The sequence below is a fragment of the Paralichthys olivaceus genome, chromosome 12, assembly GCF_024713975.1.
Source record: "Paralichthys olivaceus isolate ysfri-2021 chromosome 12, ASM2471397v2, whole genome shotgun sequence".
NCBI classification, from domain to species: Eukaryota; Metazoa; Chordata; class Actinopteri; order Pleuronectiformes; family Paralichthyidae; genus Paralichthys; species Paralichthys olivaceus.
In genome coordinates, this window is record NC_091104.1 from 10,380,715 (window position 1) to 10,450,216 (window position 69,502).

The following is a 69,502-nucleotide window of genomic DNA, read 5'->3' on the forward strand; positions in this document are numbered from 1 at the left end:
GGGCTGGTTCGATCCTGTCTACAACAAGGTTTTATATACAGGTTTTCGTTATGGCATTCAGAACCATATTCCATAAGAAAAATAATTGGATTCATCAATATTTACATCAATGGTCCCTTTTGACAGTGTGAAGACGTATCAAAATGATAATAAACCTGACACGTTTGAGTACTCTGACCAAGAAGCCACAGGCTTATCTTGCATAAAATGTTGCCATGGTTTTGCACAGTACCTTTGGAAAAATGTTACCATCTTGTCAATAGCTGCAGAGTGCTGTTTGACAGACATTGATTGTGTGAAATATCTACAGATGAAGAGCTGTCTGTTAGTTGTGTGATCTCGAGTGGTGTAGTGCTGTAAACAGGAGTGTAAAGAAAAACAAGAAACAACTTAATAAGCTCCGCCAACTCCCCGAACAGCACTGGTGTAATGATTCAAAAACAGAAACGTGGATAATCTCACCGCAAGCACATTTTTCATAACATGTGGGCAGATCTCACCTTGTCTGAGCTGGTCTCATTCACACTTGCTTTAACCATATGCTGCAGAAAACAGTTGAAAATATCAGTGTCTATATTTAAGATGAAATTGTCGATGAGAGAACAGAAGTAGCAATGTAACAAAAAGATTCCGTCATGTGTTAATTTTGTGCTATTTTTGATTTTTGTATACATGTATTCGATGAGAAATTACTTTTCAAGATTAAATCAGTATGCAACATAATGAGCTGTGTGGGAGTTTCACATCCCAGCACAATGGCTCGGCACCGTACCATCATCATCCACATGGGATCCCACCGCACTGTGACACATTACATGTGACAATGAGCGATTCGCAACACGATTAAAATAGTAACCTCCCTCTCACCGAGCGGAGTCACATCTGCTGTCAGAGGCGAGTGGGGTAATGATCACCATATGCCATCAACGACCACAGTGTACGATGAAGATCTGTCTCACTGTACACGTGTTCAGATCGGCAACCGCGGGATTAACTGTGCAACTGCAAACTTCAAAAAATATGGAGAAACAAATTACAGCTACATCATTTTAAATATACACAATATGTACACAATTTTCACATTTGAGCTTAGTAAACACTGCATAGGTGACTGCATCACTAGCACAGATGAAATTGTTTCTTTTTTGAATCGTATAATGCCTCACTTGAATAAATATCACATAAATATTTTCACTTTTCTGTCTGTCTACTTCGGCAGCCAACACTATTGCAAAGTCTGTGTGCCACTTCATGAGAAGGTGATTTTAAAAGAAAGAAAAAAAAACAAGCTTGCATTCAGAGTATTATCAGTCGTTCACACAAACATGCATTCATAGCTCAAAATAAAACAAAAACATAAAAAATAGCAGCAAATGTGGTCATGTTAAGTAAAACCTGGGTTAAAATAAGAATAAAAATGTAGTGCATTTGTAATTTGTTAAGAAATAAATACAAATAACAATGGATTAACGAAAAAAGGCAAAGTAAGGCTTAGCAAATTGGCTTGCAAATAAAAAACACAAGATGGACATCTCACTGGGCCGTTGAACCAATAGAAAAACACCAGTCAGGATCTCTCGACAGAACAGTGAACATGAACCTTCATATCAACCGAAGGAAACAAATTTAAAGCACTGCCTTCAACAACAAAACAAGCCCTTCATAGCCCTTCACAGCACTATCCACCCCAGTACCACTTGTCAAGGTTGTTGAATGCCTTATACTCCTTGTGCCTGCGCAGGTAATCACAAGCCAGGCATGTGTGCTCTGCCCAGAAATAGGCCTTCTTTACTTTAAAGTGCCGTCGCCACTCAAAGTACCTGACGTACATTTCCTCATTTTTGTCCAGGAGCAGCAGGTAGTCCGCCAGCTCCTTGGGTGAGGGGAAGTCATCCACGTGGATGAAGGCGTCTCCCTGGATAAAGTTCTCATAGTTTGGCCGGGGCGGACCGAGAACCACGGGCACTGTTCCCACCGAGAGCGGGTTGTACAGTTTCTCAGTGATGTAGTCCTTATGGATGGAGTTCTCAAAAGCCAGGTAGAACTTACAGCTGGCCATGGTGGGGAAGTAGTCCTGGTCGGCAATGTATTCCCCAAAGGCTTGTCCGTAGGCGTGAACCTCGATGTGTTTGTACAGCTCATTGTAGTACTTCACCCGCACGTGGTCCTGGTTCCAGTTACTCACAATCCAGCAGATCAGTTTGTTTTTGCTAGGTGGGACAAAGTCCTCCTCGCCCTCCGCTGCTACGATGGACCCATAAGGCACTTCAATGTCAGCATCCTGACGGTAATTGAGAGTCAGATTGAACAGGTTCTCGATCCCGGGCAGCTGGGACGAGTGCGACGGCGACTCCAGGTTCATCCATACCCACTTCTGGAAGGACGGTCGCTGGAACGGCGGCAGGTTGGAGAGGTCGGTGCAAATGTCTCTGTGATGGATGATGATGCCATCTGACTTGTTGTAGAAGTTTCTGTCCGCTGTGATGAAACAGCCCTCAATGTTGAAGAGAGAGCTGCAGACGCTCAGGTCGTAGGTCTGTCCGAAGGGCCATAGCCATATCAATACGGTGGTCACGTTTTTATCGCTCTTGGTGGAGAAGAGGCTCTTAACGTGGTCCGTGGACGCCGTTGACTCTACGGGACCTGACAGCCAGCTGGTGGACGGTTTAAAATACATCAAAAACAGAGTGACAAAGCATCCCAGTATGAACGTGCCGAGCAGAAGGGGTCGTAGGATTCTGTGAAAAGGTGCAGATGGCATACTCTGTCCTGAAAAGGGCAAAAAAACATGAAGAGAAAAGTCATGATCAACAGGATGTAACACCCAAACTAATCACTCAATTAAAATCCAGCATCTGCCTCTTCTTGCGATAGTCTATGAGTTTACACTCTGCTATTGGATCAATGAAATGTGTGACCTCCTCGGGCACATTTTATTACAAACCTGGTGAATTCGACTGAATGCTGAAATCCGAGCAAGAGTAGACGTCGTGGGGGTCGGAGGGAGCAGCTCCTACATCGGGTCAACGGTGAGATCAATCTTCGATGTGAATCAGCGCTCATAGAAAAAAAAAGGTCATGGCTAAGAGATGCCTCTTACACAGAAAAATAATGATGCACGGGTCCTCTTAGCAATTCCTCCTTTACATGAGAAGAGGGAGAGAATCAGAGATAATCGGTTAGGGTTCTACAGAAGAGGGGGGGGGAAACACACAAAGCATCACCAAGAAAACACAAAGCATACATGAGTTGCAGGTTATGTGCTGTCAGCAAGCAGGAGAAGGCTTCATCTACACAAATAACTCAACAGATGAGTTGGAAAATAAAATAAAAACACTACAGTTATTGAAAAATGTCCAGCTAATGGTGATTGTTCTTTTAATCATTGCCAGTTAAGCTTGGGGTGCAAGCTCCCAACTGTTATTAGTTTTTGGCACAGACCTTGCGTACTGTAAGAGAATGCTGCCATCTTAAGGCAGGGGAGTAGAAGGGCCCCCCCTGACTCTGACTCTACCACTCTCTGGGGCTCAACACACCTGCATGCTGCACAGAGGTCATACTAGAAGGAATAAACCTTCAGAGAGGTTTTTGTTAATCCTGTGCATCACTGAAACATATTTACACCAGTAACTGCAGCTCAAACGCAGATATTGTTCACTTTATGTGTCCAGCCCACCGTGTGGGGAGTGACATCAGCTTCATGTAAAGCATCGCCACCATCTACAGCATCATCTGTATGACTTAGCTCCAGAGATGTGAACCATGAACTCGGGCCAGATGAGTGTGACTCCTTTTAAAGGCTTACAGTATCAATACATTTTCATGTAGGCAAATCCTCTTACACTGCTGAACCACGCTTTCTGTCACCAGCCGTGATAAGCTCTTTGCTTTACTGAGAATGCAGCCCGGCAAGGCACATGCGGCTATACCTTCGTATGTTGGTGTCAGGGATACAGGACTGGAGCGATCAGTGCTGCAGAGATCAAAATCAAGGGCCTATTAAATATGCAGTGTGTGGTGTTAAAGTTAGTGTCTCCATGGTGATGGCGCTGAGGTCAGAGTATTTGATATGGGAGGGTTACACGGCCACAACACTTGTTATTTTCCTCCCTCCCTTCCATCTTATGAGCCTGGAGTGGGACACGTGCTCAGCCCAGGCATTCATTCACATTTTAAAGAATATAGCTGAGGTTTTTTTTTTCTCCTTTATTTATCAAATGTATTGTGATGTATTTGGGACACAGGGAGGGAGGGAGAGAGAGAGACAGAGAGAGAGAGAGCATTGCATGGGTGAGTAGTCTGCAGCAGGGTTTGAAATGTCTGGAGCAAAGCAGGAAGCACAGATATTTCTTTGGGAAGAATCATTCCCAAAGATGTGGTTTCAGTAACAGGTATAAAGGGCAAAAATGAAAAATGCTTGACCCCTGCAAAAAAACAGAAATCACATATTGGGCATTTAGCTCTGATTTATGTGCTTCTGTCAGGGAGGCCACAGCTCTGATTGTAAAAAAAAAAAAAGGGGACACTCCATCCCAGGTGAGAATTAATTTCCACCCTGTGAGCACTGAAGGTCATTTTAAAACGTGATGCCATATAGAGGAGGAAAATGGTTGTCAAGTCATTGAAGTTGATGAGGATATTCACATTTTTGCGCACCAGAAACGTGCAGAGATAAGAAATAACCCCATGGAGGATGATGCTGGAAAGAAATGCACAGTGTGAAAGCCTCAAATATGCAGAGGAGTCCAATCTGTATCATACACATCCCCTTAATTTGAGGTGTGCATGTGCGTTATGATTCGACAAATGCTAAGAAAAACAAGCTCCATAGTGAAACATGGAAATTAAGCGATGATTTCTAATTAGCTGGCCGGGATTTGTCGTCAAAAAGCAGGTACCGCTGCTGCCGCCGCTTCAGCCATGGGGGGAGAGAAAGAGGAGAAAACAGCAATTTCACTCACCATCTTGACAAGCGTGAGCCAAAACAGACCTTTCCTCTCATTTCCTCCAGAGGATCGGACCCTCCTCGAGGGCAGCGCGATGGAGGATGCGTGGATGCGGCTGCAGGGGAGAAATCATGCCCGTGCGCGGTGTCGTGTTCGCAGGGATAGATCCGGAAGAGCCCGCATCCATCGTCTCGATCCTCGATGATACCTATGCACGGTCGGCTGCAATGTGCGCGCAGTCCTCTGCACGCCGACGCGCGCACAATGATGGCTGCACACACACACTGTCACACACACTCAAAGAAATGAAACAGGAGGAAAGGACGGGAGCATCGGAGGCTACCACAGCAGCCTGCACGCCGGAGTCACGGCTCGGTGTGTGAGGACGCCATGTATGCCCAGGCATGTGATGCGATGTGGAATAATTCCCTGCTGCCTGCCCATGCGCTACCTTCCTCTGTTTACCGTCAATGCAGCTGCAGGTTCTGGCGGAGCCTCGGTGCACGCGTGTGTGTGCGTGTGATGATGATGAGATTGGTGCACGTTACACTTTAAGTGCTTAAGGTTCGGATAAGAATAAACAGGAGAGTCGTGCGTGTGAGTGTGTGCAGGGATCGGCAGGTTTCCCCCTCACAATGACTGATGCACCAAAACAAGACAAATATGGGGGAGTGTAGAGAGAGAGAGAGAGAGAGAGAGAGATAGAGAGTGTGTGAGTCAGTGTCTTTCAACCACAAGGCTATTAGAGGCGATAATGCACCATCAAGGCTGACTACATTATTAAGTTATTAAAGCAGTTTGTGCACATTACCAGGTAATTTACAGCAGCTGATTGGCTGCGTATACTGTGACAGACAAAACACTAATGTCTCAGTGAAGAAGCTGAAAACATGGTGTGTGAATCTGTATCAACACATTTGGAAATTAAAAGCCTTTGATTTTGTTGTATATTATCTTTTTTCCTCTGAATTTAACTCTTCAATTGGAAAAAAACCAAACTCATTTATTTCAAATTTCAAACAATTCAGAATGTTTGAAACAATACTTTGAGGTTAAAAATGTCACATTACACGTCTGAGATAGCGAGGATATAGATTCTGGCTGAATCTAACCAACATTCCGCCAATCACATTGAGCTCCAGTGGTCATGTGGCGTGGATGCTTAAATGTACAGCACCGTCAAATCTTGTGAATGTCTTATTAACAAAGAAAGGCAACAGTTAAAGAGGCGCTTCAGACGCAGCTCCACTTCCTCCCACAATCCAGTTTTATCCTATTTCATTGCATCAAATTACTAAATAAATGTAAAAATGAACACTGGAGCAAACATAAGATGACAGAAACTGTAACAAAATCATTTCATGTTTACTTTGCCCTGTTCCATCTGCAAATAGGATCCCGATGATTCAGCGTCAGTTTTTGGAACATTTAAATACAGTCACTAAGTTCAGCTCACTCTTTGCAGCTTCCACAAACTACACTCTTCACACAATGCTTTGCCACACACAGACAAATGTGTCTTCTCTCACACACTGACAACCGAAACAGAGTAGCTTGCAGAATTTGAACAGATTGGTGACTGAAAAAAATAAAAACCACTGTATGTCCCAAAGGTTGGACAACAATAGGAATTAGCCTTTGAGAGGTGAGCCAGAGTTTGGGAGGTGTCACTCGCTCTCTAATCCCTGGTCGAACCAGCGGTAACTAAGGAGTTAGCATCACTATGGCAACGATTAAAACTGCAGAGCACAAACACACCTGATTCAGATCAGCTAATTAGACTGCACACACACACACACACACACACACACACACACACACACACACACACACACACACACACACCTCTCCAAAGTTGTGAGGACACTCACTGACATAATGCAACAGTTAACAGCCTAACCCTCCATAACCCTAACCATCCCAACTAAATGCTTAACCTAAAGCTAACTCTAACCCTACACTCAAGTCCCAATCCTCAAACAACTCTTTGAATTTGAGGACCAGACAATGTCTCCAGGAAGTCAAAATGTCCTCAAAATGATGGCATTGAACCACAATTAGCCCTAATTACTAGAAAGAGAAGCACGCACACACACACAAACACGAGATGCACAACGACACAAACACATATTATTATAACAAGAAATAGGCAAACACGGTTCAGCTGCCATGAAAGTGACCACAATGCACCTTTACATAAAACCATCATTCAAACGTTTTAGGTTCAGTCTCCTGTGGAGGGACATTGTGGAACAAGTCTCAGAGTTATGACCTGGAGTTTTGAATCCGTGGTTGGTGAATAATTACTTGACCTGTCACATATGCTTACAGTAGGAAAACCAAGTGCTAAAATCGGGTAGCTGTTCGATAGATTCACACGTAGACACTGTGTGAATGGAGCCTGGAGGAGATGCAGATATCAACACATTTGACACATCACAAAATAATTTTCCAGAATTTAAATGACATAAGAGAACACATACTGTATAACGCTGGTGGACTCCTTACGCCTCATTTAGCTGATGCTCGTCCCTGGAAACTGCAGTTTTCAAATGTAGGATATGAGGTGTGCTGCTTTGTTTGACAAACACAAATAACAAAAAAACAAACACAAAGACAAACATTTCAATGTAGAAATAAGTCTCACCTGACATTGTTGCAGTTAACTATGAAGGGCCGGTGGTATCTTCCAGAGTAGGCGTCTCTTCTGCAGGTTGTGAAGGACTAAGTGTGGATGGTGTCGGACGTCTTATCTTATTTCTAGGTTACGGTCATCCACCAGCAGATACTTGTTATCTGTGAAGTATGAGTGGCTACAAATCACAATGTAGACAAATCTAAATAAAGAACCAACGACATGAATTATGACTGTTCCTGTAGAAATCGCTTTAACCTTAAAACACAGACTTAAGATCATGTACAATCATTCCACTTTACTTTCCGTGATTTTGTTTACATGCAGGGTTTTAATCGTGGATTTGTTGCAGTTAATTTCGATCTTGTAATTGTATAAAATCGGTCATCATATTTGATTTCAAGCTGCTAGGGCAACTGAGGAATATTACCAATATTATTATACAACTGGCTGATTTAGTGTTTTGTCTGTTGATTTACTGTCCCTGTAAAATAAATACACTTGTACTTAAAGCACAAATATGGCACAAATATTGCTTAAAAATGAGAATCAGTTTATTTGAACGATGAGAATTAAGATAATCATGATATTAAAAATAATAATCACGCAGCTGTAGAAATGAAATACCAATGATGTTCTTACCTGATGTCCCCACCCACCTCTTCTTGTCTTCTTTCAGTGTGAAACAAATGGCATCTTTACCATCCTTTCAGAGCTGCACTTTATTGCTTTCTAGTGAGGTTTAATACAGTCACAGTTTACAGAAATCATGCTGCACAGTTTCAGGTGGATACATCGGAGACAGTGACAAAACATGCTGATAATGTTATTTGTCCCAAAAAGTGCCAAGGGCGGTGTCAACAATAATACCTAGACATCAGGTAAATTAACAATAATTCACCTGAAATTAAAAAATTAAGATAATGACGTAGTTGATCATAAAATTATTCATCAATTTCATCTGATCCATTCTGTAACTAGGGGTCTGTTAAGTTTTTATGTCAGAATTCCATGGTCAAATCATTCCTGCCACCTTCGTCGCTCACCACCAAATATGGCAGCCCATTTGCGAGTTATCTCCAGGTAGATAGCAGGCTTGTTGGGCAGGTAGTCCAGGTACACAGTCTGGCTTGTTTTGGGAATTGCCATTTCAATCTGTGTCCCCTCGTGCCACTCATTAAAAGACGTTATAGATATAAAATCAGGCCGGGCCTCTAACGCGGCGCTCAGCGAGGTCTCGTAGTATTTGCCGTTTATGCGGTTTCGAGTGTTCTGGAAGTTCCAAGGTCGAATGCTTGTGTCAATATATCCCGGGCCCACGCTCGGGATGAAAATCAGGTTGTTGTCTTCGCAGAACGCTTTGATAGAGTCCCAGTTCCGCTGAGTGGATCCATAAGAGAAGCCATTAGTGGCGAAGTAAGTGTAGACACCGTCGAATCCTGCGGTCAAGATATCCCTCTTATGTTTCTCCTCGACAAGAAGGGCGATGAAGATGGCGTCATATGGGGTGTCTCTGATGCTGTTACTCTCTGTGTGTTTCAGCAGCTTCGCCCACTGTTCCGAATTCATCAGATAAGAGTCGTACACATAGAAGAGCGGAAGCAGCTTGCCAGTGTTTGTACGGTACTTGAAGAAAGCCGGGTGCTCTCCGTATCTGAGGAGGAGAGTTATCAGATGGATTATCAGACACAATAATTATCAATTAATGCAACAAGTCGTGACAGAATGATTCGATGAGAAAGTGTGAGATCAAGAGACGGACAACACTGAAGGAACACAGCACTTCTCACCTGTCTATGATGTATTTGACATTAGAGAACATATTGACTTCATCCCTCCCTTTGTACGGCTCAATGTGAAACGCGACCTGTGAACGCAAACATCACAGCAACATTAATTTACATCTTTTATAGCAGACACATTTTTTATCAGCCAACTGATGAATTGGCCTTTGGTCAAACCTTTGATCAGATTTCATGTTATGAAACTCACAAATATCTGCATACAGACCTTAATATAGTATTTATGAGCCACTTCCAGCAGCAAAGGGACAAAGTCATCTGTTGGTTCTCCATTGTCATCCTTCATATCAGGAGGATACCAGGAAACAGCAATGACACCTGGGAATAAACAGTTCAAGGTCAAACATGACTGAAAGAAAACACTTATAATATAAAATAACAATTCCTCATGAATATAATAAATTATACTAATAGAGGGAAAAGGTCTTGCAGTGATATTAAATGTGCACTGGGAGTATAACAGCAGACGATCGTTGAGGGGTTTTGATATGAATATCCGTCGATATATGGATTTGTTGTGTTGAATCAGTTTATCAAAATTGTTTATACCAATAAATCAGGGAATCTTTTCTGAATATTTAGCTACAGTAAAGTGTGATTTATTTCTTTATCTATTTTTAATTTTGGCAGGTTTGTTCCTCCACATCTCATAGCGAAAGAAACACATCACCCAGTTTTTTCCTGATTTCAAAGTTCAGGCAAAATCCTCTCTTACCAACAGCTGCTGTACGCAGCTGCTGCATGTGAGCCTCTATGATGGAGGGGTCCTTGGAACTGTAAGCTCCCAGAGAGGGATAAAAGTTGGACCCGATGTCGTCAGGTGGGCTGTGTCTCCCTTGTGGATACCCATGAGCCACCTTTAAGTCCCAGTGTGGCAGCTGCGGATGGTCCCAGTGGATGTATTTGCCATCGAACTTGGGATTCCCATACCATGTGTAGTAGAAGGTATGGACATAGTAGTTTGGAGGAGCAAACTTCTTCAGTGTCGCCTCCAGTTCTTCATCTTTTTCTGACTTAACGGCGTCGCTCATTTTAACCTGGTGGGCTTTATTGTCGTTTTCTCTCCGGATCTGATTGTCATTCTTTCTGTCGGGAAACACGGGGCTGCTGAATAGAGAGTCCTCTGGTGAGAGAGCTTTCAAAACCAGAGTTATGACGAGGGCGAGCAGAATGAAAGCTAAGAGTGTGATGCAAGATTTGCGCCTGAACCTTGCCATCCTTCAGTCTGTGCTGGAAAGATTCCACAGTTCATTTCTGAGGCAGCAGGGAGGGACTGTTGTTGGAGAAGAAGCCATCGAAACTCAGCCAGTGAGTTTTGTTCAACCTGGAGGTTTGACAAAAAAAAGAAATAATCAATAAGTCTATTCATTATTGTCACGATTGATGCACTAATTGGTTTGGTCCATACATAAACATAGTGTTTAAAATTCTATCAAAAAGGCAGTTGAAGTCAGAAACTATTATCAAAATTGATATACCTGCTAATTATTTTCTTGATTATTGTTTAATCTCTAAATATTAAAAAATCCATCAATATTCCTTCACATTTGCAGATCTCAAGTGCCTTGAGATAATGTATATTATGAACTGGCACTATACAAATAAAATGTAAATGAATTTAAATGTCTTGTTTTGATGTGTAAAGCCGCTGAAGTAAACAGAAAAAAAATCGCTGCCAATCAATGTCCTCTTGTTAGTATTATTTCAGACCAAGGCTGGATTACTAAACATACACAGGAGAAAAATGTCCAGGAGAGATAGAACCTCAAGTCAGACGTTTGTAATAATGAACAGAATATTCTGGATATCATTTAAAATGGCCATTATTATTCCCTGAACTCCAAGTTACCACAATCAAACCTCAAACTATCAAATATACAAACATGGTCTTGAGACAAAAAAATGAATGAATCATCAAACATGTTGTCAATTTTGTGTCAATCGATTCATCAATTCAAACTGTCTGCTCTCAAGTCCGTGTTGGTTTCTAGGGAAATAATGAAAAGTGTAACGGACAGTGGGGGGGCCAAATGACAACAACACTGCCCCGGGGCCCCTCCATGAGCCAGATCCGCCCATGACACAGACAGGGCTGTGTTTTGAGTGACAGGACTGAAGGCGGAAGTGAAAAACACAGAAACAGTTCAGTGACTTGATGAAGACGTGAGAACAGAGATTTATTGAGACAGAATGAACCGGATCAGCTGCTGCTCCACCTGCAAACATGAACTTTGGACTCTGCAGCAGAAATGACTTCTATCCTCAGACACACAAACACTTCCGGGCTCGCGTAGTGAAAACCACGTCTGTTTAAAGCGTCAACACCGTGTTCGATACCTGGTTCAGTGTCTGTCGTGACGATGAGGACGGGGCATCCTCTCAAGATTCAGCCTCGAGTAGGACAACCTGCACTTCTGGTTCAGCAGCCGTCCCGACAAACCACAGATCTGGAAACACTCCGCCCGCGACAGAGACACGACTGAGACCCATCCAGGAGGTCTAACGAGCCGAGGTCACGCGGTGCGTCCCGAGGAGTCAACAACAGACACAGCAGCCACTTTCACTGATGTCGCCCCCGTTCGACGTGGGTGAGGTACTGCAGTGAAACCCTCAGAACATGGATGGATGGATGGAAGGAAAGATGGATGAATAGATAAACCTGATGTAAAAATATAAGATGAAAAATCCAACCCTTCAAATCAGCCTGGATACAGATTATTTCTTATTTATTTATTTCACCTTAGATTATTGATTCATCCATTTTTCTGGTGTAGAAAATGGTAGAAAAATAGTGAAAAGTGTCAATTACAATTTTCTGAAATCTGTGGTAAAATATTCACATTTTTAATTTCGGACGTGTTCAATAAAACAAGAAGCCATAATTACCTGTATTAAAACAAGTCGTGTTTGCTGGATAACTGCAAATGATGTTGTTTCTGTGCATCAGGAGGTGGAGATGGTCCTCTCCTGCTCAGAAAGTCTGTGTTACGATCCCTGGCTCCTCCGGTCTGCATTCCTAAGGGACCTTGGTTAAGAACTGAACTGAAGCCCAAATTGCACCTGAAAGCACTGAATATAGAAGTGCTGTATGAATGAGTACATGAATGGATGGAAGCGCTTTGAGTGTTGGTTGAATGGTGACACAGTGTCGAGGGAAAAGCAACGTTGTAATGTTTTTTTATTTCTTGACGGCACAGACACAAATATTACAGACAAAACAATCTTTAGTTTCCATCCATTTTATTTAATTTATAGACTTTCAAACAAACTTGTACAAATTGCAAAACAGCTTTTGGTAACACCTCATTGTTTCCTTATTATCGTCGTTAGGAAATAAATAAAATGAATCAAAAGTAAACAATGTGAAGAAAGAACACAGAAGTCCAACAGAAGAAGAATACCACAGAGAGCAAAATAGAAAACGAAATAAAGAAAAAGGAAGAAAAGAAAGAGGCAACTGTTTTCCACAAGAAGTAAACTGCATCTAATTAGCAGTGACTGACACTGAAGCGCTGACCGGGCTAATCGCTGGTCAGCTGAATAGACAACTGAAGTACCTCCAACATTTTTACTGACGTTGTAATGAAGAACCCATTTGAGCTGTTGAGCTTGATTTACATCAGATTTGCACTGTAATGCTGTATATGCACACCAGGTGGCATCACAATCACACAAAACAAAACAAAACTGCCTGTCCCTGGTGACCACTTCCTAATCTACCAGTTTTCATATTCTGTACCTGAACTAGTTCAGTGATTTCACACAATATATCTGGGAAATTATTTTGATGAGGAATAAGAATTAAGAAATAGACGATGGCGAACGTCTACCAGCTCGGTTTGAGAAGTGGCGTTTGTGTGTGGGTGTGGAGTTGAGGCACAGGGAGGAGACAAAGGAGTGGAGGAATTGATGCCCAGAGGAAGATGTGTTTGAAAAGAGCGTCTCCACTGTCGGCAGCAACTGATTCAGCCTTTATATTTCATTCAAGCCGGTCTCTTCACATTCTTTGCTACTCATTGGGACGTGGACTTTTTCAACGGTTAAATATACAAACCAACAACCACGAGCTATAATGACTTCAAACTGTTACTCTGGAATCTGGTTTTTCGTGTCTATCGATTTAACACTGCCTGTAAATATCAGTCTTATTGAAATAGATAGGTGGGATTTTCTCTGCTTATCAGAGATCAAGGCGAGAACAATATTCATTTTTGTTTAGCTGAAAATAATTCCTTTGAACTCAGCCCCTCTACAAGGAGAAGGCATTATCCATACACGAGACAGAACCTCAGAAAAACTCAAGTGGCATCGGAAGTAAAACCACCAAAAGATTATTTGTTAATAATATCAAAAATACCAATAAACAGGCAAATAAAATAAAACAGATTGGTCACAGCAAATTTATGTACACATACACATTAAGAAAAGAGCTGTCAGTGGAGTTGGAGGGTGAGTGGGGAAGAAAGAGGAGAAAAAAAGATTTGGGCGATTAGATGAGCCCCATATCTTCGCTATACAGGGGAGTTACAGGGGTTGCCATGACGGCAGACCAAGGACGGACAAGGTAAGAGGGAGGGGAAGAGCCGAGGCTGAACGTTCACCTCTTCTTGGGGGCTTGGGTGGTGCGGGGTGGGGTGACAGGCCGACCAGAGTTTACACCACCATACTGGTACTTGGCCTTCTTCTCTGAGGGCTTTAAGATCTTTAAAACACCAACACATACACAGAGAGAGAAATAAATGTATGTGAGAGAGAGTGTGTATAAAGAAGAACATTTTTAAAAGCATAAATGTGTCTGCAGATTTTATATTACCTGAAAGGAGCACATGAGGGACTCGTCCACGCTCATCATGCCGCCAGCATTGTCAAACTCCCCACAGTAGTTTGGAGCAGAGAAAAGTGTAACCAGTTGGCGTTTGGCAAAAAACTCATAACCATCCTCCACAACCTGTTAGAAGACACATGAGATTATTCCAACGCCTACGGAGATCAATACTTAAGAGGCAGATCTCCAGCTAGTAACAGACTTAGCTATCAAGACTGAGTGTACAAAACCACCTACAGCTGAATCAATATCAAACGCCCAGCGCAGAGCAGAAATAGCTTCGGACTCTTGGTTCACTTGTTCAGTCAATTAACAGAGAAGTTTGATCCTTTATCATCTACGTGTATCTGATGTCTTGTGTTACAAGTGCAAACAGCAGCTTGTTGTTCTCTGAATCATATTCCATTTTCAATAAGCAAAGAAAGAATTAGATTGATAAATGGAGAAAAATAGATTAAATGAGAAAAGAAAATTAAGGGTTAAATTGTTGCACCAGGTCTAATAATACATGTTTTAAGACTCTGGGCTGTGTCTTTATATCATCAAAGTCCTTATAGGCAATTCTCGCCACTTGGCAGCCATCTTTGTGACGTCTGTCGTTATTTTAGGATAACAAGAACTGGCTCGTATCTAAATGAAAGGGGAGAGAGCAATGATTGTATTTTCAATGGCCATTGGCACATTAAAACTACATGTGTGGAATCACCATCAAATATCATAAAGAATTTAATTAGTTTATCCCAAAATAAACTTATAATATTTCTTTCCAGAGCTCTTAAAAAAACGCAAGAGTTTATGTCTGATGTTTAAATAAACACAGTTGATGCATCACACTGGGTTTTTTTATTCTGTCTGCGCCCACTGCCACAATCAGTGGAAACTGGAACCTCAACTGTGCACTTGCATCAGTGCAACAACTAAATTGACTTGCTATGTGTCCCAGTTCAGCAGGCGAGGGGTGGGACACTTGACATTCAACCTCCATCTTTTGGGTTACAGACTTTTCAATTCAAGTTTCTCCCCCTCCACTTCTAACGTCTCTGGTATCATTCACAGTAATAATGATGTGAGCCGTCATTACAGTGCATGTCCAACCAATTCCCCACGAAAAAAAACACCCTGCTAGATTAATTTGCTTGCAGTGTGCTTCTTTCGAATTACACCTCATATCCAGCCTCTCTGCCTTAGTGTCCTTCATAATTACCTGGTGGGCTCGGCAGATGAGGTCCAGGTCGTGGCGGTTGAGGAACTTGCTGACCACGTCTGCTCCGAAGGTGAAAGAGACCCCGCGGTCGTTCTCTCCCCAGCCTTGCACGTCCTTATCTGGGTCTGACCACAACAGGTCGCACAGCAGACCTGAGAGAGACACACAGAGAAGAGAGAGGGAGAGAACGGTCATATGAGTGAGGAAGGAGTTAAAAGAAGAGCCGAGACTGACAACAGGGAGGAAGAAGGTGCTGATGTAACACGAATGATTTACTGAAATAAGCTGTTGGTTCAGGAAGAGAAAGGCTGGAAGAAAATCCAGAGAGAAATCGGAGGAAGTGAATATGTTCAAGGATGAGCATGCACACAAGTACGTTCAGACACACACGCACACACACACACACACACACACACACACACACACACACACACACACACACACACACACACACACACACACTACCTGTATCAGGTACATCTGTTGGCCTCATGATCCTGCGAATCTGCTCCATTGACTGCAAATCAGGCGATAGCCCTGAAACAGAAATAAAAGAGGAGTTACTCCAAAGATATTTTGACCAACTTTTTTAGATTTGAGTGGAGGGTAAAAAATGACGGCTCTCACCTCCATGGCAGCAGAAGATCTTCTCGTCTATAATAGCAGCAATGGGGAGGCAGTTAAAGCAATCAGTGAAGGTCTTCCACAACTTGATGTTAAACCTGCGCTTGCCTGTTGAAACACACAATCACAGGTTATTGTAACATGATTAAATAGGTACTTCAGAGATGTTTAAGTGCAGGAGGAGTTTATTTCTACCCACACTCATCGTAGAACCCATAGATGCGGTTGATAGAGGCGCACTCGTGGTTGCCCCTGAGCAAGAAGAAGTTCTCTGGGTATTTGATCTTGTAGGCCAACAGAAGGCAGATAGTTTCCAGGGACTGCTTCCCTCTGTCCACGTAGTCGCCCAGGAAAAGGTAATTTGCCTCTGGAGGGAAGCCACCATACTCAAACAGCCTCAGCAGATCTGTGTACTGGCCATGGATATCACCTGAGAAGAGGATGTGAGAGGACAGGGGGGACACAAGATGTTAATTTTAAGGTACTGTGGGTGCAGTCAGAAGGAGAGGAGAGAGGAACTGAAAATTGAATTGCGAAATCATGTGTTTGGCTCTTATCGCGAAAAGGATTTCCTTTCATCCTGAGATATTTGCGTTTTCACGTACACAAAGTTATGTAAAAGTTCTGCTACATTTTCATGACTTTTCATGACAGCTATAGAGAGGGAAAATGATGACAAGAATTTAAGAAGGTTGTATGAAATGGAATAGATGATAAAAAACAGTGCTGAATATGTTTTTGGAGACAAAAGAACAATTAACTGCAGGACAAGCAATATTTTTAGTTTCTTCATCTCTAAACCACGTATTCATCCCACGTACACACCAGCTCTCATCTCTCTGTAGCTGTTGATTTTAGGAACACAGCTATACCTGTAGGTTGGTGGGGATGTATCAGAAACTTTGACTATATGACCGTGGCTATTACTGTGATGGCAGAGGTAAGGTAATGGATGCACACACAAAAAGAGACATTAGAGCAGCCATCAGATCAATGCTATGGCCCATGGGACACGAGCTAGCAAGGGAGAGAACATCTCTAATCCAGGCTAATCACAAAAATAAAGGACGCACATTCAGATGGTTGCAGTAAATGACTAATTTTAACAGCTCTCCCAGGATTCTCTCTCCTTTCTTTGACACCAGTCAGGCAGTGATGAGCTGGAGGCACTCTCACAAAAGCAGAGGAGCTCTGCAGGGGGAGCCTCGCTTCATCACCTAGCCAAGACCTGCTTCCTTTTATATCCTCTTGCACCAACTGAAGGGCTGCTCTAATTTTGGGCTAAGTGCTCCAGACAAAGATGACTGCAGAGGGCATCACTAGAGCAGCTAGGACAATAATAACAGGCTTCATTGTGACCAAAGCGGAAAGAAAATTCATGTGCCACACTCTTTTTATGGCAATGCTTCATTACAAGATGGCACCAAATAATACAAATTAAAATAGGTCTTGTTAAAGTGTGCAGCTGTCTGGCCTTGAGATTAAAATAACCAATAAAAATGGCAACTTTATACTGCAGTCTTGAGAATGGCTGGGATGTATTTTCTTTCCATGGTGCCTGTCAGTGATCTAGGCACCAAAACACAAACCACAGCTGGCACCAAACCTATATGCCTGCACAGGCCTGAATTTATTTTTGCCTGTGTCTAAGGGCAGCGTGTAAAAGCACAGTTTTCTGCAAATGAATGTTTACATGAATGTCTGAAGTACAGCTTTTATTCTCAGTGCATCATCAATCATTTCTCTGGACACACATCTCCAGCTTGCCATGAACAGTTTTGATACAAGTGCTGCATGTTAACAACTTCACATTAATAATACAAAATCAATTTAACAAGTCTTAAAGTATTAATGCAGCGCTACACTAACATAATCCAGGTCACTCATTTTGAGCTTTACCTTCTTTTAGAAGAAAAATGTGATGGCAGATGAAATGATGAATTATTTGAATGTTACTCTACCACAATAGTAAAACTAGTCTATATACTAGTCCACTATGTCTTAGTCTGCTGTGTTTGGGAATAAGCAGTAGGCAATTCGTTCAGACTTACCAGCAGGTTTGACTAAAAACACAGACAGATTTTCACCAAACTTGATGTTATTATTACTTGGGTGTGTATCTCCAGATTATTACATTTTGGAGCTGATCCCTCGGGGTGAGGGTGTGGGGACGACATTCCTGCAGTACAGCTCTATGCTTGTGCATGAATGTGCATGATGAAAGCAGTATCTGCTGAGTTTCTACTGAATCCTGCCTACTTGCCCAAAACAGTACAATCTTTATGGATGTTTTAATGGCCACCAACACGGGTAGGATTTCTCTTGGTGCTGCGGATTGTGACAGACCATGAGTACTGTACTTCTGCTCTTTTCAATTTCATTTGGTTACAACAAATTATTGAAATTTATGCGACTTAGTTAGCAGCACTAACTACAGGATGCTCATCTGCACACACTAATTCTCTATCTGAACACATGGATCTCTCTCTCATAGGAGATGGGAAATGGGCTGAGAGGGGATGAATTTTTGTCATTCCGGTTTGAAGGAGGTGGCATCCCCCCTCATCCATTGTCTACTGGCTATCGTTTGAGTCTCCATTGCACAAATCAAAGTAAACCTGTGAACTGCCTGAACCTACAAATACAGTTTTTTAGTCTTTGTGGTCAGAAACAGGCAGAGGACTGAGTAAACACAGTGGACATCACATACAAAACAATAATTCTTGCTTATGCCTGCACCAAAACAGAAATGGCCACAAAGCAGTAAACAGGTCGCATCTTTAATTTATGAAGCAGTTCGCTGAGTTAAGAAAAGGAAATGTAGGGACAAAGCCACATTTGGATAAAATGGCAGATGCAGACACATGGCAACATAGACTGTAATCTCTGCAGCGACAGCTGGAGGTGAGTGAACTTTGTAAGAGCCGGGCTAACTTCGGCTGAGCTGTGGCATTTTAGTAAAAGCTGGGTAAACTGGATTATAAAATAATGCTCTTTCATTCATGGCATACCAAACTACCGCTTAGCTTTGCTGATATTTTCAGTGCAGTGGTTTTTGTTTTTTATTACTTCCCCAGCTCAAAATGATTTAGTGGCAAGTGTTTGATTGGCCTGAGCTGAGTTCAGTTTCATCAAATTCTAGGAGTCGTAGCATGAGATAGTGCAGCCTGAGTTATTGCTGCGTACATGAGTTTGTGAGCTTCACCGAGACTTTCTATTCAGCAGCCCCCTTGCCTCCTTCCTCACAACAAATTGTAGGATGACAGTGAATTATTTACTCAGGACTGCCTCTGCAGAGTCAAAACAGTCCAAGAATAGCAGCAGAGAGATTCAGGGTTTAAAAAGCAGAGTAAACAGCAGAAAACAAAAAAAACAAAGGGAACTTTAACTTAAGGTCAGTCTCATAAATGGAGTCTCAAGACAACACAACCTAAAAGCACAGGTCATACGGCAGCTCTACAATAATAAAAGTGCATATCAGTAATTTTATTCAGTAGTAATCTTTTGAGTGTGGTACATAAATGGATATTCATGACAAAATATAGAAATTATAGTTCCACAACGTAGCCTGCTAAAGATAAGGCTGAATTGTAAATAAAAAACTAATGATTAAATCAACAATGAAAAAATAATGCCTATACTTGCACAAAATAATGTCCATATATTAGCCAAGAATTAGAACACTGGTACTTAAGTTATAAAAGCTATGATCAAGCATAGTGTGACCTTGTGCAGTCAGATAATCAGCTTGTTTAGAAAATACAACTGAAAAAAACCCCAGCAGTGTGAGGAGCACTAAACAATACTGTTCAAAATGAAAACAAGAAAAACACTCAGACAATCTGCTGATTGTGCAAAACTGTAATAGAGTACAGAATGGCACTTGAATTAACTTTCTAATAACAAAGAGTTTTCATGCTGATCTGCAGTGACACGGCAGCAACAACATGAACGATGTTTGTACTAGAATGTCCCTCCTGTAGTCCACAGTTCTGAAGATAAAGATTTTGTCATGGCTGATGGATTTCGTGTCACATAACTTCCATTAAAAGTGCAATAACAGGGGGTCTTTTCTGAATAGGAGGTATTATTACAGCAAGCAGAACCTGTTTTAATGTCCTCATGAACTGGCAGGTTTTTGAATCTATCCTTTACATCAGAACATTTCTGTGTGCATTCTAAAACTGTTTTATCTCCTCTTCAGTCTGTGAACTGCTGTGCTTCTTTTCAGTCAGATAACAAAAGACATCATATTCAACTGAGTCCAGACGCTGCTGAGGGTTTAAAAATGTATGATGAATGTTACCACAGAATCCAAAAAGTAAGAACACAGCAGCAGCTGGGCTTTTGGTCTTTCTTCAGTTGATTCAACAGGCTAACAAATAACAGCGCAGGGTTATTATGGTTGAAATTCATCTGCTTGGTAATTTTGCAGAGGATTGTGATTATAGTTTGCTGTTAATAACCATCATCCGTCCAGATTATCTTAGAGACCAAATTACTATCTAAGACATTCTCACAATGAAGGTTTTATTATTATTATTATTTGTGCGAAGAACATCATTGTCAACAACACTGCGTATATTACACTGTTTAATCAAATTATTAAAACTCGACAGAAACAGAGATGCGAGTTTTGGCAGAATTGTTGAGTGTCTTTAAGTTGAACATGTGAGGGAGCGTGAGTAAATGTAGAATCTGATCCTAGCGAACTTAGTAAATTATTAAATGCCATCACCGCTGGGTCTTTGAGAACTGGTGATCCAACAGTCGTGGGCTAAAGGCGAGTAATCAACCTGTGGTTAGAGGCCGCAGTAACAGAACAAAGACAGTAAAAGAGACACAAAGAAAGCCCACACTGTGTCAAATAACACCACCACACACTCATGCATATTTTACAGTCGTGTCAGGGTCAGTTCTATATAGATGAATCCTTAACAACCAGTTAATCTGATCACAGTTGTGTCAGACACGTGGACACATGAGACAATCAAAGACATGAGGAGGAAGTTTGAACAATGGCTGAACTTTGTGAGTTGGTAAGATTCTACAGGCATCTACATGATGTAACTTCACCTGGGCACAGACACAAACTGTTGCTTTTGCCTCTTTTGTGAGAGGTACATTATCACAACCTCCACCATCGACATGTTTGCTGTCATCTGAAACTCTTGAAACTTGCAAATTCTTACATCGTTTGAAATGTACATCTTTTCGTATGAAAAAGAATCTTAAATGAGCCTTAATAAAACTCACAACATAAAATATTTGGTCTGCATAACAATCAAACAAAGTAATTATGTGCGTGAGGACACTGGTATGTATGAGGAAAGAGATGAGTGTGTACTCCTGAGCATATACAGTATATAAGCCTTTGTATTTTCAAGGACTTGTATTAGGCATTTCAGAGTTGTTTGCAGTTGCAGCACTGTGCTGGGGGAAGAGATAAAGCATGTGGGAGTATACTGAGATGTGCAGGAGCCAGATAGAGACCGAGATAGTACTTAGTATTTCAACTGCAGCGAAAGAGCTAACTTGCAAATGTGTGGTATACTGTATGTCTATGTTACGTGTGTATAACAATGATACAGATTCTGTTCTGTGTATATGTTTCCCCTAAATGTACCTTCTGTAACACACAGAGCAGTGGCTGAATATATGACCCAGGCTGAGGCAGTGTTATCCCATCTGGTTACGTAAGTAAACTCTGCGTCAAAGAAATGGATTGCTGCTCTGGGCTGTGCTCTGAAGAGTGGGAGTTTGCCACTGGTGCAGCCGACCTGGAGCTTTTCTGTTTGAGCTGCTCTTCACAAATTAAGATGTGTTGCTACTGTCCAACATTTGCCAAGGATGGTAAGCAAATATTCAAGCTGCATGTAGTACTTGTTAAATCAATTAGTTGACCGCAGAAAAAACAAACAGTGCTGACGTTTTGTTATAGTAATGTGTCAATCCATAACACAGCCTGTCACAACCTTTCATATGATTAATTACATCACTTCAAGGCAGTATGTGAATTCAAGTAGTGGAAGAAATTACACAGTGGAACTGAATTAATTTTCAGGAATCAGGAAGACATTCGACAGGCTGCTATTGTTTAACTGAAGTGTTTAGACTGGTTACTTTCATATTTATGCTTTTAATATCCCAGTGGTTGTAAACATCTCATTTTAGATGTGATCTAAAGGGAATGTCACAGTAGATTATGTAACAGAGGAAAAAAATAAGTGTAATTAAGATAAAGTAAATAAGCCTGACGTTGTAATAAAATGAACTAAAACGTGGGTAGAAATATACATCACTGACCACAGATCTTCAGGGGAGCCTCAAGCTCCAGCAGGATGGGCTGGCTGAGGAAGATCTCCCTGGACTTGATACAGAGGCCCCGCACCTCTGCCTCCGTCATCTGGACTATCTTCCCTGGGCGACATCCTCGCACTGGAGAGGAAAGAAAAGTCAGAGCTTTCACTTTTATTGTTAAAGGGAATGCAGCAACTTCAGGAACCCACAACACCACAAAGTTTATCAGAGCAAGGCCATAATAGAATAATTTGCAACCAAGGGGGAAAGAAACTGTTGTGGCGGAACCACAAAGCAATCTTAAAATCTGATGAGCTGTGGGGGCGTAATGATTCCATAGCTTAGAGCTGCTAGGTCTCAGTCATACTTAAGAAACCCACTGCTTAGACTACACCAGCAGCTTGCATCTTCAGCAGTGGTGTGGGTTTATTGGCTGTGTAGTCGCACCGTTAGCTTAAGCCGACTTTCTGGGGCTCTGCCACAGCTGTGGGTGCAGATTTATCAGATTTATACTGAAGAAAAGAGGAGAAAAGAGTGAGAGTTGCAAACTGGCTACAGTCAGCAGTTGAAATAGTTAGGGATAATGTGAACAGATATAAAAAACTGTTTCCACATCATATTACCTGGGGGCAGACAATATAATAAAAGCTAAGGTTTTTGTTTGGTTTAAAACATCTGTGTCAGAAATATTTACCTCCACCACGGAGGTTATGTTTTCACCCTTGTCTGTTAGTTGGTTTGTACGTTTGTTTGTTTAAGGTGGGAGAGATCATACGAAAAAGTACTGGACAGAGTGACAGCGTGAGATTTTCAAACATTTTCCCAATGACTAATTCATGGATCTTGATTTTAAAAATCTGGCAGAGTTAGATATCTATAAGTGTGTGTAATTTGGTGCAGATTGATTGAATATTGACTATTTTTGTGTTTGTTGATCGAGTGCTAATAGTCAACACAAGTTGAAATGCTAATATGAATGAGCAACAGGCTAAGAAGGGTCATACAATATCAATACAAAGTGATCAATTGTTCCTTGTCACTTTTCATTACATTACATATTATTCAGTTGACGCTTTTATCCAAAGTGATTTCCAATAAGTGCATTCGACCATGGGGGTACAAACCCAAAACAGCTAGAATCATGGAAGTACATAAGCTTTAAAAAAGCCAAACCACAAAGCCCTACATGTATTTGATAATGAACAAACAGTAGATGGTTGTTGGACTGCACTTACAAAACCCTTTCAACTTGAGTCCTAGTTTGACGTCACTTTGTGAAGATTGATGACAGAAACAAAAGTGATCAACAAATCCTTAACTCAAGAGTTATGTAAAGAGAAGACATTTTGCCTTAAAGCTTGACCCCTCGTGAAACAAACATGTGTTTGTCAGAAGGACGTTTTCCTTCAAGCCTTTTCCTTCTTCCCTTTTTGATACCTCAGAGGAAACAATGAAACTGAAGGGCCAAACATAGAGCAGTTTATAATGGATTAACCTGTGTACTAGTGAGGACTTACCAAAGCTTAATGAATGGGTTTTTGTGCGTACACCAACATGCTACTTGCACACTCAGTCTCCCTCATTGCAATTCAACCAATTCAGGGAGAAGGGAACGAACCAAAGCAACATGCATCCTCACAGACGGTGATTCTTTGAGCCAAGAACTATTCTAGGTCTCCAACAACCTTCATCAACAGTTGCTTTACACCATCAATTTTTGGGTGAACTATCGCCCATCTACTGTATCTGCACTGCTTCACACCCATGTGCTGAGCAGGGTGTCAAGCATTAAATTGCAGAAGCAGGGCTCTTCAGTCAACGGCCAGGCCTCATCAGAGCTGAGCGAGTTAAGCTCGGATGCTTAACCCGCTTGGTTTTAACACTGCACCTTTCACTGTGTGCAGACTGGCACTTTTAAAAAGAGATTACGTCCTTAAGAACATTGAGGGGCAAAGGCTAAAATTAAGCCATGACAAGGTTTTGCCAACATCATAAACCAAAAATTACTGTTTGTGTGTGTGTGTGTGTGTGTGTGTGTGTGTGTGTGTGTGTGTGTGTGTGTGTGTGTGTGTGTGTGTGTGTGTGTTAGTGTAACTGTGTGGTTGTACACGTGTCTGCAGAAACTGACAGCGTTTCATATGGTTTCATTCCAATGAATAAGCGCTCTCACTGACACTTGGCTTTTCCTCAAGACCACATTTTCTCAGATAGCAAAACACACAAATAGCTTTTATGTTGTGATGCAGAATGAAGGCTAAAGGCTTTTCAAATTTCTTCTGCTTTAGAGATTTAGCACTGGAGAATTATGAGTCTCTTGATACGGTACATCTGTGCTGAACATCAGAAAATACCAATGAATGTGTTTCAGACCCTCTACAACTTTATTATTCCCCTGAAAAAAAGACAAGACTTTGTGGAAAGCTGTTTAAAGCTAATAAAGTAATTGTTTTATTAAATAAAAGATGTCAGATGTCTATAAAATGTCTGACAATAATGAAAAAATACCTGTTAAAGTTTCATAAGGCCTAAGTTAATATCTTTGTCCAATCAAGAGTCCAAATAAAGGGAGTGGGAGACGGCCCTCTGATTCGTTTATTGGATCTTACGTCCAAAACACATCCACGATTAATCCAGACCATTTTTCCATCATTAAACCAACAATAGTGGATTTGGACAAGAACTAAATGCACAAGCTCCACTTGCTTTAGAACATGTGCTCAGACTGTTAAAACAAAGCCTGAAGAAAGGCAGCAAATCCCCAAACTTAGTGGAAGATGGAAAAGGGATTAGTATATTTTCATGGGAAGGAAATGTCACTTATCACAATAGTTGCCGATTAATATTCTGATGTGATTTCCTATTCTGGAAAATATCAGAAGCAACTGACTCTGACATTTGCTTTCTCACATACAGCCCCTCCAGAAAGTTTCAGGAAAATGTCTTGACTTCTCAAGTCTTGGTAATCATCTCAGCTCTGGTACATTTTTGGTATGTCACCAAACCCTTTGAGAATGAGGTAATCTCACGATTTATTTAAGGTTTTCAGACAAACAGGAGACCAATACTTAACAGGTTTTTTTTGCATTTCTACCCTTTAGATCCAGATTCATTCCAACAATAAATATCACATAGAAATCATCTGGGAAATACTTCTGCTCTGGAGGTGGCATTTCACAAACTGCAATTTCTTTTAGGGAGATGACCAACATAGAAACCAGGGTGCATCATGTGCTTTTAACTGACATCTACAATATCCCTAAAAGATTTTCTTCTCAGCTTAAAATTAACCATATAACACCAACAACTCGAACTTGATTCTATCTCAAGTCAATAAATACAAACTGAACAATTGTGTGAAAAGCCAATGAGATGACAACATCCAAATCAATTAGTCATGAACAGTCACTTGTTTTGTTTGCGTGAAAAAAAGAGACAGCATCATCGTTTCGCGCCGACAACAAAACTGACCACTTGTTAAAAATATGAGCTGCACAATCAACAAGTCACTGAGTGAAGAAAAGAGACAAACTGTAAGCTCCAATTACTGCAAACACTCAGATGACTGATGAGCACAGATGTGAGACACTACAGATGTGATTTTTTGTTTAACAATAAAGTGGAAAATAGGCGAGGAGCTGATTAGAACAGTGAGTATGCATATTATTTATTTGTTCTGAATTCTTCAGATTCAGTTGTGCAATAAATACATCGCAGTTGCAGGCTGACAGTATTTTCCAGCAATATAATACCAAATCTTAGCATTTCAGCGCTGGCGAACATTCATCCCCAACAGAGTCGCAGATCCTGGTGGAAACTATGCCAAGGACAGACAAATTTGCCTTCGTAGTCTGGTGTGACTCAAAGAATATCTCACAGGAGAACAGAAAACTCTCTGCCTTCATTACAGCAGGTGGTCAGACAACACAAGGGGATTTTTGCACTTCTCTCTCTGTGCCAAATCCAAAACCAGGTCCACACACACACACACACACACACACACACACACACACACCAACAAGATTTCTTTGATTTACCGAGCACAAAAGCAAGTAGAAGGGAACTCAGTAGAGCACATCCCTCTGCAACAGCCCCCATAAATTGAATACAGCAGCGACACCACTCACATAGATACATGTCCTTTAAATATGCCAGCTTTTTTTCCCCATCAAGATCCATAAATTATTCCCTGTGATATTAGTGAACTTGTCATAAATAGGCCCGATATTGCAATATCAAAGAAAGTTATAAAAAAATAATCTGGATCCCACCCCCTGATTCAGATCTGCAGCAAAATGTTGTTATTCGTTGGTTCATGGACCAGCTCTCTCCAAAGTGTCAGTGCAATTGTTTGAGTAGTTTTAGTATAAAACCTGCACAAACAAAGAAACACAGACATAAGAATAACCTCCTCGGTCGAGGGAACAGGTTGAATGTGAACAAAGCAACAGAAGATCAATTTAAACTAGAACCCGACCATACGGCTGAAAATCGGACACTTGGACGACACCACAGGAGCAGTATCTTTTTGTTCTGTTGTTTTTCTGTTTGAAGACGTGGTCCCCCAGTTGCGTCAGTTCTATTGATTCGGCTGCAACGCTGTTTACCCCTGAAACTCCAAAAGTGTTCTGTGAAACACACAGAGCTTCTGCTGATTTTAAAATGTCCTAGATGTTCTCACACATTGACAATGGATGTGTGTGCATCGTGCAGCCTGAGCGCACTGAATCACAACAACACACCCACTGAAACACACCCACAAACCCAGATGAGAGGAGAGAGCAACAACAAGACAGTACTGCTTCACAAAAGTCATAGCACGAGCCAACTTCGTCCAGGATGTTGTGACAATAACGTTCAATGTCACATAGGAAAGGGTTGTGTGTGTGTGTGTGTGTGTGTGTGTGTGTGTGTGTGTTTTCATATTAAATGGAGCACTTGGTTCCTACAGCTGATCCTCTTCCCAATGATGTGACATTTAAAATTGAGCAGCAAGCGAGTGAATGAGGCTAAAATGATCCGTGTCAAGGGCAGAGAAGCTGAAAACCAGCGTTGATGCCTGAGGAAAAATAAAACACGAGCATCGAGACTTAACCAACGTGAAGGATGAAGCTGCTGAGCCCACGACGATAAAAGATCCTAGTTATTTTAATTCAACAGTCCCAGCCCCTCCTTCTCCATGCGTACCGACCGTAATATAGGAAATAAACGAGGCAGAATACAGCAAGAGGAAAAAACCCGGAGGTAGAAAGTTCAATTAGAAGCTAAAGTAAAGCTGGAGCCATGATAACATCAGAATCTGCGAGGCTCTGGCTGGGAGCTGAGATGTAGGCGTTTACCGCCGCCTGTGTTTATAAACAGCTAACGGTACAGTTAGCCGACGCTAGCCGAGGTTAGCCGCGCTAGCTAAACGCTTCCCTGGGTTTTCCCGAAGCGACCGCGATTTTAAATCAACGACTCAACGCAACAACGGGTTGAGTCGAAGCGAAGCCTCAAACTCTGCTCAGTGTTCTCGTGTCAGTGTGGAAGTTGTTCACCTTCCAGGAGCCGAGAGATGAGGCTGTCCACGTTCAGTTCACCCTCCGCCATCTTCGAACTGATGCTGCACAGCGCTGGCCCGCTTCAATACGCGCCCCGGACACGTGGAGGCGCTGCTGTGCAGGAAACTGACAGTGGATGTCGGAGCACTACAGGTGCTGCACTTAAACTCACTTCAACCACATTAACATCAATTAAATACGTTTATTTATGGCTTTTTAAAAGTCATGAACATATCCTGTGTTGAGTTATATCTAGTGTGCATATTATTATTTTGTTAAATGATAAACTTCTGCTACATCTGCACTGATATTCAGGAATATTCACATCTTTACCTTTATCAGCACGAGTCAGTATCAATTAAAGGGATAGTTCACCCAAACAATGAACTGGTCCTTTAAAATCAAAATTTTAAATAATCAAAAGTTTAATAAGTTGGAATCAAAACTAATATGATAAGATAAGATAAGATACTCCTTTATTAGTCCCACATCTGGGAAATGTGCAGTATAATATGAAGTAATAAGTAACATGCAATACTTAAGTGTAAGGAATATTAAAATAAAGAAATATATTTTCCTCCTTCATACGAGTAATTACACACACATACACAATCTGTTGAAACTGCTCTGCCCATTTTCTACAACATTAATTTACCATAGACAGACTTTGTTGAGATTGTCAGAAACAATAGTATTCTTATTATATGATCACAAGCAAAGGTGTTTTTGCACTGAGATACACTACATTGAGAAATGTTTCTACATTTTTTAGCTACATACCTCAATTTTAGAAACCTCTGTTAACATAATTAAGTCCAGTACAACACCATCAATGGGAAACATATAACTGAATGAACACCTCTCTGACAGCGTCTAATAAAACCCTGATCATCAGGAATCATTAAAGTTTACAAGGTTGTATTATATTGTAGCAGATTGTACAGATGTACCTAATAAAGTGGACAATGAAATTTTTGTTTAATCTGTACCAGCAGATTTTATTTTTAAAGTGATGGTGAACTTTAGGGAAAGTAAGAATAACAGTACATGAGTACACTCCAAAACTTTACATAAGTAGAACACTTAAGTAAATGTACAGCCCAATACTGTATGTTTAACAGAAGCAGACAGTGGCTTTAGTCACTTTATGGAGGTCATAAATCAAGCCCCTTTTATGTTTTATCAGCAGGTTACATCACTGATAAAGCTAATAAATGCAGGCTGATGTGTGCTGTGCTCGGAGCCCAGTCACTCAAGCGTGGGTGCTTTGTGTCATTTATGATGGGGTGACATTCTGGATTTAATGTCTATCTAAAATAAACACCATTAAAGGTTTTGATGGTGATGGTTGACTGGTCAGACAGGCGACATCCTCAGTTGTTTTCAGTTGGACCAACTACAACATTTATATTTGCCTTGATAAAGCTTGATACAACAGTGAAGTAAAAAAAGTGAAGGGAACCATCGGGGCAGCTATGCTCACAAGGTAGAGAGGGTCGTCCACTAATAAGAAGGTCCGTGGTTTGATTCCCAGCTCCTGCATTGCAATGTGCAAGATATTGAACCCAAAATTGCCCATGATGCTTGCCCTGTGTGGTAGAAGAAGTGCTGAATGAATGTGTGTGTATGGGTGAATGTGACTTGTAAAGAGCTTTGAGTGGTTGATAAGCCTGAAAATCTCTACATTAGTACACTCAATTTGCCATAAGCATCCTTCACAAGGACAAAATATGCTAATTTCACGGTAGTGGAGAGAATGTGGACTTAAATGCAGGAGCGAGGCAAGAGGCAGGTCCAATTAAAAAAAAACCATAGGAAACAAACAAAGCAACAAATCTGGATCAGGATCTTGAAGCTGAAAGAGACTGAACAGACAACTCGACAAAAACAGAACTGAGGAATTGACTTAAATAAAACTGAACTGAAACAGGAAACCCCAAACTAAAACAGATGCTTACATGTCTCACTGACATTTTTCCACCTCTGAGCCAGTAATGTTTGCTGTGGTTCAAGGACAATAATTAACTTGTATAGACAGAGCAGACAGGCCTATCCTATCACCGCCAACAATGTCCTTTCTACTTCCATCGTAAATGACGCTCTGTCATTTCTCCTCTTTTGACTCTTTAAAGCCCAGTGCACCTCATTTCCTCCTCCATCCTCTTCCTGCCTCCCTTGTCTCTGCAGAAGAAAAAGAGCCAGGTAGCAACACAGCCAATCAGAAGGCCAACAACGGCAAGGACGGCTGCAAGCCAAATGGCCACGCTGTTCGAGCAGTCAGGGTTGAGGGGCAGGGGCTTGCTGAGCGTCGTGGAGCTGTCGGATGTGGGAGCTGGAGGGATGGTTGGACTAGAGAAGCTGTTCTCCTTTGTGAAGATGTATGGATGCTCCTGAAAAACACAAGTGAATCATACACTTCCACTTCCATGGATTGTCAAATCAATCACAAGTGGGTCAACAGCAGCTTTCTTACCTTAGTGGGGCATTTGAGGTTATTTCTGGCATTTGTGAAATCGTTGTATGTCTGTTTTTTACCCACTGGCTCCAACTATAGTGGGGAAACAGAAATGTTTCAGTTCAGATCGTGACCTAAGTGCAGGGAGAGGTTGTAATTTAAACTGACTTCGTCCAAAGCCTTCCTCTGTCCAACTCGATTACTTTACTGTCCATGTGGCCACACTCACCATGTTATTCCATAGAGCTGCAGCCATGCCAGCATGTCCCTGTTCACTGAAATGGAAACAGTCCTCAGAGAAGTAGGTGTTATCAACTCTGCCATCCTGGAGAGGAAAAAATACAGAATCAGTGTTTGCAGCAAAAAGACTTATTTACTCTCCTAAATCTAAAATAGTCCTTACATTAAGGAAGGAGACAAGTAACTTACAGCATTCAAAGGAATGATAGAGTTTTGAAAAAAGGGCTGAACAACCACAGCAAAGTCCTCTCTGCCCTCATAGCGGCCTCCGTACACCACCTTTTCCGTCTCCATCTGGAAGGAAAAACACAAATACTGACGTTGCAACAAGCAACATAATGATGTCTCCTCAGATTGTCAGAGAGAAAAGAAAATCAGTCCTCGTCGTTCTCGTCAGCTCACCTGAATTTCCCGATTGATCCGTTGGACTTCAGCAAGCTCTAGAGAATCCTCTTCTGTTTGCAAGAAGCATGGGCATGCCATCCTGAGGAGGAGAAGTGGAGATCAAGATCAATAAAAAGCTTAATAATCACTGCTTCTGATGCAATCAACTGTATATTATGATATCTGTGGAAGACCTAGTCCTTTATTGAGCATCATATTATTACATATTCCTGTTGTGACAAGTTATGACATCAATATTTAGACATCTGCCTCAGACACAGAGTATTTGGTTCAATGTGCAATTGATTTGGCATGAGTGGATCGACAAGCGTACGGTTGTATATAGTTGCACCCAAGACTGTCCCTTTTGACTCTGCGAAGGCCTTTGAGTTCCAAGATCTCCATGACATTGACTATAGTCCTGGGAACCTTCGGACAAAAGAAAGAACGATACGACTTTTACACTGTTTCAAAGAATTCAATTCAATTGATCCTTTTTGGGCATCAATGTTAAAGTTAACACTGCCTTTTTTCAGTGTAGGATCTCTGGTGGTATTTATGGCACAATCCGATTTACCTCTTTGTACAAAATGTCCAAGCTTGTCATCATGTGGTGGCTGTAGTTCTGAGGCGACAGAGAGGCCTGTAGGTTTGAGACACACAATGCACATTTATCAAATCACAGTCAATACATGTACACATAAAACTACTCATGCCTGCGATATACAGGGTGGCAGGGTGGGGCGGTACAGCGCTGTCACCCCACAGTAAGATGGTTTCCAGTTCGAATCCCTGTTCAGACAGGGGCTTTTCTGTGTGGCTGTTGCATGTTCTCTATGAGCTGTCACTATCACAATCTCAGAGCTCTTAGTCGTAAATTGGTGCTCTGCTTGATATTTTGTTGCAAATCCCAAACATTAAAGAGAGAGAAATCCCCATCAGAAATGGAGAGAAAGGAAATGGAGGCAAGACGAGAAAAGAGAATGGGAGCGAGGGAGAGAGAGAGAGAGAGAGAGAGAGACGGAGGGAGGGAGACAGGATGAAGAGAGTCTGGGTTGACTTCAGTGTTGTTTATGCCTCTCAGAGAACAAGGCCCGCCACTGTGGCCTCGTGTGCTTGTTTAATTCAGACAGAGGCCTGAGCTGGAGGAGGGGGCTGTTTTGTGTGAAGTGACAGAATGTGCTCATTGAGGAGAAACCACGTCTGCTCTCATCTCACTCTGACACGATAAAACAATTAGGGGGAGGGCTGCTCAAAAAAAGCTTGATTGTTCTGCTCCGGTGCTCGGGCTACGTTTTGGAGAGTGATATCATGAGACAGCTCCACACAGGACACGTTTAACCACTGAGGGGGGGAGAGACAGCTCTGACAAAAACGCCCCTGCGTCCATCGGCTCGTCCTGCATTTCCTGTGACGACTTCTTAAAGCAGCTCACCGGGTCGTGGCAGTACTGACACAGGTCATTGCCTCCGATGAAGAGGGTCACCAGCTTCCAGTCATTGTTGAAATCCACTGACTGTTTGCATTAAATGGATGGAGAGAGAATCGCAGAGACAGAGAGGGAACAAAGATTATTCACTTGTTTCTCTTGTGCATTTCTTTAACGTGAAACCAGTGCATGCGTTAGAAAATGTTAAACTCACAGAATCCTTTTTCAGAAGATCAACCAGATTTCGGACCTGCCCTGGGACTCCTCTGTAGAGAATCATAGACAGTCACGAGCGCACAAAACATTTGAGAGGGAACAATTTGAACCTGATAACAAATCAATACACTCACGATATTTTTGCCCCTGATACGGCCACATTGAAGCCAGTCTGTTTGCCATTTTCTCCCATTGACATTCCCTTGATTTGAGGATTGAACTTCTTTAGAATATCTGATGCAAATTAAAAATAAGAAGAGTGAATAACAATGCTAGCTGTGTTCCAGTCCACCTCTGTCATCTTGTGGTGCTACTGTGCATTACACTTTAATAAAGGTGCTATAGAAACCAAGGAGACTTACTGGGTAATGTTGTGACAGTCTCAAGAGTGTCGTCTCCTCCAATGCTTGTTAATGGAAAACAAATAATGAATAAAAAATGTGCATGATGAAATGCACATGATTTTGCTGTTGCACAGTCTCTCACCTCCATGAAACTCCTTTGTACTCAGTTTTGAGCTGCATCAGATTCTTTGCCTTTGCACCAAAACCAGTCTACAAAAGAGATGCAGACATAATTTTCATCATCATCCTTTAATTGCTTTCCTACTGTTTCTCCCTCTGACTCATTAAATTGATAATGCACTCTCTGCTTATACATTTACATGATTAATCAAGTGATATAATTGATCCAGCATTGATCCATCTCCACCGGCTTTATATGACAAGTTGTGTTTTGTAGAAATAATGTGCACAGCACGATGCACACAACTTAAAAGGCACAACAAGAAATTATGTTTGTATTAGTTGCAAAATAATCCTCAGAGAATAAAAAATAGACTATAGCGATAAAAGTAAGTTGCATAAGCTCATAAAAAATGCAAACACACAAAACAGACACATGAAAACACAGTAATGTGCATCAGAGACTAACTTGGTGCACATGGTGCCTTTTCAAGTGTTTTTTAATGATTCTTCAGCATGACTATGGATTCAACATCTTAGATGCTACAGCCTCAAAATTTGATCACAAGTCTTTAGACGGGTGCATGGGATCTGTAATACATTTAAATTACTGGACCTGAGAGAGTGAGCGGACGAATAAGGGTGGAGTGAATCAGTTAGGTGTGCAGGGGCCTGATGGTGCAGCGATCGATTTGTGAGATTGAGAATTTTGAATTGAATTCTGCATGTGACGGTAAGGATGTAATAAAAGCCAAAGCAAAAGAAAACAAAGATGCTTATAAAAGATCTGCATTGATTGATGGATCGCTGGTGAAAGTGCAATGGAAGACAAGTGAAAGGGGGAATAAAAGTAGCGGGATCTCACCGTTAGAGAGTCGCCCAGAGCGGCCACCACCTTGACGTCTGCTGGCCGTACCCTGTGAACTAACAGAGCATCAACGTGAGCACACGCTGCATCAAACCCTTGTCTCTCACTTCCTGTCACGGCTGAGTGACATCATGTGACTTTACCTGAAGAGGGCACAGAGTTGGACGGAGCCGTGTCGACACAGGAGAAGTCACTTCCCCAGTTCTACAGAACGACAGAGACGTGTTTTAGGCATTTGTAGTGGTAATGTATTGCTTGCCATCGTGCACCAGCTCCATGGTTATTATGGTGGAAGTTTTCTGGAAGCTGGTGAGAGGAGAACTCAGGCAGCAGCTGACGTCTTATGCAAAAGAGTTTAATGTTGACTTGACTCATCAAAGAGACAAGAAGCTGGAACAATATACAAACGCTAACAGAGTAACATGAGCAAGTGTCACCCCCGAGTCTAGAACAAGATGGTTAGAAAGGCTTCTGCTGTCACTCTCGATGTTACACGTAGGGGTTCGCATCCAATCGGACAGTTAAGCCTAAAGCATGCATTCCTAAATCACGTTGTGTCTTCCCACTGGTGTTACACACAAAAGAATTGGAGTTGTTGCCGCTCTGTCTGGGGCATCTGAATTAGATATAGTTGTCCTTTTATCTTAAACCTGACCTTGGGTATTGCTTGGACAGAGAAGAGAGAACGTGTGGACTCTATTCTCCTACTGTACTGATGCAATGTGTGAGGACAGTCAAAAATTCCTTTATGACTTACATTAACAGGAGGAGGAGTGGGTGGAGGACCTGGGAAGGTGTAGTTGCTGTTGACTGCGGTCCTGAAGAATGGGCTGGTCTAATGAAGAAATTATAAACATAAGAATGTGTATACATAAAATCCATTAGATACACATATTGTGTTGTTTCTGATCAAATGCTGCTGAAAGCCACGTTACCTCAGAGGGACACTTCAAATCGATGCAGTCTTTAAAGTCATGTGAAGAAGTCTTGTTTCCCACTGGCTCTAACTGAGGGATAATAAAAGTGGGAGATTTATTTTGAATCAGGGAGAAGAAACAGAATTCAAAATGCAAAGTAAGAAATGTCTTTTTGTGAAGTAAGTCACACCATGTTGTTCCAGAGAGCTCGAGCCATGACAGTGTGAGCTTTCTGGCTCAGGTGAAAACAGTCGGGGGCGAAATAAGAGCGATCAGGACTGCCATCCTTTAAAAAAAAAAGAAGGGATGAGATTTTTAAACATACTAAAATGAATGAAAACACAATTCTATATCATGTTTCAAGTTTGTCAGCTTTTACCTCTAAAGTGGGGATGGTTGTCTCTCTCAGCATGGGCTGCAGGACCACGGTGAAGTTGTTGTGTGTGTCGTAGCGACCAGTGTCAACCAGCTCTCTCATGACACGCTGCAAGGAAACACAGACAAAACAACATTTTTGTTTCTTTATTTACATGTAAATGATTTTATTCCACCTTGTTTTTCTGCTTTATTCAAAGTCTGACCTGCTCGAAACTACGTCAAGCCGGTGACTGTGAACGGTTTAGCAATTAAGATCAGATAAGCAACATCCTTAGTGTCTTTTGAATGTAATTTTTTGATTAAAAAAGATGTAAATTTAATTCATTCTCTATTGCTTTTTGAGCTGATTATCTATCTCTTGTTTCAATTGCTGCCTTTTCTAATTTCCAGTTTCTGCATTTCTCTTTTCTAGATACATTCAGTTTATTATTCTAAGTTAATTATTTTCTTGTCACATATATATGCAGTGTTTCTCCTTTTGCAGCACAAACGTTGCTCATCTGATGATGATTGATCAAGTTCAGAAGCAAAATCCAATGATAAAAGAAAAAATTTACAAACTGTATAGTCTCATTAAATCTAAAATCACTTTATCCCACTTAATTACTTGTTTGAGAACTTTGTTTAATTCAAAGTCTGTCCAGCAAATCACTGAAGTTTTAAAAATCTAATTCATTCAGTGTTTTCAGTCAGCAAATATGAATGAGATGCAGTGTGAAAGCTGCATATCAGCACTGTGAGCTGCTTTTCTCAGCTTGTCTTGACACATTTTTCTTTTTTTAATCAATATTTGTTTTGTCACTATAGAAATACCTGATATTCCCTACTGAAGTCATTGGCCTTCTGCAGTGCAGCGGACCCTTCTTTAGGTTTCATTATACAGGGACAAATATAACTGAAACACAAACATCAAAACTGTTCAGTGATGAGTTGCTCATGTTTTATTTTTGATCAAACTGTGTCTTACAAAACCAAAACTCACTAACCCTACAAACCAGGTGGGACAGCCCAGAGACTTATCACTGTTCAGATCACGCAGCGGCACAATGTGTAAGAGCTCCACCAGGTTAACAATGGCACGGGGCACCTGGGTAAGAACGAAACATAAAGTTCATAGTCTGTCTGTAGTTTATGATACTGAAATGCTCCTGTGAGAGTAAGATGGTGAAAACATATACTTCACTGTGCAGGATGTCCAGAGCCTGGCGGATACGATTGGCCACATTCCTGGGCGAGAAATAAACCTGTGGAGAGAAGCACAAACTGTGAATTTATTATTGATTCCAAATTAATCCCAAATCAGTCAACAACTATTGTGATAATGAATGAATCATTTGAGTAAGGTGGTAGATCAATACGAGCAATGCATCACATCTGACACAGTGTGGAGATGAATAAAAATGTCAAATTAATGAATAATGATAAAAGCCCAAAACTAATTGCACTTAATGTTTTGGATGATTAAAATAAAAATTGTTGAAATGTCAACAGATTGTGGATCAACATTTTTGTCCTCTGTGATAAATTTAATTTAATTCAACAATCATATATAAATTAGGAAAAGAAAATTAAAGTATGACAACAGTCTTGATAAAATATAAGAGTGCTTACACTGTTTAAGCAGAAGTCACATATGTCATTGCCTCCAATAAACATAGTGATCACTTTCCAGTCATTAATGAAATCAATGCGCTGTAAAGATAATAGGTACAATTAGCAATCATGAAAATAAAACTGAGACAAAGTTCACCCAAGGTTCAACTGTCGTTCACCACAGCCTTACCGAATCGTTTTTCATTTTGTCCACCAAGATGTTCACCTGTTGCACCATATTACTGAGAACAGGATGAGAAAAGTGTGTATTCATTCTTCTGATGTGCTCATTATAAGTTCTGGTCAGGTTTTACTTGACAGGATTAAAAGAAAAGTGACCGACCTGCTCTTCCCTCCCGCCACAGCCTGGTTGAGGAAGGCCTTGGGATTGTACTGTTTACCTATTCCCTCTGAGAAGCCGGTCAGTGAGGGGTTAAACTCCCTCAGGATATCTGCAAAACCACAAACACAGACAAGCTTAGTGCCGCAGTTGGCTCATGGTTGTATAAAAATAAGTCAAATGTAATTTTTTTATTCCATTTAATTTGGTAAAATTACAGAAAATAAGTGAAACGTACTTGGCAGAGTTGTTACCGTGGTGATGTTTTCATCCCCACCGATGCTGAAAGATGCAGAAACAGTTTTTTTACGTCACAGAATCACCAAATGAATTCCCACACTGTTAAAAATGTGACCCGGGTGAACTTTACATTATCTTACCTCCAGGACAGCCCCCTGTACTCATTAATCACTAACAGAAGGTTGTCTACCTTTGCTCCCACACCATTGGCTGCCTGCAGAGAGAGGTCACATACTGAGAGCATGAAAAAAACCTATCTATCTATCTATCTATCATCCATCCATCCATCTATCCATCCATGTTTGTACGCCTTTTATTATTAGGAGAATGAAAATACTCACTGTAATAGAATCACCCACCGCTGCCACCACCTTGATATCTCCAGGTCTGAGTTCATGCACTGCACAGGAAGTAAATATATAAGTATATATTATATATTTCCATATACATGAATCAGCAGAATAAAGAATAAGAGCAAAAGATATTCTCTACCTGAAGTTGGTGTGGTGGGAGATGGACTGCGGTCTGTGCAGGGTATCTCTGTCCCCATAACCTGAGAGCAGTTTGCCGTCTTGCTGCTGTAGAGCTGCCGCTGAATTTCAAGACTTCTAGGGTCTGTTAGTGAGGAGGCTTTGTTGTTGAGTGTCGTTACTCTGTCAGAGCGGGAATTGGTCTGTGTCCTCAGGAAAGGTCGTTCCTGAGACGAGAGTGGAAAAGAAAGTGAGACAATAGTTCTTGAATCTTATTTTATTATTATTTATAAGTTTCTTTAGGACACGTTTTGGATCAAAGGCTGGAAACAAACCACAGTAACAGCTGACTGAAAACAGTGTTTAGCAATGGCGGGCCTTACCTGGGTGGGGCAAGGAATAGCGATGACACCTTTGGTCATTGGCTGCAGCTGGAGGAGGAAACGTGACGATTGGTTAAGACTTTTAGGTTCAGGTGGGGCCATCCTGTTTAGCCAATAACCACAGAGCGCCTAATAGTGCTGATTACACAACTCGTGTTTATAATGCTCAGTGAACAATGAACGGAGAAAGACATCATTTAGATAATCCCACCAAGTTAATCTTTACATCTCTTATCTACTCCCAGGTCAGAGCAACAAGCGTTTACTGTAGTAATTGTTCCATCGCACTTTTGTTGGGAGGGATCATAGAGACTTGTTTCATTTTACAACTCAGACGCAGGGTCGATGTCGCTGTCAGATCAAAGTAAAGATCAACGTCGAAGATTTTCAACATTCTGCTTTGTCATTCTGCACGTTTTAATTTGCCATTCGTTACTTTGGATTTTAGGAATTTACCATGTTTGTCCAAAGCTGAATAGCAAGTTGGTTTATGTCAGAGCCCATGTTGTCCTGCAAAGAAACACAAGACATGTGCTCGTTACACATGAGCCATTTCAAGGGAAGCTTTGTTTACCATATAGTTATCTTATTGTTATGGCATCTTGAAATATATTTCCTTTACTTACAGAATCTGAGCGGGGTTCGAGGATGACTGGGGCAGACTGTTGCATGACAGAGAAGTCTGACCTGTTGCTGTGCCACCTTGGATTTTCAAAAACACCACTTAGAGAATCCTGAATACACATAAGGCGGATAATTCATAATTGTTATGATAACTTTATTTATATGGCACCTTTCAAAGCAGTCATTATAAAGTGCTTCACAGAAAGAACAAATACAAAACCAGAGAATACAACAATCTAAGACAATAAGAAAAAGATATTATTTAAATCAAAAAACTGAAAATACTATACAAGACTTGAACATGAGCCAGAAGCAAAAGTTTCTACCTGCAGCGTTTTTAGAAGAATTGCTTTCTGTAGCCTTTGGTTTATGCTTTCATCTTTCAAACAGTCACAACTGCAACACAAAAAGGGAAAAACACATCTGACATCTTTTACAAAGAGCAAGATCATTACTCTATAGATACAGATCATTTCTTTTTATTTCAAAATAAAAGTTATTTCTTACTTGTCCTGCTGGTGATACGTGCTCCACACTGTGACATGGATTAATGCATGATGCAGCTGTAAACATGCACCAAGCATGTTAGTTATTTATTCACAGCAAAATTCTGGTAAACAAAACGCTACCATACCTTTTCTTGCAAGTTCCGCAGAGCTGCCTCCACATCCCGAACAACAGCTTCAACATCCGCAGCAACCTGAGGCAAGAAAGAACAGTCGCATCATGTTATCGTCCATCTATACATCCATTCGCCATACTGCATTAGGTCAAATAACATGATTTTGTATGAAAGAAGGAATCTTACATGTGGTGAGCAGGCACACAAGGAATCTGCCGAGACAAACAGCAGAACAAACTTCCAGCCTGAGACCTGCAACAAAATATGAAGGACAAATATTATATTTCAATAATGTATAAGATGTTTAAAAAGAGCAAAAGTGAGCAAACTCTATCCACTGTCAGACGTTGATAAATGTCTAAAGATTAATTTGTCAAACAGAATATACTGTTCATTACAATTACCATGGAACTGGTTTTCTGTCACCATGAACTTTAATTTGTTTAAAGATGATAAAGAAACAGTTTTAGATGCATATTAATAATTATCCAGGTTCTAGCTGAGACTTAAGAGGATTGCTACTACATGCATGTGTATGGAGGAAGTCTGGTTTGGCCAAAATAAGGACAGACATACTGGTGTTAGTTCATCTCGAATAGAAGAAATACAAGTTTTAAATATAAGAGTCTTGTTAATGTTGCTTGTCCTCCCAAATACAGAATCTGGTCCAAGTATAATTTATTCATATTGTTTTATTCTAATATTTAAGGAGAGTAAACAGAATTCTCTGTAATGTCTACAAAACATTAAACTTTGTTCTGAGAGAGTTAATGTGCACCTGATGTGACAGGGACTGAGACAGTTCTTCCGCTTCCTTCAACAAACTCCTGCAACACAAACACTCTCATATAATAAACAGCATTAAGATGTGTGACCGTTCATCTGTGTGGGATGTGTCTATTACCTGGGTTGCAATGAGTCCTGACCCACGTGATGAGGGATCATTTCAGGGGTAAACATGGAGAGCAACTCTATAAAAGTCACAGACAGTTGTAAAGTAAAGCTACGGTGTGTTTCATCCCTTACAGTACATTCAGACTGAGGATTATGTACAGTGTGATATGTACAGTGTGAGGTAAAATACTTTCATCAGTTCATCACCCGCGTTTACAGCCCTGGTCTTATCCTGAACGATAAACTCGACTAAACTGTCAGATTATTGTTCCCTTGCTTGTTCATCAAAGTGTGCTCTGTATCTGGAGCTTTCTGTGACACGCTCTTGACTTTTAGCTCAAATCCACTCAAAGGTTAATGAGTGACAGAGAAGGATTATTGTGGTTAACTGACACAAAATCCAAGACCAGGACACTAACATGTACTTATTCATTTATTTATTTATATCCATGTACCTGTCATTGTAAAAATGGTAAAATACTTTGTTGAGTCCTCTTGTTATTTTAGATGATTATGTACTTTTGTTTTTCCACTAGTTTGTACAAATACTCAGTGGTGAGAGAGCGCAGTGGGACTTACCAGTTATTCTACTGACCAGGATGGATGCCTCGTGCCTAATTATGAAGACATACACATCTTTAGATACACAATTAAAATATCTCTTAAAAAAGTTTATTGATGTGTCTGCTCTCAGCTCTTACCTGTGAAACAGCGGCACGCCCAACGTGTAAACAGCTGAGATATCGGCAGGTCTGAGAGCGTCGACTGACGGTGAGAAAACAAGTGAATTAAAGCAAAGTTAGGGAACAACACTGCAAAATGAATTTAGATAATTTGGCTTGAATTGAGGGAACTGATCGTGATGTGCTGTCACAGAAATCAATCAAAAGAAAACACCAACCTGAGGAGGATGGAGACGAGGGTCCAGGAGTTGGTGAGCAAAGTACTGACATGTAACTTTCTGCCTGTGACATAAATATGAAAACTCAGACTATTAGTCAGTGTGTGTGAAAAGCAGATAACACTAAAACATGACGGACAGCACCGTACCATCTCTGTGTTTGACTTTTTCGTTGGCTGGTCATTTTCTCCAGCAAGGTAAACAGCATCTACATGTGACATAGGAAACAAATACAGTGAAAAATGTAATACCCAAAGGTCATGCAGTAAAAATTCCCTCTTCTCATCTTGCACTCTTCTTAAAATAATGATGTAGTGAATAAAATGATTAACTTTATTGCACACAACTCATTTCCTTTGTTGAACCACGCCTGGGATCACGTTTCTTTACTTTGCTTCAAGGTTATAACTGATTTGATGAGAATTACCTGACATTACAGCCACTCATTGCTTGTATCATAATCCTGCGTAATAAACTGTGGTGTAATAAACTTTCTGTGTGGTTTAGTCTTTTTGCATTTGATGCCCAAAGTCCTTTCTGCACATTTATACGTAGCGGAGACAAACTTTAACTTTCGTGCGAGTGTTTGTGTTGCAGGAGTTTGTTGAAGGAAGCGGACGAACTGTCTCAGTCCCCGTCACATCAGGTGCACATTAACCCTCTCAGAACAAAGTTTAATGTTTTGTAGAAATTGCAGAGAATTCTGTTTACTCTCCGTGCATTATTGAAAGATAATATTTGTCCTTCATATTTTGTTGCAGGTCTCAGGCTGGAAGATTGTGCACACCACTGTGCACACCATCAGAAAACACATGTATCTTACACAGGTAACACTTTAGGTCACTGTTTAACGTTTATAAGCAGTATATAAACATTTAATGATCTGCTGATTACACATTAAAATGCCATTTTGAGTGCTTATAGTTGGAAACAACTACAACTCATCCACCCATAAGTGGAAACTGTTTTATTAGCAGATATTGAATTCTAATATAGTGAAGCACACATTGTTATATAATGTATGTCTTGAAATAATACGTTACAATTGCTAATCAATTCTGTGCACTAATGAACATACAATTATATTATACTGCTTATAAATGCTAAAATCAAAGGTTACCCTAAGCTCAAACTCTGAAATGCATGAGTTAGACAGCTTCTGCAATGATTACTGTGTAAACTCGTCTAACTCGTGATGCAGAATAACTTACAATATGTGAACATGACCACAACAACCCTACATAAAAAGAGAAAGTGGCTGTGTTTTATCTTTCTCCCCAAACAACCCCAAAGAAATGTATGGTGAAAACTTCAAAAAATTCAGATTCCTCCAATCTGCAACGTGTAATTCAGTTCATTCAATATGTAAACATAACTTTAAATGTGTACAATTATTGCCTGTTCTTTACCTGTAAACTGAGCCCAGGATCCAACAAGGGCTGCCAGGATCAGGAGCGCACATCTCGTCGTCATGATGTAAGCAGAATATTCAGCACCTTCCGCACTGAGGGGGTTTGTGCCGCGTCCTCCTCTTCTCTTCCACTCTCACCGACTGTAAAAGTGCCTGTGTAGAGTGTGGAGAAGAGAGAGTGTGTTCCTGAGAGGGTAGGATGAGGAAAACCACTCTTCGTGCACACTCTTTTATTCTCAGTCATATCTTCCCTTTATCAGTTTATCTGGATAGCAATCGAGCAGATTACAGGTCATTCCTCCCTCTACGTATCTATGAATTGTTTGTCAGTGTGAGGCTGAGTCACCTGCAGTTCATCCACTAGATCTAAAGAATATTCTCATGTTTGTAAACTGACCAACATGAGACCGTGCTTTTAAAACTTGTATCCAATGTGAAGTAGTTTCTATAGGTTTTCTGTTTTAAATGTATCCAATGTATGATCCTAATTGAAAAACAATGTAACTCCCTGGTATCAGGGACCAATAATCAATCTGTAAATCAATCTCAATTTAACAATATCAATATGCAACATTAATATTTATAAAATGAACAGTGCACGCACTCTGTGGCTGAAAGCAGGCAGGGGCCGGTATCTCGTGGCGATGAGCAGGTTTTCTTTGGAGGGACTTGAAGAGGTTCTCTTAGTTACACCAGCGCACACGGAAGAAGGACAGAGATGCAGGGCCGGCTCTGTTCTATTACCTGCGTGCTGCCACAGGCACCTCCTGGGGGGTCACGGGGGGCCTGTTTGCTCTCAGCCAGAGGCCAGAGCCTGAATTTAAACCATAGACTGTATTTTAAAAGTTCAGTTCTCTGACATTTACTCTTTTTCTGACATTATTAGTCGCTGGAGATGCATTTTACACTTTTACTGTTGGTTTGTTCTAATTAGCTTTGAGTTCATCATGCTTAAGGTTGATTCTGATTCTTAAGGTTGAACTGTCAAACCTGAAGTTCACTTTTACTTTAAGAGTAAAGTCCAAAGCCTGGAGGCCAGGAGCCATTATTAATCACAGTTCCTGTAGCAGCTCATTCTGTTCCGATGTCTCTTCATGTGCTGCAGATTAGAACACAGTGTTAAAGATTGTGCTAATATTACAACTCATTACTTCTCTGAAATATAATTTGGACATGTGCACCACTGCTTTTCATTTACACATTATGAATTTACCAGATGATGAAGCTAAGGGTGTGGTCAGTAGGTGGGCGTGTTTACACTCCCCGGAGGTTGAGAGGTCAGAAATCAGCGCTAGACTCAGAGCAAACGTCAATCAATCAATCAATCAATTAATCCATCAATCAACAACTTAATCAATCAATCAATCAATCAACCACTCAATCAACCAACCAATCAATCATTTAATCAACTTCTCAATCAATCAATCAATCAATCAATTAATCCATCAATCAACAACTTAATCAATCAATCAATCAACCAACCAATCAATCCATCAATCAACCACTCATCAATCAATCAATTATATTTAATTTGTATAGCCCTTATTCACATATCACAATTTGTCTCATAGTTCTTAACAAGGTGTGACATCCTCTGTCAACAAGAGTAAGGAAGAACCTATGTTAAAGTTGATTAGATTTACATTCATACAACAAACAAAGGAACAAACAGCCTCTTTGTTTGTTGTTCCAGAAGAGCAAGCCTTAGAGGGATAGTTCACAAGAGTAAGAAACTTAAAATGCCTCCATACTGCTTGCGATGTGTCATCCAAGTGTCGGTAAGCCCCAACACGTTCATGTGTGAAGCACAGACGACTTTAAGGCTAAAAACAAAGTGTAAATGAAACTGTTTAGAGTCAAATTTGAATGTCGGGATTTAAGAACACTTAATTGACACCACAGGAACAGTGTGGAGGCATTTTAAGTTTTTTACAGTTTGAGAAATTGGTCACCATTTACTTCAATTGTATTGGATTTGGATGAGCACTTCAGCATAGGCTGAAGCTACATCCACTTTTATATACAGTCTATGATCAAAGCACAATAATAATAATATTGAAACAATATATGTGTAATTATACAATTTCATATAAATCATGTTTAAATAGGTTCCTCTCTGATTTAGAGCTGTGCTAGGGCCTCACTGAGCAGCAGACAGTTCCTGTGATGACAAACGTAACCAGGCACCAGGGGTTTCATAAAAATGTTATGTAATAATATGTTAACAACCAGCCATGTAGCAAAACTGTTCATGTTCAGTTTTGGAGATCAGATGTGATTAGATTGTTAAACACTTTATGAGTTTGTCCTCAGATTGGCTTTGCAGATAGCGCGACCCTTGGAATTGAACGAGAGTAAAACAACAAGTTATCTTGATGTTATCAGATTTTGTTTATGTCTTTTTTTTTATGGTTTATAACATTTTGATATGTTGCAACAAAACAAGTGCATCCATCTAAATGCAGCAATCAGCTTAGAATGAGTCAGATCACTTGATCATTCCACACTAAACTCTGCAGATCTGAATTCTTCCTCCATCTTCATTTAATCAACAACACGGCAAACAACACAATAATTCCAATTTAAAGTAAAATGAGTTCACCGAAAAATGAAAATTCACTCATTATCCACTCACCACTGTGGCGATGGAGGGAGGGATGAAGTGTTTGAGTCCACAAAACACTTTAATCGACTCAATCCACCAGGGTTTTGACCTGAAAATGACTTAGAGTCAAGTCAAATTTGAATGTTGGGGCTTATATTGGAAATACTCTGCATACTGTAAACACTTGCACATTGTACTTACTCAGCTGTACTGCTCTTCTTATTTTTTCCTTTTTACCTTCAAAAACATACTGTGTATATATTTTTATATTTATATTGTTAAATTTTAATCCTTGATTTTATTAGCTTCTTATATTTAGAGATGTCTGACATGCACCAACAACACCAAAGCAAATTCCATGTATGTGTAAACTTACTCGGCAATAAAAGCTTTTCTGATTCTGATTCGGACACTCGGATGAAACCACAGGAGCAGTATGGAGGCGTTCTTATATATTTGTTCTGTTGTTTATTTACGTTTTCTGAATTGGTCACCGTTTACTTCAATTGTATTAGTTTTTGGCTGCAACCCTGTTTACCCCTGAGCCTCCATAAGAGTTTTGTGGACTCAAACACTTCACCCACCCCTCCATCCCCACTGTGGTGAGTGGATAATGAGTGAATTTTTCATTTTTGGGGTGAAGCATCCCTTTAACTGCAGTTGCACCATCTTACTTTCGTGTCACCTCCGTCGCCATCAGCTGATGTTCGATTCCTTCACCTGCATTTAAACACACTCACGGTTCACCTGTGTATTTTGTCCACGTGCAGGATCCGCTCGGCTCTGCTGCCCCCTGGCGGAGCTGCGCCGGCGGGACGTCCTCCTGACCGGATGTTGATAGTAGCTCGCGCAGCTCAGACAGGAACAGCTGGAGAAGAACAACAAAGACTCGACGACGACACAAACTGCAGATGTTCGTCTGACACGCGCCTCGTTCGTCCGTGACACCGACGCTGCCGGAGACATTTTGCGCCGCTGACTCCGACCTGACCGGTAAGAACCGTCCGCGGCAGCGAACGTGTTGTTTTACTCCCTCGCTCCTAGCTTGTTTTCATTAGCACTGCTAGCTCAGAGGCTAACTCAACGTTAGCTTCTTCTCGCTGGATAACTGAAGAAGCTAACTACGCTAAACCACGACGAAGACCAGCCGACGTCCTCCATCTTCTCCCCCCTGTTAGAAAGTGCTCACGGACAGTTTGGACACAGCCTCTCTGTGTTGTTGAACAAGTCGTCATGGCAGCTTTGAAAATAAAAGCTGCCATGTTCAGTCCACAGGACTCCGGACACAGCACAGTCTGGAACACGAAGTTCTTGTGTCAGTAGCAACAACAACAACAATACGTCAACACGATAATAATGAAATGATCGAGTCAGCTCACAAGGTTTTTTTATTTAAATTGAAGCTTCTAAGTTATATTTTTGTTCAGTTAAATTTGAGACGTTGAGCTGATTTACTTCAGTTCACTGGTGACAAACGGTTAAAAATTATGAAATGACCAAAGTAATCATTGAGTCTCTGTTTAATATCACATATAATATTACAAGTTATCTTATTTGTTTGTACTGTCATTGTTTATACTGTCGTTTTTCTTAATTTACTCTATTTAATGTTGTTGTCTTGGTCTGTGTATATTTCTATTGATGGATAGAGGGAGTGCACTTACAACCCAATCATTCAATCATGATTCTGATATCATCCAATCAATTAATTACACTTTACTTTTATTCTTGTCTTTCCAATCAGTAGTTTACAGAATAAAAGTAAAGATAGAAAATGCAAATTAAAGCCCTGCTGTCCTAAAGAAAATGAAATTGCTGAGGGAATTGGAGATAAAGAAGGGAAGAGTAACCAAATCAACTTATTTTGTTGTGGTTCTTCAAACAAAGTCTATATGCCTACTCAACTCTAGATGTATTATGGGCTGGATAACTTGATAGTCTTCATAGACACAATAATCCAATGTGAAGCCGTCCTGCCCATTGATTTATCCACAGTAACCTCATAAACATGGTCATGTTAGAGGAGTGGCTGCTTTGTTTTGAAAAAACCTCTCACAGAACACATTTGCATGGCTCGCAGTGGATACTAGCATGTTGCTCAGCTCCATTTATGTGTAACTTCTGTTTTTAGTCCAGCTTCCAACAAAAAACGTTTGTCCTTCTGTTCCCCCCCCCCCACATTAGTTGTAGTTCAGTCATTTCCCAGAGATCTGACAATGGGGCGTATCTTCTTGGACCACATTGGCGGAACACGCCTCTTCTCCTGTGCCAACTGTGACACCATCCTGACTAATCGCTCTGAGCTCATCTCGACGCGTTTCACAGGAGCCACAGGCAGAGCCTTCCTCTTCAATAAGGTACAGTGAAACGCATGAAGAGAGGAGGATCATACACCCAGGATACAAACATTCAGTATTTCATTCCTGGCTTGAAAACCAATGTGTGTGCTCGTGTCTCAAAACCCTGCAGGTGGTGAACCTGCAGTACAGCGAGGTCCAGGACAGGGTGATGCTCACCGGCCGGCACATGGTGAGGGATGTCAGCTGCAAGAACTGCAACAGCAAGCTGGGCTGGATCTACGAGTTTGCGACCGAGGACAGTCAGAGGTACAAGGAGGGACGCGTCATCCTGGAGCGGGCGCTGGTTCGGGAGAGCGAGGGCTTTGAGGAGCACGTCCCCTCAGACAACTCATGAGCCTCTAAAGTTGGATCAACTTGAAGGCTCACTCCTGTGCACTGCTTCCCCTCTCCTCCACCCCTCTGTGCTGCATGGCGCCACCTGCAGACTTAGTGCTCAGTGAAGTGATGGCTGACAACTCCTCCTTCCCCTCCACCCCCTCCCTGTCTCTAGCCTAAGACCCTAGACCTCTGCTGATTAGAAAATTGGCTTTGCTGGATCTGTTCTTGCTGAATAGGCTTCCCCCAATAAATACTCCCTGATAAATGTGTCACAGGGTACACCCACCACCCCACACCCCTACAGAACAGCAGGAGTTGTTGTAACTTCACTCGTTTACCTCTTCATGCACGGTCACACAGTCTCATCATCGCTGCACACAGCATGCTTCACACTTTGTTGGTAAAATAGTTGAATACATGCACGATAATAGACATCGTCAGTCACTGAAAAACATCCACTGGTTGTTTTGTTTACTTAGATAACTGGAGGCGTGTTCATCATTCTCACACGGGCAAAGCAACCAGCCCGGTTCTACACTGCAACGTTAACCAAAACACATTTCTTTATTGGGGCTTGTCCTTCTGTGTCGTGAACTTGGTCTCTCTGTATCCGTCATTGGTGAGCCCCGCACACAGTGAAGAGTTAGTTGTATTTTCAGTTACCTATTTTATTAGCCTGTATTGTACTGAATGTAAAAGTGTTTCAAATTTCTGTTCTCATCCAAACGATACAGCACAGATTGATGTCATGTTTAAGTATTCGTTGTAGTGTTTGATGATGATGATGATGATGATGATGATGATGATGGGCAGGTTTCGCATGATGAATCATTGTTTCGATTGACGTGATATTTTTGGGGATGAACACAAAGTGGCTTTAAAATGTCCCTGTTCTTGCAGTTCCTGGTGTGGAAGTGAGCCCCCGCTGCACGATAGAAAATCATAGAATTAATCCTGTACAGAGTTCAACCAATCAGCATCTGTTACTATGGATTCTGTGCCATGTGAAGTGTGTCTCTAGGGTGTCAGTGCAGGAATGTGTCTGAGGCGTGATGAGATGTTGTCTGGCCTCCTGCTGGGTTACGGACAGGATTATGAGAGGATGGGTCACACAAGCGTTTTGAAACGAGCTGGGTGAGGAGCTAACGAGGCCTCAGGAGTAACACAATAGAGGTTTAACAAAGAGCCTATTCTGTAACACAACGCAGTTTTTTAAATGACAACAAACCTAAAACCTCCTTTATCATCCTGAATTTAGGGCACATTTGGTTCCATGACAACTTGTTCCTTACAACGTAGAGCTTTAATGGAGTAAGTCTTTAAAATCAAACCTGTGCCCCTATTTTACACCTTCCATGCCCTGTGAAGATTTCAAAATGTCACACTGAGGAAAAAAAAAGATCTCAGTTTTCCTGACATTTGAGATTATTTTTGGAACCGTGTTCGCAGCGCTCCATCATGACCCTGGTGTAACATTGTGCCATTTGAGATGTGGTGAATGCCTGCAGGCGTTACCAGAATGGAACAGCCTTCACAAGTGATGCTGTTAATGCTTCGCCTCGCCTTTGCAAGGTCATGTGAGAGGGTGCACATGTCATTTCTACACAAAAACACAGAGAGGAAGCTGACACCATCCGTATCAGCAAGTCATAAGTGCAGTGTACAGTCAACGGCCATGACAGAATCTAGTTATCATTCATCCACTTTTAGCAATTGATTTTATTTGATTTACTCTTTGTTATTATTTTATTGACTGATGCATTTATCTTATTGTATATTTTTCCTGATTGGAGGTTAAAGGAAATTGTTTTCTTGTATTGCTACAGCAGGATTTTCTCTGGTGTGATTTCTAAATAAAGATGCAGTCTTGCTGGGTTCAATTCATCACGTTTGTGCTTGTTTTGTAACTTTCTACACATTTTAACCGTAAGTATTATCCATTGTCAAATCATATACTTCGCCCGACAAGAAATTTGTGCTCAAGGTAAATCAGATTTTTAAGCTTCGTGTTTGGCCTGTGGGTGGCAGCAGAATACTGAGGAACAGGATGATCTCTGTGGACGTTTTCCCATGGAAGCATGATGCTGAGTCCCTCGCCTGCCTCTGACGTTAGCTCGCCTCACATGGTTTGTGGAGCATCACTGCAGGATTGAAATAGAAGGATGTTACTGAATGAAAATGAATGAAATCTGTTGGATTATTTAAAGTCAAATAAATGCCCTGTTAAGGAAAAAAAAAAGTGCATGAGTAGTGAGGGAGAAAATGTGAAACATTTGCTACCAATAACACATCACATCCAGACTGTAATCCAGTTTAATCCCACCTACTCTGCACTCACTCTGAATCACCCACGATGCAGAGGTTTGACTGCATTTTGGTTTATAAATAGGCAATGACGTTTCAGCCCTAATCCACCCACTAATATTGCAGTGCTGCCACCGAGTTATTTATAGCCGTGATCCTGTTGGAAGGCCTCTTTGTTGGTGTGTCTGTGTCACAGCGGTGGGATCAACAACAGGTCTGCTTCTCTGCAGTCACTGCTGCAGGCGCCCTGCACCGAGCTCGCAGTACTAAACTTAGCTCACACAAATATTAATTAAGGTCATTGAACAAAATAAACTGTCCCGAGTTATTTTTGAAACCGACAGCAGTTGCTTTTCTTTTCCTTTCTTTTAAAGGATTAATGGATTGAGAAGACTGATGTTTTTATGAGCATATCCAGTGCCATTTAAATGCCGGACATGACTAGAGGCAAAAAGGAGGTTCCATCTTGAGAGAACTGACTGTCCTGCTTTATAATTCATAGTAGTCTTGGACTTCGTCCCTGCATAACCTCAGGGTTGTCTGCTGTCTTTATTGAAAAAGCCATCTGGCCAGATAAGGATAATTACACCATCCTGTTGATCCTATTAGTGTGTATGCAATTGGAAAGACACGGCACAAATCTGGATGTGGCAGTCTTTTGTGTGTGTTTACAAGGAGAGCTATTTTTCCACTACCCTTCACATCCAGTCCTCTTGGGACAATCAGATTCTCTTAAGACTTAAATCTCCAGCCCTTCTATGCAACTAGATACTAAACCAGTCTTTTAGAAACAAATCCAACAACAGGAGTACAACATAAACTAGTGGAACGATGCCGTCATCTGTCTTCCTTCCACCCACTGTCAGACCCATCAGAGCAAATTTGAAGTTATGTGTATTCAGATGCAGTGGATTATTTTGAATGGAGACCAAAAAAAAGAACTGGGAGCATAAATATGCCCTTAATTGGCCCATGATTCATCACCATCCCCAGTTATTTTAGTTCACCGTCACCTTTTTGTCCTTCCACGTGATATCACCATCACACCCCCACCCCCCCTACCCCTCCAGGAGAGGAGCAGCAATATATAGAATGTAGAAATAAACTTCTCTCATTCCCCTCCACTCTCTCTTCACACTCACACACAAAGGAGTGACATCATTCTGTCAGTGGGAGAAAATAGCATGCTTTCCATTGACATCACTCCACATCCCGTTGCTAGGCGACAGGGGAGTCAACATTAGTTACTATGGCGACTGCACTTCACCTTCAAAGCTCCTGACCTTTTTCGTTGTCCGTGGCAGACAAGACCATTTTTGTATGTGTGCACGCAAAACAGGCAAGGACAACTACAGCCCTTAGTGTTGTGTAACATGAGCCTTCACGATATCGACTCAGCCGCTGCAGCGTAGCGTTGATACAGCAGATTTAAGCAGTGACGAGAGAATGCATGAGATGATTGGGCAGCAGCTAAGAGACCCATTGTCAAACTTCTTTATAATGTAGTGACACCACACCATAATGTATCCAACAGGGGTTCTCAAAGGTCCTTGAGGGGGTTCCAGGAGGGTCCCAGGCAGAAAGGGAATTTTTAATTTATTTTTCACTGTAATTTCATTATGTAAAATATGGTAAAAATCTTGTTTGAGAAACACTGGAGCATAACACTCAGATGACACCACAACCTAATGACCATTAACTTATTTACCCAAAAGATCAGGTGAGTTGTCATGCAGTATTCAACATTTCCAAAAACCTTGAAAGAACAACATCTGGAAATCTAACTGAATTGATACAGTATATTTATTCAGATATATACATGTATATATATATTTCTTCCTTTTAGAGACGGACTGACAACAGTGTCCACTGTGTGTACCTGAGGACAGTGACTTTAATGAGGTCCAGCATCAGCAAGTGATTGTAAAATGAGCAACACTAAACAGCACAGGTGAACAGGTAACTCACTTTCTAGCTGAACTTGTTAAAGATATATGGACAGAGAACTGTGTTTGGTAAACTACAACACACTGCTGTAAAAAGTGTTAACAGCTGATCACAGTGACTGAAACCAGCCCCTTCACATGAACTACAGGAGCTTCAGATTCACATAAAACAGGAAAGATGCTTCAGTCACCTTCTAAATAGTGCAGTCGATCATGAAAGACGTTTATATAACAAACTAGGTTGAAGTGGTGCGCTACATCACAAACCGCACAGTGTTGGTGAAACTGCTAAAGGTCGTCAGAGACGCAAATGTTCCCCGACTCAGAGAATTAACGTGTTTTGAGACGGCATCGAGCTCAGTGGCAGCGGGAGTCAGTGGCTAAAAGTGTGGTGGAAGCACCGCTTGAATCTTGTTTCAATTTCTGTCCTTTTTTGGCACAATTGGGAGTCGCTTTCTCAGCTGTCACTCGCTAATTGAGTTTAGCAGGCGCATCAATGCCAGTCCTCTAGAGAGTGACAAAGGCAGAGGTGGGCATTACAGGGCTTTTTTGGATTAGGATGAGTTCAGGGCCAGTTTTCCACTCCAAGTCTGGTCCTCTGTCCCACCCTGCACATCGAAGGGTAATGTTGTCCCAACAGGGCATTCTTCCACCCCAGCACCACCCACCCGTCCTGCCACTGCATGGCATCCCTTCAATCCTAGAAAGGGCACAAAGTTCTACACGTATGCAGACGTAACATCTCAGTCAGATGTTTGATCTTGATGAGTCGCTGATTACAAGCGTGGACTCAGTGTCTGTGGTGATTGAAGCTACACTCTCTCCTACTACATTCTGTTTGGTACTGTTTTACATCACATCTGCTTCTCTCCCCTTTGGCTTTTATGCGCAAAGCTAAACATCACAAGTTATTTCTTATGAGCATGTGGGAAATTTCATTCCCCAATTTGTATAAAAGGGCAATTATACCCAATAAAGGTAAACAGTAGTACATATATACCTGTATACACCTTGATAATTCTCTAGGAATTGTACCCGCAATATGACGGATTCATTCAATTAGTTTCACCATACTCCCACTAACTACAGTGCTAATTTGAATATTGGTTAATCAAGTCATCACATGTACATTTGAACTGTACTATGGCTCTGTTCCATATTTTATGACACTGATATAAAACCGAGGGCAACACAGGATACAGTAAATAAAAAACAGCTTTGAGGACATGGCAATAGTATAAAAAAATGCTAAACAATATTCCCAGACACAGATCAACACTGAGGTTCTTAAACACCAACAACAAAAGAACAGATAAAATGCACAGACAGCAAGCGAATCAACTGTGATTGTACAGGAAGAGAATTACAGGGCAGGTGACGCCATGTATGATGAATTTCTTGAACCCAAATTTACATAACATTCCTCTTTTTTTTCCTTCAACAGAAAGTTAAGATCTTTCCACTGAAGCCATGCATACTGCAGGGGAGCACTTAATACTCCCTGTCTAAGGCATGGAGTTCTGGCTCTCTCTAAGGGATCTACTAGCCCTTTGGACTGAACACCGAGACAATCGAGTCATCAGCGTCCTTGCCGAGCACATGCCATTGACCAGTCAATCCTGTCTACCATCCTCACTGCATCTTCTCATCCATCTTCTTTTTCTTGTCACCCACATCAGCAGCCATGGACTTCCAGTATCGATGGCAGGCCAACTCCAGCAGCTCCAGCCCTCCAACCAGCTTCTGCTGGGTCATATACACTCCAACCATGACCAGGCAATAGAGCCTGAATGGAGCCCACAGCCACAGGCCAGTGAAGCACAGAGCGATGAAGCAGGTCCAGTACAGAAGAGAGGCGGCTTTGATCAGAGCCACGCGCATCTCCGTCTTACAGGGCGGCACACGTGCGACACCTTCTCTGTCGAAGGCCCGGGGCTGGCCTGAGTAGAAGTCGCGCAGACGGACCTCCTTCTCAGCCCAGCGCTCTCTGCACCAGGATTCTAGTTCTGACGAGGAGGGCAGCGAAGCCACTGGGTAGCGGCGGACGTGGAAGTGGATCTCTCGGGGGAAAAGCCCCAGGATGAGGTGTCGTTCTGTCTGAGGGATGTTCTTGGGATAGGCCACTGTGATGTCATGAACGGCATCCAGATTGTCTCCTAGGAAAAGGGACACAATTTCTTAAGTTAAGTTCTAAAAGAAAAGCAGAACATGATTTTGACTTCATGACTTCCGACTTAATGTGAACTGTGTAGTTCCAGACAAAGACATAACACGACAGGGAGACTTCATATTATCCCTTTTCCACATTGGTTATTCAACTGTGTTATTCACCCTTCAAAATGTCAGCTCCCAACTCAAGTACACATGTACCTCTAATTATACAGGGGCTTAGAGCTTCATCCCCGCTCTGCCTTCCAAACAACCATGAGCTATATACCATCCCATCCTCAGTGCTTTGACAACACACAGGGAGAATTGAATGAAATATCAAGTGTACAGGACATCTGCCAGCTCCTGCTCCTGTACAGCTCAGGTCTACGATGGTAAAAATAGAGCTCAGATGGGCAGACTGGACCAAGACGAAATGTGCAGCATGTCAGTCAGCTGTGCAGACAGCCGGAGAGGAGAATTAGCTAAGTCTGATGAAATCACAATGATTCACAGCACCTGCTTGGAGAGTTGGTGCCATGCTCAGCATCCAGGGTGGGTGGGGTTCGAGACGGCGAGGCCAGAGGTGGTATTTAAGAACTCTGGACGACTGCCATAATTGGCTCATAGGGAAACATGAGGATTCCAGGGGTGCTGTAATGGCTGGCAGGAAGATGAATTATAGGTCTGAATCTTTGAATAACAGGTATGATCCCTCTTCTCAAAACAGCGTCAGTGGAGTAACTAGTCTTTATAGTAACATGTCAATTTCCCCTGGTTATGCTGAGGACGTGTTTCCATAGTTATAACAGGCTTTGTGCCCTACTTATTCTTTTTGCCACAAAATCATTCCAATTATCAAAAATGGAATAACACAGCACCGCTCTGTCTACAACACCGAACATTTTTAGCAGATATTTAAGATGACCATTGTCTTTACATGATTTCAGAAAAGTGTTGATGTCACAGCTGACCTTTTCGCAGTCTGTCCACAATAAAGGTGAATCCAGTGGTTCGGGGATGCAGCACAAACTCGCATTTTGGCAGGTTGTTCTGGGCAGCAAACAAATCACTCTTTGCTCTTGTATTTTCTGCAGGAGACAGACACAGTGGTAAACCTCGAGTAGACACAATCACTAAATAAGTGATACATGTTCATTAGTACAGTGTCGTCAAAATGGTTTGTGTCCTCACAGGGATGCAATCAATATTTGTATATTTTATACGATTTACATTATAGTTACAAAGTTTGCATCTGTTTAACTGCGTAGAGTCAGACTACTGTATAGAAGTTAGGAACTAAAAAAAGACAGATACGATCACAAAAATAACGCTATAGAATGACAAAAATATCTGCAACAACAGTAATAATGTCGGTAACAGGATGTGACTACATTTATGAAATACATCCTCCAGTGACAAACACTTAGACAGTTATAAAAACCACCACAGTACATGAACACAGGAAAGATGAGTGTTTATTAACCATTCCTCAGGAACTAGTTGCAGGAACATGTAAACTACATCATGACTCATTCATATTATGTAACAAGCAGCTGCTTCAGACAGACAGAGGTACTATGGACAGACCTCTGCTGATCAGGCCTCTGTTCTCTTGGGGGGGACGTATTGAACTTGTCACTCTTATGCAATCTTTCAATCGGTTCAGTTTGTAGAGGGTCTTAAGTAAATCCAGAACCTGTTACTGAAGCTGGAAGCCTATGTGAACAAACTAGCATGCTTTAGTTATGCAACATGTCAGAGTTACACGCTACTTTTAAAATTATATTTATAAACCAGTTTATTATAATTCTGTTAATTGATTAGGACCAACTGTCACACAGTCACTGACAAAGAGGATATAACGTTAGATCCCACAATAATGAATTGTGAAATACAGTGATACCGTGAAACCTTTTTATTATTCTGAGAAATTTGTCATACTGTGAAAGTCTCAAACAGTTGCAACCCTACTCAGAACATACTGTATACATAACGTCAGAATAATCCCAGTAGTTTAAGAGACTTAACTGCAGACGCATGCTGGTGCAACCACACACGCCCAAGTACAAACACAACATCAAAAGTGAAACAATCTTTTAAAGCCTTAAAGCTGCCGGCCAATTATGATGTAACTAAACTGGAACCCCTCATGACATCATCAGAGGTCATGACATCATGAAATGTAAAGAGAAGTTAAGCTTCCCCTAGAAAAGCTGCTCTGGACTCTGATTGGCTTAATTGTGATCCAAAGGGGCTTTGGACACCAAAGATCAGAGCATTCCTGCAGAAATGACTGTGTGGGGTGTGTGTCTGGGTCTTATCACTTTGAAATTGTGTTTGCGTAACAGCGTCAGGTGTCAGGCCACACTGAGCTCTATAAACTGGCTGGTGGACAACACGTTCTGAGGATAACAACTGAATTGTAGGCAAAGTGTTGCAGGTATGGAAGGAGCGCTGGGTTCTTGACGTCTCACCAGTTAGATCTGTGCCTTCCGGGAACAGCAGCAGCTGCAGTGGCTCTCTGATGTCACAGAAGTAGTCCAGCATGTTCTCCAAGTGTTTCTTGTCCGCCTCCCAACGACGCTGAATAAAGACAAAGCAGGCCACCTGCATTGCCCAGCCTGGAAAATTCACACAGTGCATTGTTTTTTATATGTGTAAATGATTACTTCTCATACTCAACTGACTTTGCAACACTTTTTCCAGAATTGTACGTATGAGATCTGGGACAGTTGCATCATGCTCTATGATAACCCGCTGGTGGAAATTATGGCTTGTTAAGTCATTTTGCAGGAAAGACTAGAAATACCAGCCTCCAGTTGGAAGACTCCGCCACCCAGTGTGGTTTTAGTCTACATCAATTTACAGTATTTTCAGACTTGTGATGTCACTGTGACTTTTGACCACTGAAATCTAATTAATTAATCTTTGAATGAGTGACATTTGAAAATCTGAAGAAATTCTCTAAAGGCAGACATGAGATATCTTATTCAAGATGCCACATGTTATGTGAGGCCACTGTAATCTTTGAATCTAATTCCCTCAAGTTGTTCACAAGAATGGGACATACACAACAACAACTCGAAAACATATTGCCTCTGGCCACTAGTTGTCGCTGAAGCAGAGGCATAAAAACTGCTTATTTTCATTGCTTATATTAAACCGTCTGTTTTTAATCGACCTAATGAATTTACATTATACTGTTTGTCTTCTAAATTGACACATTTGAATGATTTCTCCTCCTCTTAAATGTAAACTACTTCGAAGACATGCTATATGAAGCATATATTGTATTTATACTATTTTACCAAGTTGTGCAAGTTTGTATAAGTACAATGACAACTGTATACGCACCAAAGCCAGGCACAGCCTTGAGGACAGCTTTGAGGCAGATCTTCTCCAGGCGGAGGTAGCTGTACCTGAGCAGACAACACCAGAGGAACATCCAGTCCAGACGCGTACGGTGGTTCATGATGATCACGCTGCGCTCCCCCGGAATGAAGCCATCACCTGTTATTACCACCTTCACCCCAAATACCAGCTCCAGCAAGGCCTATAAAGCGCAGAGTAGTGGGGATGGACGGAGGATAGAAGATAGTAGTGCAGAGGGGGAAGAATGGAAAGAAGAGAGGGTAATAGAAAGAGAAGAATGGCAATTTAAAAAAGGAATTTAAGAGAAAAATAGTCAGATAGAAGTGAATAAATAATGATATTCATTTTTGTGGCCAGTGTAAACAAGATTTGCAAACTTTTTCTCAAGGGTATAAATGAAGTGTACTTCTGACAAAAATAAATTCTGATGATGAACATGGAAGAATAAATAACGCTGGAGATGACGCATTTATCGTGACTGTGTCAAAAAGGTTATTAAGACCATCTGGCACACACAGAATAAGGCTCAGTAAGGGCTTGGCCGGGGTACGCACCACAGGCAGGGTGAGCCAGGTAGCGACGATGCGATCTGTGATCCAGCGGTACCAAGCAGGAGACAGCAGCATGAGGGGCAAAACTGGACCCAGCATGAATACACTTCCAAAGAAACTACCCAAAAACAGGGTCACCATAAAGTAGAGGCCCCGCACCGACACAGCCATCTGTGGAGAGATGAACGAGACAAGATTAGCTGGAATATATGTCACAGCAAAATGTGAGCTGAAGATGGGGATAAAAAATATGATTATAGAATTTATCCCTGACTTGCTACTATGGAAATGAGCTGAAGAGGAGCTCATCAATACTGAAGCCTGCTGTTCTGTTGTTCTTCCGACATATTTTCCCACAAACAGTGGAAAATCCAGAGCAGACATTCCTTGCGTGGAATGTAAATAGGAGAATCTTTCTGACTGTGGTTAACAAATCGAGGGTGCGTGGTCACTAAATCAAGCGTGGCTGTGACTTTGGAATGATTAACTTAAAGTTCAGTGGTGCAACCTTTGAGCCACTTTTTCTGACATAAATCTACCACAGCCACCTCCAGTTAAATGCCTCCAGCACCCAGCGACGTTTCAGTCTGTATGCATTTTTTACAGGATCATATGAGGTCACAATTCAATCAGTTCAAGTGACAACTGGTGAAAATATAAAGAATTGTCCTTAGTGCAGACTTCATGTTCTGAACACCAAAAAGATGTTTTGTCCTTTGACAACCAAATCTCTACAGTTTGTGCTCGAGTCCAAGTGTGTGTTTGTACCACATTTGACGAAATTCCCTCAGGGTGTTCCCTAGACCTGATATTCACAAGACCAAACATGTGTTGACCTTTGACCATTAAAGTAGAATCAGTCCCTCCATTAGTCCACGTGAACATTTGTACCAACAGAGGTGTTTTTGACAAGTTGTGCACACAAGACCGAAAATGTGTTTTGTGAGTTCACTGACACTAACGTAAGCATGACAAGGTCATTTTGAAAACAGCTGATTTAAAATGAAAATATACACTCAACTGTTCAGACATCAGTACATTGGATGAATGTAAAAGGAACAGTAGACTGAAAGCTGGTTAAGGTTTTTTGTAACAATAACAGCCACAGGAACACCTCATGGTCATTAGATCGCTGAGGGAAGAGAAATGAACCTTTAAAGCATGTTACATGACGTTCAATTGTCTATGATCTTACAAATACGTTTATAGGGGCTCATCTGGACATACCAGTGGTGACCTCTTCAGCATCCAATGGTAATATTAAATGTGGATTATATCCGTCTTTAAAATCCCAACATAACTGTGGTACACCCAACTGAGGTATTCTAACTTTATTTTTCCTGGTAGAGCCTCTTCCCAGGACAGGCTTGACTCTCTCTCACTGTCCTGTTCATCTTGTTGCACCTGCTTTGACTAGTTTATTAGTACACGAACTCTGGTGACCTCATTCATGTAGTACATAGTTTGGGATACAGGTTCAGAAACATTTTTAAAATCCTAAGTCTTTATAAACAAAGACACATTTCACAAAACTTAAGATGTGTACTTCAACCAAATCATCTGATTACATCCCGGCCTTCCTGACAGATGATGGTCCAGTGTTCCAGCAGGTGGTTTCTTCTTTACTGTTAACAGTGATTTACACCTCTTTACCTCAATTACTATGATGATTGCACAAGCATTTGGTTCAGACTGCCTGACCCCAACACTCCCATCATTTTGCTCTTGTTTACAACCTCTGTGGCACCGTGACGCAGCAAGTCTCACCAAAGTGGCTGATGGTGCAATTTAAAAAGATGCAAGTCTGTTTGCGTGCATGGTTATGCTGGCACTGAGGGTTTAAGGGTTACTGGCTTTAACAACGGAAAATGTGAGGCATGAGACAGGTGAGGAAACAAGGCTTGCTCAGCACAGTTGCCACAATTAGACTATGTCCCTACGTACACAAAAAACACACCCTTGGGTGGCTGCTGGAACATTTAGTCAGTTCACACATACAACACAGAGGCATAACACTCATGGAGCAGGAGATGTGAGAATTGAATGGAATTATGAACATTAAAGTGTTAAATAAACATGTTTTTGTTCCACTTGGCATAGGCACCAGGGACCAAACATTATTTATGTAAGGTATCCAAGGAAAAGCTTTTGTTTTCATACTCCAAAGCTAGCACATGTTGTTAGTTTGAATTATTCCCATCCATCTGGGTTGGTTTAACATTTTCGCCTTAGTAATGATCTTGAAAACACTCCCGAAACACACCAGCAGAGGCAACACACAGCATACTCCTCATAGTCCAAGTCCGAATTCCCTGGCAATCATTTTACATTCCTCACTTTAAGCCAAGAAGAGCAGACATCCCAGTAGAGCAGAGAAGAGTGAAGAGGTCAAGCATGTCTAGGCTAAACAATGTGCTTAGGTGGTGTGTGTGTGTGTGTGTGTGTGTGTGAGGATGAAAGAGAGGAAGGATGATGAAATAGATAATTAAACTGCAAACAGATTTAAGTGCAGGTCTATTTATTAATCTAAAGGGCACTTGGCAGAATCCAAACCTTTAGAACTGAATATCTCTCCCAACTCGCCATCATAAAACAATGATTGCATCTCTTTCAAAACTCTGATTTATTTCCTTAATCTTGCAAATGTACCTTACTGTTAGATATCATCATGATAAAGAGCGGGAGATTAGAATTTTAAAAAATGACTCATTTAAACCGAATACAGTGAAAGGATCAAGACGCCAATGCCAACACTGAAATTATATGTATAAAAATTTGAGGCCATTATCAAACTATTATGACAGAGATATTTAAATTAGGCGTAACATTTTACACTTAGGTAAATAAAAAAATATTTAAAAAGACATCTAAATATATATAATTCTAATTAAGAAAATAAACAAATGCACATCTTTCTGCGGAATTTTTCGTGTAGAATCATCTGCAAAAAATTTAAAAACTTGATCTTGAATCTGAGGTTATTCAATTATGTTTTATACCTCCTCGCTGTGTTTGCACAACTCATAAGCATTATATCGAAATATATTTAACCTTTGTTATGTTGCTGTTAATGAAAATCACATTGCGATAATTACTGATATTGTTTTATTGCCTAGGCCTAGCTGATACCAATATGTAGGTGAATGTCAGCCAACTGCTGTGATCCACACGCAAACGCGACTCCAGAGGAGGATCACAGAGGACATTTAGGCTAAAACCATGGGCTAACTTAATTATTTCTGAGTTAAATTTGAATGTCGGGGCAATAACCAATAGATGTTTACAAAGAAATCTGACATGTTTAGAAGACTTATGTCTATGTGTGTGCAATTTGGTGTAGATCCACATAAAAAAACGTTTCATAAGGGGACTGTTGGGATTTGGCAAAGATGTGCACTTTGTGGTTTTCAGGAGCAACTTTTTGTTGACAATGTCCTGTAGTGACCTATAGAGGGATAGACACTGTGCCAACATACACAACAAACGTAGGGGAAAGTGTAATCGATTCTGACAATAATTCCAGGTAACGATCACTTTGCGTGTTAACATCCACTTCTGTTGACTGAAGAATTATTTATTCACTTATCTATTGATAACTCATGAGGTGCAGTGACTGGAGCCTCACAACCTGTCGTCTCACCTACTTCAACAACACAGGATATTTTCTGTGGTTCAATCAGCCCTCATTAGGAAGCGACGTGGATGAACCCACACCTCCGAGATGCTAATCAAGACTGGTTTTAAATTAAACTCGGGTGGGGCGACGAGAGAGCGTCAATGTAACCAGACCGACAACAAGGGTTACTTGAGGTTTAATATGAAGCTGACTGCTTGCACAACCAGGCCGATGTGTACATACCAATCCTCCCGGTTAGCATGTAGCCAGGTTAGTTGTTGACATGGCCTGAAGTGCTGTGTGCTAATATGTGACATCTTGAAAGGCGGTGTTGTGATGAGAGTGATCAAGACAGCGTGCAAAGTTGACGGCACAGTTAACATTAAGAGAGATTTTCTCCACCGTTAAAACAATAACTGCGACTTTAAAACTCAGCACAACTCCGCCATGAATTACATTATGAGTGCAAGTCTATAACATTAGCCTGCATTGCTAACTGCTGTCCGGGGTAATCTGTCTGCAGGGCGCTAATTGTCAACAACAACCGGGCTGAACAACAACATGGATGCTAACTTAGCAACCTAAAAGCAACATTCACACATGTTAGCTCAATTAGCTACCGCACTTAGTATTTTTGGAATATTCTCTGCATGCTGTTGAATGACAACACACCCACCTTTTCTGTTTTCCTCCAGATTCAAAGTTTGTCTGATGCGAGCGAGCTGCGTGAGCTGCGTTAGCTCCTGTTAGCTCCTGTAAGCCGAACCACTCGGTTGAGACATAGCAGCTTCGCCAGCTAGCTGGCAGCTTGCTAACGTGAGCTAAGCCAACTAGCAGATGCTTATTAAAAAAAATGCAACCGCGTTACCAGTCTTCAAGGCGGACACTGTTTGTTAAATATTAGCTGAGACTGCCATGGACCCACGGGGATCTTGCCTTCTTTGTCTTTCTTTACTTTAGTAGCACTGCTGCTAAAGTGTAGCCGCCATGTTGCTCTGCTAACACAACCTGTCACTTCCTATCCTGTCTCCACACCCAGGCGCCAACAGGGGGCGCTGTTTGAAGAAGCTGCGGTAATGGGAAACCACAGAGGCAGAATGTGCAGCACAACGTGCCCTCATTGTAAAGAATCAGTAGATTTCACAAAGTGATAGTAACTGTGGTCGATGTGGTTTAAGCTGCAGTTTGAGTTGGGGTGCAAAGGAAAAAAGGAAGATAACTCTGCTCATGTTCCAATGGTGGAAAAGGTGCTCACTTTTTTGTTCTTAAAGAAAACTACATTTGATTCTTGTTATTATCATTATTGCAGCAACAATGCATCATATCATTTTAATGTGATCACAAAGGTTCCTGTTATTTTGATTCACTTTCGGAGGCTCTGTGTTTGTCATCATGTGTTTTTATTGGTGTAGAATCAGAATGCACACTAAACCTTAGGTTATTTGTGTGTGTGTGTGTGTGTGTGTGTGTGTGTGTTATATATGTTCAGTCACTGACCTTTATATCATATAACATTTGGGAACTGTTTCTATATAAATGGTTAGGTCTTGACCTTATTTTCTTATGTTTTTATGTTATGCCAATATTTCCCAACAAAATGTCATGAAGAAGAAGAATAAGGCAGGATGACGAAATGGGAATATTCCAGCAACACTTTTTTAAACAGGCTAGAGTTTTAGTAAATTATCCAACCGACTAATTTCAACACTGTCTGCAGTGTCAATCATAAATAGGCTGTTTTTACAGCAGACATTTTGATACGACACAGCAGGAAAAGCACAGGTGTAAAATGATGAAGTTGATCACTGCCATTGTTAATTTGATCAGGGACATCTAGGCCTTTGCTAATCCACCTTCAGACATGCACTGAACTCCAAATATATGGTCCAGAAATGTACACAAGTGTCCGAGTCAGTTGCTGCAGACACTCTCTGGAGTTTTTCCTGTCCGCATGCCATGAGCCCATGTGAGAAGGCAGCAGAAGATTATCCGGAGGACTCATTGTGAGCGTGTGGGTGGATTGACACTTGACAAAAAGAAAACATGTTTCTCTGGATTAAAAAGAGAAGAGTCACTGTGCTACGAACAAATACGAGTGATTTCCACACCTTATGTCCTGCCTCCTGCATGCTCTACCAAAATGCCACACCTCACATGAATGCTTGGGAGATTTTCTTGTCGTTGTGAATGTGTGGTCAGTCTCCTGCTGATTCCTTATTATGATAAAGTCAAACTCCAGAAAATGTCCAGGCTCAATTGTGTCAAGTCAAAATGTCTGCTGGGAAATAGGCCAATATAGGTTAAAATGATCATAACAAAAATAAACTTTATTTAAATTACACCTTTAAAAACCATCAAACTTCGACATAAAAGAAAAAAATAACAATTGGCAGGAAGCAACGTGAGAGGAAGACCAGACATCAACACTGAGGTGGTCGAAAATGATGTCACATACAAACTTGATCACATAAAAGCAGTTAAGAGTCAATAAATATAGATACACAAATTAAATCAAAGGTAATAAGAAAATGATGAAAAGATAAAAAGACAATAAAAAGAAAATTAACAGCACAATAAAAAAATAAACAGCAGCTTACAATACCCAGAAGAGGTTCATAATTTATAACCTTACATTTAAAGAGTTAAAAAGCTGTGAATTCCAAAAGTTGTTTTATTTACATATGCAGAGCGTTTAGACAACACCTCCACACCTCTTTTCAATATTTGCATAATAACTTCATTTCAGAAAGTTGTGTCCTAAATGTCTGCAAACCCTTAGAGCTATTCATACTTGTGAGTACTTGTTGTGCTCAAGCAAACTTTGCTCATGTTGTGGTGCTCCACCCCAAGATCCAGGTGTTACAGATCAGTCAGAAGCCATTCAGACGTCAGAGCCTGGTATTGACCGAGTCTCCCAACATGGCCTTTTAAAGTAGTGTAAATCCTCGCATGTGTCATATGTTTCTCTTACCCCCCGTTATGAGCCGTTCTTCTGTTACGAATTACCTCAGCATTCAGTGATGTGCGAGTGCTCGGACCGGTCTACGTGTCTGAGTGTATCCGAGCATGCACATGGACTGTTTTGGGTGTGTGCGTGTGGTTGCGTGTGCGTGGCGGAGTGAGGTAGAGGAGGACTGACAGACAGGGGTAAAAGAGAGAGAGTGCACTTAGTCAAACTCAAGACTTTTCCATGACCTGCTCCCTATGGCATGCACTCTATCTGAGCGACTGAGTGAACTGTATAGCTTTATCAGTATAAACTTCTCAAGGGTCAACGCATCACTTCAGAGGGGATCGGAAAAACTCTGCAGCGAAACAAGCTCCAGTTTTTTTTCATTTTTTTTTTACAGTTTGATGCCAACTCACCTTCAAAAGCGAAGCACATCCACATGATTAATGACGCTTGTCCGAGATAATTTGGCCAAAGCAATATGATCAAGCGCTCCTAATCATACTACCTTTAAGAATTACAAATATCTGAGCCCTGCGGTAAGAATCACATTCCCTTTAATCCACCAAAAGATAGAAAACATGCTCACTTTAGTTATATTCACTGATAGAAACAATACAGGAGGTAGGCCAAGTTAAATTCAAGTGAATGCTTGGATCAAATCAACAGATAAATGCAGGGACCAGCGAGGTTAATTCATGTTGGACATGCCGTTCCACTTATGTAAGTCCATGTGAGGGAGACAGTGACTTTTTTCGGGCATTATTTTGGTTTATTTTGAATCTATTTTTAGCTCCTTAACAAGCCTTTATTGAGAAAAGAACTCGTTCAGTTTGCTTTTTTAAAACATTCTTGCCTCTCATGAACTTGAGCTCTCTTCTCGATCGTTCAAAAGAGGACACGGATGATTTAACTTGTCTTTCAGTGAAGTTCGTCCTCAAACTGACAGCACATCTTACCCTTGCACTTGACACTTGACAGCACCTGACATTCCTGTCTTGTGTTTTTTTTTTATTGTAACTGGTTTTGCATTCTTTATCCCCTTCTGTGTGTTTCCCATCCTGTCTTTCTTTCTTTCTCCCTTTCCAGCCCCGGTCTCAAGACAATAAGGATTAGAGTGGCGGGCCCATAAAATGTCTATTTATACCAACAACAGAGGAGTGGCAGCCTGTGGCTCAGCACATTAACAAACAAAAACTACAGTACGAGGCAGACGTGTATTGATCAAAGCTTTAAAAAGATGGAGGATGAGATGGATATGGAGATGGAGATCACCACGTTAAATAGAGAACGAGTCCCAGGGTGATGCGGCTCATCCATCGACACATGTGCAGTTGCATTCTGTCTTCGAAGGCCGATGCAGATGTGCAGATACAGACAGCAGTTAGGCACTCAGTCACTGAATGCCTAACACTGAATTTCAGTGTGTGCTTGAGTCTGATTAATTGTGAAGTTGAGGAGGCTTTGTTTTGAATAGCAATCATTTCTGCTCAACTGTTTCTGGATATCACATGGCACTGTGAGGACAAAAAATGAGCTCTGATGCGATCCATGTTGTTCGTAATGTCATTTCGAAAGTACAGTAGTCCTGAGTTGTAAAATTTTTATGAGGGCATAATGACACCAAGCAGGTTCCCAAGTGTCATTTTTGCCGCGGCTGCATTTTACCTTATCTCACTATGTCTTATCTGCATTGACTAGTCTGCGATCTGTTATTTACCCACATTCCCCTGTAGGTATTCTTTACCTCTTCCACATCCTACTTTTTCCCTTCCCCTGACTCCTTCACCTTATAATCCTCCCTGTTGGGTGCTTCTCAGCGTATCTTATTCTAGCTCTTCTCCTGTTGACAGTGCCAGATATGTGTCTACGCTCGGTGGGCCGTCTCCAGACAGGTTATAAATAACCAGCAGAGTTTTTTTGCTCCATGTCCTGAGAGCTCTGCTTTCTTCTCACACTTGAGGAACCATGGGAAAAGAATCTTTCCCTTACGCACACAGCGCTCATAATAACAGACACGGTTATACATGAAACCTCCGAGCGCATGCGGCTTGTTTGCACACTTTGCACAAACACACAGACGTGGTTTTGCATGCACACACAGGGTAAACCTTTGTGGGGGCTTACACAATAAGGTTGCGGCACTAAAATAGCAAGGTTATAGGAACAAGGGCAGTGTTTATGATGAAATGCTAACTTAAATTACATAACCTGCTCTGTGGGAATGCAGAGTACATGTCTCCTGTCATGTAAGTATGGGAAACTCGCTGAAACAACAGAACGGGATAAAAGTCTGGGACAGCAAAAAATAGAAAGAACAAGAAAACAAGGATATTGGAAAGAAAAGTAAAAAACGGCAAAGGAATGGAAAAAAAGTTCAGAGGATAAGCATTATTTTTCTCCTCCTGACACTCATGACTAGAGGGGGAGTGGGGGGTGCGATATGTTATGGCACATGAAGGGGTTGGTGTGAGTTGTGTGGAGGAGTGACAGTGAAACAGTGTTAATGTGGACTATAGTTGGGAGTCGGGGAGAATTCAGGGGTTGGCAGGTCAGACTCCGCTGACACACTGGGATCAGTGATGGGATTGTTTCCATTGGAAAGAATTCCAAGAATGAGCGAGAAGAGCTATCAGTGACTTCACTCAGAGGACCCTAACAACGGTTTTAATACATCGCAGGCGCACACGCTCTCAGAGATAGGGTGCCAACAATGGTGTGCCAGACACTCTCCTTGTTCCCCTATGTCACAGACAACCCAGAGCTACTTGTCCTGCCAGTTGCAGAATGAACGCTGTCACATGGGACCACCAGGTTGTTAACGAGCTGATTTACAGTATAAAGACTTTTACACAAGAGATAAAGTGGTTAAAAGCTATAGTGACATCAACAACAATGGGGCACATCCATAGAGCAATATATGAGTTAATCATCGGAAAACGTTTTCTTGTAACATGAAATAGCCATGACTAAATAAGCTATCGGATTTAAAGTCAGGGGAGAAAACGTCTGTAGGAGTTATTTATTTAGATTGTAATGGAGCAGTTTGTGGAAACTTATTCAAGCTCTTGCTGAGAGTTACATAAAAAGATTGATAGCACTACTCGGTCCAGAAAATATCATGTTTGAGCCAGTAGATGGTCAGTTTCGATTATTTTATCAGTTTTTCAGAGTTAAAACGTTAATGAGTTTTATAGTTGTTGATAGAAACATTTTGTCTGATGTTGTGGAAGTTAGACCCCCTTTTCTTTGGCTTCAGCTGGACAATATCATGTAGACATGAGAGTTCATCAAGTTCTTGGCAGAAAAAACATACTATAATCTGTCCAAATAGTCTATGTATAACTTTTTTTAAATAAGAAAGACTCAGCTAATCTGCTCTACTAGGACTCTGCAGTTGTGGTGTAGTCAGATTAGGTTGATAGTGGCTTGGCAACATATGCAAACAAACCAACAAGTCAATGTGATGCAAAATGCTCATTCTTACTTTTTCAATTTTGAAAATGTAACTTATAAAGTGTCTGAAGATATTGATCCAAAAGAAGATTATTAAGAAAATAGGCTCTTTACAGTTAGATCTTTAAGGGTGTTAACTACCTACAGCTTTCAACTGATGATTCTGGTCAGAAAAGTCAAAGATGATGGTAAAGTTTAAAACAAGAATATTTTACGAATGTTAAAATATGTTGAACTTCTGTGAACCTGAGTAAATTAACTGAGAGCTGGGTGAAGAAGAGGAACTGAACATAAGAGCCTCTCGAAATGTATAAAAGCAATGGAAAGATGCTCCAGGGCTTCCTCCGATATCTTCTTAAGCCTCTGAAATACAGGACTTTTCTTTATTAAAGCCGAAGCATATTGCTTTCTCCAGCAATATCTGAAAGACGACACAAGTTCAGAGGTTCCCAGCTGATGTCTCATGCTTTAGTAGCTGGACGCAGGGGTCGGTTGGACTCTCAAGGGGCTGTGCTCTGTCCTTCCCTAACTTCTTATGACTTCTTCTTTCCGTGATCTCATGGCATTTTCCACTGAAATGAACAGTCATTAAAAAAAGGGACAGAGGACATTTCGTTTTCTGGCCCAGAACTAAAGCCACTATAGCCACATGCTCACTGCCGCTGACCACCATTCTACCACAAGCCTGGGGGGTATTAATAACTCTTTATACTGCTTTTTTTTTCAAGGAAAGAGGAAGCAGGGTAGAATGTCAGTTCATTGTTCTCCTTCCAGGAAGCGACTTTAAGGCCCTGAAAGTTTCACCTTGGCCAATCCTTTAGGCCCCTGGCCCCTGAAGTCCATACTGCAGCAGCTCTGATGGACTGTTCCCAGTACTGGGCAATCAAACTTGACCCGCTAGGTCGCTAATACAGACTGTTGCAGCAAATCACCTCAGACGTTTCCATTGTAATCGTGATCAGAAAGCTTTCTGTTTATTCCTGTAAAGTCCCCCAGTTGCCCATTAGAGCTGTTCCACTCAACCACATTTTATTAGTCCTGCATCATTGTGGTGAGTGTTTATGGGCAGAGCGTGAGGAGCTGCTTCCACAGGCTTTTATTCCCCACACTATCCCTAATACTTGTGTAATTGTAAAGCTGAAAGATTGCTAGGTCAAACCAGTGTTCTCTC

The 69,502-nt window shown here is 41.2% G+C and overlaps 6 protein-coding genes across 9 annotated transcripts; 1 reads left to right on the top strand and 5 right to left on the bottom strand.

The window, feature by feature from the left end:
• Positions 1–1,544: 1,544 nt before the first annotated feature.
• fut9a (fucosyltransferase 9a) lies at positions 1,545–5,101 on the bottom strand. Of its 2 annotated transcripts, XM_069535371.1 has the most exons (3): positions 4,962–5,101; positions 2,945–3,141; positions 1,545–2,654 (listed from the first exon to the last, which is right to left on the bottom strand). In XM_069535371.1, exons 2-3 carry the CDS (start codon positions 3,061–3,063, stop codon positions 1,679–1,681), a joined length of 1,095 nt encoding a protein of 364 aa, XP_069391472.1. In that variant the 5' UTR covers positions 3,064–3,141; positions 4,962–5,101; the 3' UTR covers positions 1,545–1,678. The 2 variants fall into 2 exon arrangements, with proteins under 2 accessions (XP_069391472.1, XP_019953792.1); XM_020098233.2 differs by lacking the exon at positions 4,962–5,101 and having other exon boundaries at positions 1,545–2,769.
• Positions 5,102–8,288: 3,187 nt separating this feature from the next.
• Positions 8,289–11,935, bottom strand: manea (mannosidase, endo-alpha). Its single transcript, XM_020097845.2, has 5 exons — positions 11,721–11,935; positions 10,099–10,707; positions 9,592–9,701; positions 9,372–9,448; positions 8,289–9,235 (listed from the first exon to the last, which is right to left on the bottom strand). Exons 2-5 carry the CDS (start codon positions 10,598–10,600, stop codon positions 8,602–8,604), a joined length of 1,323 nt encoding a protein of 440 aa, XP_019953404.1. The 5' UTR covers positions 10,601–10,707; positions 11,721–11,935; the 3' UTR covers positions 8,289–8,601.
• Positions 11,936–12,606: 671 nt separating this feature from the next.
• Positions 12,607–28,020, bottom strand: LOC109636476 (serine/threonine-protein phosphatase PP1-beta catalytic subunit). The gene is made up of 8 exons (XM_020098217.2): positions 27,871–28,020; positions 22,343–22,474; positions 16,236–16,466; positions 16,040–16,144; positions 15,878–15,949; positions 15,413–15,564; positions 14,197–14,331; positions 12,607–14,085 (listed from the first exon to the last, which is right to left on the bottom strand). The coding sequence occupies exons 1-8, from the start codon at positions 27,920–27,922 to the stop codon at positions 13,981–13,983; spliced, it is 984 nt and encodes a 327-aa protein (XP_019953776.1). The 5' UTR covers positions 27,923–28,020; the 3' UTR covers positions 12,607–13,980.
• Positions 28,021–28,327: 307 nt separating this feature from the next.
• LOC109636333 (phospholipase B1, membrane-associated) lies at positions 28,328–43,442 on the bottom strand. 2 transcript variants are annotated; one of them, XM_020097972.2, is made up of 43 exons: positions 43,307–43,442; positions 42,701–42,855; positions 41,441–41,499; positions 41,292–41,355; positions 41,092–41,155; positions 40,970–41,004; positions 40,401–40,467; positions 40,275–40,323; positions 39,683–39,748; positions 39,509–39,574; positions 39,382–39,437; positions 39,201–39,270; positions 38,877–38,984; positions 38,707–38,760; positions 38,251–38,298; positions 37,890–38,094; positions 37,739–37,797; positions 37,538–37,611; positions 37,396–37,439; positions 37,161–37,269; positions 37,008–37,059; positions 36,836–36,916; positions 36,403–36,468; positions 36,211–36,311; positions 36,038–36,119; positions 35,226–35,330; positions 35,037–35,132; positions 34,865–34,936; positions 34,687–34,764; positions 34,073–34,133; positions 33,927–33,985; positions 33,084–33,151; positions 32,960–33,003; positions 32,732–32,831; positions 32,596–32,647; positions 32,388–32,468; positions 31,530–31,595; positions 31,287–31,381; positions 30,971–31,052; positions 30,758–30,862; positions 30,558–30,653; positions 30,347–30,421; positions 28,328–30,263 (listed from the first exon to the last, which is right to left on the bottom strand). In XM_020097972.2, exons 2-43 carry the CDS (start codon positions 42,762–42,764, stop codon positions 30,000–30,002), a joined length of 3,342 nt encoding a protein of 1,113 aa, XP_019953531.2. In that variant the 5' UTR covers positions 42,765–42,855; positions 43,307–43,442; the 3' UTR covers positions 28,328–29,999. The 2 variants fall into 2 exon arrangements, with proteins under 2 accessions (XP_019953531.2, XP_069391209.1); XM_069535108.1 differs by lacking the exon at positions 43,307–43,442 and having other exon boundaries at positions 42,701–42,930.
• Positions 43,443–46,119: 2,677 nt separating this feature from the next.
• Positions 46,120–49,869, top strand: ypel5 (yippee-like 5). The gene is made up of 3 exons (XM_020098213.2): positions 46,120–46,300; positions 47,492–47,664; positions 47,777–49,869. Exons 2-3 carry the CDS (start codon positions 47,524–47,526, stop codon positions 47,999–48,001), a joined length of 366 nt encoding a protein of 121 aa, XP_019953772.1. The 5' UTR covers positions 46,120–46,300; positions 47,492–47,523; the 3' UTR covers positions 48,002–49,869.
• A 2,205-nt stretch (positions 49,870–52,074) lies between these two features.
• lclat1 (lysocardiolipin acyltransferase 1) lies at positions 52,075–62,972 on the bottom strand. 2 transcript variants are annotated; one of them, XM_069535109.1, is made up of 7 exons: positions 62,602–62,962; positions 58,313–58,480; positions 57,741–57,939; positions 56,861–57,007; positions 55,358–55,474; positions 54,903–55,046; positions 52,075–54,391 (listed from the first exon to the last, which is right to left on the bottom strand). In XM_069535109.1, exons 2-7 carry the CDS (start codon positions 58,478–58,480, stop codon positions 53,868–53,870), a joined length of 1,299 nt encoding a protein of 432 aa, XP_069391210.1. In that variant the 5' UTR covers positions 62,602–62,962; the 3' UTR covers positions 52,075–53,867. The 2 variants fall into 2 exon arrangements, with proteins under 2 accessions (XP_069391210.1, XP_019953766.1); XM_020098207.2 differs by lacking the exon at positions 54,903–55,046 and having other exon boundaries at positions 62,602–62,972.
• Positions 62,973–69,502: the final 6,530 nt, after the last annotated feature.

What these genes read in the sequence shown, in the direction of transcription:
- ypel5 (XM_020098213.2), top strand. Translation starts at nt 47,524, where the DNA reads ATGGGGCGTATCTTCTTGGACCACATTGGCGGAACACGCCTCTTCTCC. An exon ending in GAGCCTTCCTCTTCAATAAG is followed by an intron (nt 47,665 to 47,776) that starts GTACAGTGAAAC and finishes AAAACCCTGCAG; the next exon opens with GTGGTGAACCTGCAGTACAG.
- fut9a (XM_069535371.1), bottom strand. Translation starts at nt 3,063, where the DNA reads ATGAGCGCTGATTCACATCGAAGATTGATCTCACCGTTGACCCGATGT. An exon ending in CATTCAGTCGAATTCACCAG is followed by an intron (nt 2,655 to 2,944) that starts GTTTGTAATAAA and finishes ACCGTCCACCAG; the next exon opens with CTGGCTGTCAGGTCCCGTAG.
- LOC109636476 (XM_020098217.2), bottom strand. Translation starts at nt 27,922, where the DNA reads ATGGCGGAGGGTGAACTGAACGTGGACAGCCTCATCTCTCGGCTCCTG. An exon ending in CATCTCTCGGCTCCTGGAAG is followed by an intron (nt 22,475 to 27,870) that starts GTGAACAACTTC and finishes TTTCCTCTCCAG; the next exon opens with TGCGAGGATGTCGCCCAGGG. An exon ending in GGCTCCCCTGAAGATCTGTG is followed by an intron (nt 16,467 to 22,342) that starts GTCAGTGATGTA and finishes TCCTCTTCTCAG; the next exon opens with GTGATATCCATGGCCAGTAC.
- LOC109636333 (XM_020097972.2), bottom strand. Translation starts at nt 42,764, where the DNA reads ATGACGACGAGATGTGCGCTCCTGATCCTGGCAGCCCTTGTTGGATCC. An exon ending in AAAAGTCAAACACAGAGATG is followed by an intron (nt 41,356 to 41,440) that starts GTACGGTGCTGT and finishes TTTATGTCACAG; the next exon opens with GCAGAAAGTTACATGTCAGT. An exon ending in TACAAAGGAGTTTCATGGAG is followed by an intron (nt 33,004 to 33,083) that starts GTGAGAGACTGT and finishes TCCATTAACAAG; the next exon opens with CATTGGAGGAGACGACACTC.
- lclat1 (XM_069535109.1), bottom strand. Translation starts at nt 58,480, where the DNA reads ATGGCTGTGTCGGTGCGGGGCCTCTACTTTATGGTGACCCTGTTTTTG. An exon ending in CCTGGCTCACCCTGCCTGTG is followed by an intron (nt 57,940 to 58,312) that starts GTGCGTACCCCG and finishes TGCGCTTTATAG; the next exon opens with GCCTTGCTGGAGCTGGTATT. An exon ending in CAAGGCTGTGCCTGGCTTTG is followed by an intron (nt 57,008 to 57,740) that starts GTGCGTATACAG and finishes TGAATTTTCCAG; the next exon opens with GCTGGGCAATGCAGGTGGCC.
- manea (XM_020097845.2), bottom strand. Translation starts at nt 10,600, where the DNA reads ATGGCAAGGTTCAGGCGCAAATCTTGCATCACACTCTTAGCTTTCATT. An exon ending in CTCATAAATACTATATTAAG is followed by an intron (nt 9,449 to 9,591) that starts GTCTGTATGCAG and finishes TTGCGTTCACAG; the next exon opens with GTCGCGTTTCACATTGAGCC. An exon ending in GTCAAATACATCATAGACAG is followed by an intron (nt 9,236 to 9,371) that starts GTGAGAAGTGCT and finishes TCTCCTCCTCAG; the next exon opens with ATACGGAGAGCACCCGGCTT.